The following is a 71,590-nucleotide window of genomic DNA, read 5'->3' on the forward strand; positions in this document are numbered from 1 at the left end:
TAGGTTTAAATGATATAGCAATCAAGTTGGTTTAGATGAAATGCAAATGAAGTAGCAATATTTAGACCCTACATTAGAATATGATTTTTCAATGATGACAGTTAGGCACTTAGGCTGTAGCTCTCCATCTCTGACCACCTGGTTCATTCTCCACCAGTAGGCACTTAGGCTGTAGCTCTTTGATACTCGAGCTGTATGCAAGATATTAGAAATGAGGTAGACAATTTGGTGAATTTAGAAAATGATTTTAGTTGCAGGTTGCTAGGGTTTAAAAAATTGTTCATTTAAAAAATTGTTGCTACTACTATTGTCTCTGGTTATATTACTTGAGTTATGTAATTTGAGATGGGAGGTTGGAGAAAACTCTTAGATGTATCAGGAAATCAGGTTGAATTTTTTTAGCAAATGTATGATGTGTTTTTGCAAATATATGATGTCTTTGTTGCAAATGGACAGTAGCTAGCTAGGTTCATTTAGTTGATTTATAATTGGAGCTTACGATAATCCACAAATGAGAAATGACACATGAGCTTCTCTGGTTCATTTAAAAGAAAATGAAAATTGGTGCTATGTTCCTTATCTGGTTCATTTAAAACAAAATGATAAGGTACCTAGTGTATTTTGTATAAGTGGGTACAAGCTCTCTATGTTGATGTAAAATGGTTATGGTGTAAAATACTAAAGATGGTTTGAATTCTGGTTTTTATTTTACTGTTTGAATTCTGGTTTTTATTTTAGTGTTTGAATTCTGGCTATGGTGTAAAATGCTAAATAATACAGAGAACATAGTCGGTAGCTACTTTGTAATGCTCTTTGTAATGCATGCTACCGATTCGGATTTACTTCATTTCTTAATTTGCTAGCAGTAGGTTTACTAGCAGTAGCTAGTATGCAAGGTTCTCAGTAGGTGCCAGGGATTTAAAGTGTTAAGTTGCAAATATTTCATTTGTTTATGTAAATAAGCAGTAATGCTAAGTTGCTAGCTACTGCTATGCTAGCGATAATGGGATTTAAAGTGTTAAGTTGCAAATATTTCCTTTTACGGTTTTAAATGGATCTTTGTCAAGTGTTATTTTTATGCTGATGTAAAATGCCACTGTAATGTATATCTTTGAAATGCTACTGTAATTTATATGGTGATGGTTATGGTGATGGCATGGTTATGGAGATGGTTATGGTTATGGTTATGGCATTTATATGTTTGCATTTACATTACGGGGATTGAGTTGCTATTGAGTGCCGAATGTCGATTCATTTCCGTTCCGCCAATTCTAGCACTCGGCATGACCAATTTTTAGCAAAGGTCATGCCGAATTTTTCCGTGAATTCTAACTCTTTTTCATCTTCTATTAGTGCAAGCCACCATGTCGTCTCAAGAAGAGTTAGAGGAGCACTACAATAGGCACTTCTTTAGGACGGAGGAGGATGCCGAGGCCGCTGGTGTTGGCGGCGACGAGGACCATGAGATGGAGGATGCCGCTGGGGGTAGTGCCGACGAGCCGAGCGGCAACGAGGCAAGCGACGCCGCCGGGGGTAGTACCTACGAGCCTAGCGGCGATGAGGCAACCCGGCGCCGCCGGGGGTGGCAGCGAGACAAGCGGCGACGATCCTAGCGGCGCCGCCGGGAGTAGTGGCACCGGGACAAGTGGAGCCAAGAGGCCGCGGAAGGCAAGGCGCCAAAACACGGTCGGCACCGGCAGAGACACGATCAAAGAGGTGGACCCCGCCGGTGGTTTGCCGGTGGAGCCTAAGGATGTTGCCAAGGGTACGGCAACCAACTGGCATGTATCCTCCGAGAGGTCATCAATCTCAACGAGACGGACCTCCGAGCTGAGAGCAAAGCGCCTTTGCGAGCCCAGCTCATTGCGAGGTTGCACGCACGATACAAGTTCCTAGGCGACTACGCCTCTAGTCATCAAACCAACAACATTGTGAACTCACAAGCCCTCCGAAGTTCACCAAACACCTCGGCAGCTATAAGTACATGGTGCGGAAGCTGATTGCTGAGGGCAAAGGTTTCGAAGAGGTCCACTCCGCCTTTCCGCATGTCACCCAGGCGGACTTTGATGCTTTTGTGGCCAATGAAGAGCTACAAGCAACCAAGAATCGCAAGTTGTGGGGGAAGGAAATGCGGGAGCTTAACATCGGCAACCACAACCTTGGGAGCCGTGGGTACGAGGGAAAGGAGCCCTATTGGGCGAAGGAGGACGAGGCGTATGTAAATGCCGGCATTGAGAACCCCTGGCTCAAGTACAAGGACCCGCTTGAAAGAAGATTCATCGAGTCCCGGTACCATAAGAAGAAACTAACCGGGGAACTTGTCACGGACCCGAAGGTCGTAACCGCATAATTTGGTTCACGAACGACCAGAAGGTCCTGGAGTTGGAGAAAAAACTGGTAAGCAATTTACAGTTTTAATTAGATCAAGTATCGTTAATATAATAGTAGAAACATTTCTAAATGGTTCGCGTTTCTTCCGCAGGAAGAAGAAAGACAAAGACTTTCTCAAGGTGACGAAGGCTCCTCGTCCCAGGCGTCGACGGGCAGGGTAGCATGGGACAAGCCTCTCGTACGGGCGCTAAACATCGTTAATGAGCATTCACCGACGAGAAGGCCGCATAGAGGCCGTGTGGCTGGCGCCGGTACAGGCTACAAGCATGGTAACTATGGCTTGTCGTCTGCGGCCGATAAAAATGCGCGTAATGAGAGGAAGCAGCGGGAGGCGGAGGAAATGAGGGAGTCAATCCTAGCCCAAGTCCAAGCTGGTTTGGTACCGCAACTGGTACCGCAACTCAAAGCTACACTCGTACCTGAAGTCAAAGCTGAAGTCGCCGCTTCAGATCCAAGCAGATTTCAACGCTCTACAAGCGTGGTATGAGGAGTGGCAAACAAGGCCCCGAAAATGCAAGTGGTTAGCTTCAACGGCAGCAACTCGATGGTGCCGCCGTCCGCCGGCAATGACAATGTTATAATGGAGACTCCTCCGGCCGCCGGCAATGTCGCTGGTGCTAGGGATTCACCGTCCATGCCGGGTAGCAGCCCCTCCGTCACTTGCATGCCCGCCGCCGCATGTGCTGGCCCGTCGACATTAGCCGAGCTCAACGCCCTCACGGTAATTAACTAATGTGTACATCAAGTTAATATATTAGTTTCGTCATCCTTGCCCTCTCTCTAACGCCATACACATGTTCTCGCAGCGCTCTCGACGCCATGCACCTTCTTGATGAGAGTAAACGACGAACTCAAAGACGTCGCGAGGGGGTCCATCCTTCGGCCCTGGATAAGAAGTGGCACACACGAGATATGGCGGATGACGTTTACCGGGTGGAAGTGGTTCTGTCGTTACCGGGATATGAGGATTTGTTTCCTCCTAATCAACCGCATGGTGCCGATGACGATAGCCCGTTGAATCGGCCTCACCGAAGGGTTGGGTACTGCTATGGCCGAAGACCCTAATTCGGATCAACACCTACTCGGGGTCGACGGCAAGCAAAGACAAGCACCTTGCGGCGCCACATGTCGGCGTCCCTCCACGACAGCCGGCGGCGCCCGTGGTCATCGCCCCACCGAACGGCCGGCTGCGCTGCAGGTCGGCGCCCCACCACAACAGCCAGCTGCGCCGAGGCCGAGGAATACGAACGTGACAACTTCCAATGGGATATTCCTACGTCTTCACAAGTTGTCCATGAGGATGCGCCGGGCTTGAAATATGTGTGCTCCAAGAAGCTGTTCGATTCTCAAGAAACGGTGAGGAGGAAAATCCCGAGGAGGTCGCCACCGCCGCCGTCAAAAATCTCTAGAGCCCACCCACCCTACGTGCTACGGCCACTACGGCGATGGAGGGTCCATCATGAGAACCCAAGAAGCGGATGAGGCAAAATAAGAAGGACGCCCAAGACAAGGCGGCGGCGGCCAAATCCAAGGACAAGGTCCCACTCCTTGAGAAGTTGCCAAACAATTGGCGACCTCTGCATCACTTGGGTCAACCGATGCTGCCGAGCATGTCGTGAAGAAACTCACCCGGATATGAGGAGCTTGCATGAGACTGTCTTGCATGTGGAGAACCTTCTTCTCAAATCAAAAGATCCTGGTTACCCTCTCTTGGTGGGGAAGGTGACAAGTGGCATGAACTTCGTCGGGACGTTCCCCGCGGACGTGTGCTTCTTCCGGTTCTACGACATCTTCAGCATGTCTCGCATGCACGCGCTCCACGTTCGTGTGGTTCGCCTAGTTGCTCTTAGCTTGTCTCCAGATTGTTAAGGAGGAGACGCCGACCATCGCGATAATGGACCCCTTCTATATGCGGGAGAGCATCATCTGCAACGCTGGGGATCGGGCGATTGCCACCCAAAGGCCGAGGATTTCATGTGGCGAACATTAAAAAGGGCGCCATTCTCATCCCTTACTTCCCGAGTAAGTAATCACTCGCTAGTCCCCCATTACCATTCTATCCTATATCTCCATTTGCATTTCCAAAGGTTAATCCGTGTGTTTTCCGCGAGAGACAAGTTACGCACCCTCATCGTCGTGCACCCGCAACACTCGCATGCGATCTATCTCGACTCGGGTAGGGACCACAAGAAAGACTACACCCACATCAAGGCCCTTCTCAATGATGCTCTCACCGGCTTCGCCAACAAGGCAGGCCCCCTCAAAGTAGAGAGGAAATCCCGAGGAGGCTTGGTCTTAACCCACACAATCAACTTCCCTGCCTCGGGCGATCGACGCCCGACAATGGGATGGACGCGTGAGTACGCCATCCTTCAGATGCAGGAGTACATAAAGTACGCAGATGACATGTTGCTGCCGTAGAATCTCAGAAATAGGTTTGCAAACATGGCGGATGTCCCCGATAGAGAGATTAGAAAGAAGCTGAGGTCGCATCCAGCAGTTCATTTGCACGATAATCCTGCAGATGTCAACAATAGGTCCAGCGAGTTCTTCTACGGCTACGGTCTACCACCTAATGACGAGATAGAACTCCGCTTGGAGATGTCGCGTGATGAGAGGCCGTTCAACTCGCTTGAGGGCTGCCGTCCATTCCCCCCTAGGCGTACAACCTGATCCTACGACGGGAACACTTGTTAAAGCTTGAACGATATGTCCTTGAACTTCCGTACTGTAATAATTGCTATATATTCCCATAGAATCGACTAGTTGCTTTTATTTAGTTGTATGAATGTGCATGTGAACATGTGTCTATAGTTTCATTTACTTTGCTATATATTTCAAGATTATGGCGTACATAGCTTAATAATTATTTGCATTTACTCGACCACTACTTGCCTCGTATTTGGAGTTCGCCGATGATTAGAATGTTCGGTCACTCGTACACTCGGGGTGGAGCCGGTGAGCCTTGGTGCGACGGCCACAAGTATCAATCTATTGTGCATCCTACCTAGCCTCACTGACTCCATCCCTGGATGTTAATATTTGTTTCGACCGACAAAGTATGAGGCACGCTATTTAATTCGTACTACTTGTCTTCTATTTGAGTTCGCACTTCTTAATTGCATTGGCCGATGATTAAAATGTTCGGTCACTTGTACACTCGGGGTGGGGCTAGTGAGGCTTGGTGTGATGGCCACAAATATCAATCTATTGTGCATCCTACCTAGCCTCACCGACCCCATCCTGTATGTTATTATTTATTTCGACCAACAAAGTATGAGGCACATGCTATTTAGTTCATACTACTTGTCTCTTATTTAAGTTGGCACTTGTTCATTGCATTGGTACTAACGTTTTACTTGTCTTGTGAATGGAGATGCCGACGACATATGTCGTGTACAAGGGGAGGGTTCCCTGGAGTCTACGACGATCGGGAGGATCATCGGAGACAGGTGCAAGCCGGCAACAGCTACAAGGGATACCCCACTAGGATGGAGGCGGAAGGAAGATACGCCCGTTATCTAGCGGGAGAGATGAGGGACATGAGGAGGAACCGGATGAAGACCATGGCCTTCGTGATGATGGTCATCATGACCATGTTGGTCATGTTCTATGTGATTGTAGTTTAGGTTAGGACCTACATTGTGAGGTGTATGACGATACTTGTGACGACTATGTACCGAGACTTCTAACTTTGTGAAACTTCGTCGTTCGGTGTTGCATATGCACATGTGTTGTATGAATCAACACATTCCGGAACGAGACTTGCGTAATTGTGTATTGATACCGAAATGAAACTTGGCTCTCTATGTGCTTCTCATATTGCATGTAATGCTGTCTAAATATGAACTGCGTTGTAAATATATACTGCTGTCAAATATGTATTGTAATATGCTAGAAAAAAGCTGTAAAATGAATTTTCGAATATAATTACCGGCGCACCTAAATGCCCTACTACCGGCGCACGTGGCATGCGCCGATCTTTGGAAGACCTCTGCCGGCGCAGCTGCACGTGCGCCGGTGGAATTTGGCTTTGCCGTGAAAGCTTGGGTGGTGCGCCGTAGGCGACATATCGCCGGCGCACCGCTCTGGTGCGCCGCCGATGTCATTTATCACCGGCGCGTTCGCACCGGCGGGCTCGTGGTGCGCCGGCAATGGGCCTTTTAGGTTCGCCGGCGGTAGGCCTTTTCCTAGTAGTGTCGTCGGCGATCACGTGCGGCACCTCGTTAGCGGACGCCGGTGGAGGCATGGTGTTGTGGGTATACTTCAAGGGTGTACCATCGACAGTGCCTAGATCCGGCAAGCCCGGGTGGCCCACAGACGGTGATGAGGCATGTGGCCCATCGGGCGGCCCAGTTGCTGTTGATCATGAAGGAAGAAGTCCGGCCCAGGATCAGTAAGCCGGATCCGTACCGACGTAGGAGTAACCCGGATCCATGGAGGCCCATGAGGGACCCGGATCCAGGACGACGTGTATGGAAGGCGGATCCGTGACGTGCACGGCAAGATATTGTACCGTAGCTAGGCAATCTGCGATCCGGCTAGGACTCTCCATGTAAACCCTAGATCCGTGCGCCTTTATAAGCCGGATCCCGGGAGCCCTAGAGGCATAACCACAACTCATTGTAACAACGCGAAAGCGCCGAGATAATTCCAGACAAGCAGCAGTAGGCCCTGTCATCGTGCAGGTGTTCCGAAGCTGGGTAACTCGCGTACCACCGTCCCGTGTGCACTCCGCCCTATGGCCCCTACTTCTTCTCCCCCTCGTGAGGATCCCTCCTCCGGGGTACCGTCGATTAGGCAACGACAGTTGGCGCCCACCGCGGGGCCTGTGGCGTCTGGAGGCCGGAACCGGGAGGGTTCCGCCATGGGAAGCTACGACGACACCATCACTGTGGGGCGCGTCCTTTACGCCGGGAATCTGCCGATCGTCCCTCCGGATGAGTGCTGGATTCCGGCTAGGACAAACCCGTCAAGCTCTCCATCGTCCCAATTGGCGGCATACACATCTTCATCGGAAACCGTCGATTCCGACGGAAACCCACTCGTAAGTAACGCACGCGACCGCCGCAGCTGGACGCCGTCGCGAAGATCCGATCTCGAGACGCAGGAGCTTCCCAAGGAAGATTCCGCCTTGGATCTGGAAATTTCAAAGCCCACCCAATCCGCCCCTGAGCAGGAAACAAAGGTGGAAGACCAATGCAGATCCGCCTGGGTCTCCCAGGTGTTAGAAAAGCAGAGGTGCCACTTCGTACACTTCTTGGCCCATACCGCCGGAACCGCCCCTCAAGAAGACGGAGCTGGTCCTGAGCAGGTAGAAGCACCGGAACACAACGCGGATCCGGATCAGGTTGAGCTTGTCGGAGAAAGCGAAGCTCCGGTTGAAGAGTCGATTTTGGGCAATCTGAGCCCAATTTCCGGAGATACCCCCTCCATGGAGTCTGATGACTTCGTTCGCAAGATAAGGGAATACGGATACAGTGATCAGCCCGAAGTCGACTCCGCCCAGCCCAAGCAGGTTCTCGCAACGGTAGCAGCGCTGGGACAAACTGGATCTGGAGACCAAGCCAGCCAATCTGACCCCCAACCATCTCAACAAGGATCTCCAATGTCTCGGGTGCGACCCCAAAGGGATTCTTCCTCGGAGGAAATCCTGTCGAGAAGAGGTGGCCGCGCGAGCAGTTCTTAACACACCTATAACCCCGGGCGACGCCACGGATCCGAGGCTCTAGAGATCACCGAGGAAATGCTGGCCACAGCCAAGAAGCTCGCCGATACCGAAGCTGCGTTAAAGGTAGGGAGGGCAGATCATGCAGCCTGGGCGGAAAACTTCGACAGACAGGACCGCGAGATTGCTGCCACACTCGAGCAGGTCAAGAGCATGAGGGCTGAGTGGGAGGTAAAGATGATCTATGCGCAGGCGGAGGCCGATCGAATTGTTAGAGAAGCAATTCCGCCTCGCAGGATACCCTTCAACACGCCCGCAGAGCACCAGCCGCTGGAAACCCCAAAGGACAACATGCAAAAAGCTACGGAATTGCTGAAGAAGAAGGACGAAGAGGTTGATATCAACTATCTCCGCACACCTTGTCGCTTCAAAGAATGCAAAGAAGAAAGCAAGGCGGATACTTCGCGCAGGTTGGAATCCAATCCAGATAATCGTGTATCTACCGCGCGAAGGACGCCCGCGCTGATCGGCATCCCGACGATGAATCACACACCGGATCCTCGGAGCGCAGAAGAAGGAAAGCCAGGGAACACCCAAATCCGATCCCCGTACCATCAAAGACGCCACCGTCAGATCCAAGAAAGGGAAAGGATGCAATGTACTCTGGACGAGACAAATACCGCAACCCTCTCCTCCGCCCAACGGTTACCCGCGACCCCTCGCCGCCGTAGTCCAGCCGGAAACACCAGGGCCCCCAGGGCATGGTGGGATTGTTATCCGCGACAACGTGCTGCCAAGAAACAGAAACAGGGAGCGCTCGCCGGAACCTCGCCGGAACCAGAACAATGTTCATGAGCCCGAGCCCAGAAGGAGTCGGAATGAGGACCGTGGTCCAGAACCTCGCCGGAACCGCGATCCAGAACCTCGTCGGAGCCATGACCCAGAGCCTCGCCGGAACCCGGAACCGCACCGGAACCACCAGGGCAGCCAACGCCAGGGCGAAGGCAGCCACAGGAGCCGGAGCCGGCACCAGGAAGGCCGAGGAGATTCAGATGGCGGAAGCAAGAAGTCAGACCGCCCACCTCGCAGGTCTCCCTCACCACCACCTAGCGGTGACGGCGGAGGTGGAGGCGGAGGCAATGGCCGGAGATCTCGCTCTCGCTCAAAGTCTCCTCGCCACGGCTCGTGCGACGCGCGGGATCGCCTTAACGAGTACATAACCGACTACATTGGTCCGAAGTGCTTTGGCAGGATGATTCGAGAGGAACCAAAGCCAAGGATGAACCTCAAGCTACCTGGAAATCTGAAGCATTATGATGGCACCGAAAGGCCGGATACCTGGATTGAGGATTACTACAATGCTGTAACCTTCGCCGGAGGAACCCCTAACATCGCCTGCCGCATGCTTCAGTTGTACCTTGTAGGTCCAGCCCGGATCTGGCTAAGCGACCTCGAGAAGAATTCCATCTTTTGCTGGTTCGACCTGAAGAACGCTTTCGAGAAACACTTCAGGGGCACCTACAAGAGGCCTGCCACAACAAGCGACCTACAGGCATGCATCCAGAAGAAGGGCGAAACATCGAGGAATTTCCTCACCCGATGGTTGGCATGCAGAAACGAGTGCGAGAACGTCGACAACCGCACAGCAATGCACGCCTTCATTGGGGGCTTGCAGCGAGGAGGATTGCTACGGCACAAGCTAACTTGCATGGTTAATGCAAATCAACTGACGTTGGACGACATGATCACCATCGCCAGCGATCACACTGCCGCCGATGATGACGCAGGCGGTGATCTCGCAGTCACAGCAATCCCCTTGCATCAGCAAAAAAAGAACCGTGACAACGGTAGCAACAGCAGCCATAAGCGCAAGAACCCTGATGACCAGAAGAGTGGCGGATCCGAGATGATCGCCATGGCGTTTCAACGCGGAGGTTCAGGAGGCGGCAGAGGACGCGGACGCGGAGGCGGAGCCGGCAGGGGTCAGCAGCATACCTCCGAGGTCACAGCTGGCGGATCCCGCGCCCCGCAAACCTATGAGGAATACAGAGACATGCCCTGCCTGGCCCATCTGGATCCGGCTACGGGGAAGTCCACTCACACCAACCGCAACTGCAAATGGGTCAATGATCTAAAGAACGACCCGGAGGCAGGATACAAGCGCGCCCGGAAGCACCGCCCACGCGGCAAAGGTGGCAAGGGCAAGAACAAGGACAAAGAGGACGATAGTTCCGAGGCGATGGATGAGGATGATAACTCGCCGGATCCTAAGGCAGGAGCCGCAGGTAAATCCAATCCATTCGACAAAAAGAGCGTGGGGGCTTACCACACTTTCCTCGGAACCCCAACAGTACGCGCCTCCAAGTCAGCTACCCGGATCCTGAACGCCATAGTTTCGGCTGTGCCGCAGTACGTCAGGTGGTCGGAAATCCCGTGCACATTTGATCGGAAGGATCACCCCGCAATCGTGCCAAAGGAATGCTACGCCTTGGTTGTAAGTCCCCGCATAGACGGGTATGACTTCTCCAAGTGCCTCATGGATGGCGGAGCCAGCTTGAACATCATGTACCTGGAGACTCTAGAGCGGATGAACCTCACCAAGGAACAGCTCAAACACAGCACCACTGAGTTTCATGGTGTGGTTCCGGGTAAGAAGGCGAACTCCCTCGGCAGCATCACACTTCCCGTGGCCTTTGGCGACGTTCATAATTTCCGCGAAGAGAAGATCACGTTTGAAGTTGTGCCTTTCAAGAGCTCCTACCACGTCATCTTCGGCAGGCCCACCTACCACAAGTTCCACGCAAGAGCGTGCTACATCTACAACAAGCTCAAGATTCCGGGTCCTAAAGGTATGATTACCGTATCCGGAGACTACAAAAAGGCTCATGAGTGCGAGTTAGGCGAAGCCGCCTTCGCAGAGTCTGTGATATCCGGAGAAGAGCTGAAAGGCTACAGAGCCGCGGTGGATCCGACTGAGATGCAGACCACCAAGAAGCAGATCTCCGAGCAGAAAACCTCCTTCAAGCCCGCGATAGAAACCAAGAAGCATGACCTCATCCCAGGTGACTCTTCCAAGCAGGTTTCAGTCGGAGCCAACATGGACCCCAAATAGGAAAGCGCGCTCGTCGAGTTACTCCGCGCTAACATGGATATCTTCGCATGGCAACCTTCTGACATGTCCGGAGTACCTAGGGAACTCGCCGAGCACTACCTCAACATAAATCCGGGGGCCAAACCAGTGAAGCAAGCTATGCGACGCTTTGGAGATAAGAAGCGCCGCGCCATAGGAATGGAACTAGCAAAGTTACTAGAAGCAGGTTTTGTAATAGAAGTTATCCACACCGATTGGGTCGCGAATCCCGTCCTTGTACCCAAAAAGAACACTGAAATACTAAGAATGTGCATCGATTACTCTGGCTTGAACAAACATTGCCCGAAGGATCCGTTCCCCTTGCCGCGCATTGACCAAGTCATTGATTCGACGGCGGGGGCGGAACTTCTGTGTTTTCTTGATGCGTATTCTGGGTATCATCAGATCCGGATGAAGGAATCCGACCAAAAGGTGACTTCATTCATTACCCCGTTCGGTACTTACTGCTATGTTACTATGCCCTTTGGTTTGAAAAATGCAGGTGCTACTTACCAACGTACGATGCAGCGGTGCCTGAAGGACCAAATTGGCCGGAACGTGCACGCTTACGTCGACGACATCGCGGTCATGACCCGGAAAGGATCCGACTTGATCAGCGACCTCACAGAAACCTTCGACAACCTCCGCAGGTACAAGATGATGTTGAATCCGCTGAAGTGCGTCTTTGGCGTGCCGGAAAACTCCTTGGCTTCATAGTCTCTCACAGAGGCATTGAAGTTAACCCGGAAAAGATCAAGGCAATCCTGTGCATCAAAAGGCCAACTTGTCTCAAAGATGTGCAACGACTAACTGGTTGTGTTGCAGCAATCAGTAGGTTTGTTAGCCGTCTTGGCGAGAAGGCACTACCTCTGTACAAGCTGCTGAAGAAAACAGACAAATTTGTCTGGGACGATGCAGCTGACGCAGCTCTTCGAGGGTTGAAGGAAATACTTACCTCCCCACCTATCTTGGCAGCTCCAGCAGAGTCAGAGCCAATGCTCCTTTATCTGGCAGCTACCAACAAAGTCATCAGCCTCGTCATCGTGGTGGAGCGAAAGGAAGAAGGTCATGAATATGACGTCCAAAGACCTGTCTACTATATTAGCGAGGTGCTGACGGAGTCAAAGCAAAGATACCCTCACTTTCAGAAGCTAGCCTATGGAGTATTCCTAGGCAGCCGGAAGCTGAGACACTACTTCCAAGAGCATCCGATAGAATCGTGAGCAAGGCTCCGCTGTCAACAATTCTCAACAACGCTGACGCAACAGGACGTACGGCTAAATGGGGCATCGAATTATCCGCCTTCGACATCGCTTACAAGCCCAGGACTGCAGTAAAATCCCAAGTCTTGGCAGATTTCGTCGCAGATTGGACAGAAGCTCCGGATGCAAGTCTGGAGCCGGAACCAGAGACATGGGTCATGCACTTCGATGGATCCAAGCAGCATCAAGGCTCAGGAGCCGGAGTCACCCTGAAGTCCCCTACCGGAGAAGAACTGCAGTATGTTCTGCAGATCCACTTCGAAGCTACTAACAACATGGCGGAATATGAGGCTCTACTACACGGCCTGCGCATCGCTAAGGAAATTGGGATCAAGCACATCATATGCTGTGGAGATTCCGACCTGGTGGCACAACAAGTAGCCGAAACCTGGAACGCCAGAAACTCCGTCATGGCGGCCTACAGAGACGAAGTTGATGAGATCGCCAAGTGCTTCCTCGGATACGAAGTCAAGTACGTCAGGAGAGACGATAACACAGCGGCAGACATGCTATCCAAGCTCGGATCCGGCAGGAGGCAAATTCCGCCTGGCATTTTCCTGGAGCATCTCCGGATACCCTCGGTAAAGGGCGCTAACCCGGAAAACCCAGAGGTGGCAGTGTCTCCGGCTAGGGAAGTGATGGCTATCATTCCGGCTTGGACACAGCCTTTCCTGGACTACCTCATCGATCAGAAGTTGCCAGAGGACGAGGTCCTCGCACGACAGATCGTCAGACGAGCCAGAACCTACACAATAGTTGATGGACAGCTCTATAAACGAAGTGCAGCAGGGGTATTTCTTAAATGCGTCTCTAATCAAGATGGCATTGAAATCCTCAGAGAGATCCACGCAGGGGATTGCGGGCATCATGCCGCTCCCAGATCACTCGTTGCAAAAGCTTTTCGGTTAGGTTTCTATTGGCTTACAGCTAAAGAAGACGCTGATAAAATAGTCAAGACCTGCCGAGGTTGTCAGTATTACGCTACTCAACCAAACGCTCCAGCCCAAGAGCTGAAGACCATACCTATCACCTGGCCATTTGCGGTCTGGGGGCTCGATATGGTTGGTAAGTTAAAGAGATCATCTCCTGGCGGTTTTGAATACCTCCTGGTTGCTGTTGACAAGTTCAGCAAATGGATCGAGGCTAAGCCAGTGAGAAAAGCCGATGGTGCTACGGCACTAAAATTCGTCTGCAGCCTCGTGATGAGATTCGGCATCCCGCACAGCATAATCACAGATAATGGCACAAACTTCGCCCAAGGAGAGTTGAGGGATTATTGTGACACAATGGGGATTCGACTGGACCTTGCATCTGTGGCTCATCCACAATCTAACGGTCAGGTTGAAAGGGCTAACGGTCTGATATTATCAGGAATTAAGCCGCGCCTTGAAGAACCACTGCGACGAGCAGCTGGAGCTTGGGCTGACGAGCTGGAAGCTGTTTTGTGGAGTTTACGAACTACCCCTAACAGATCAACAGGGTTTACCCCTTTTTTCCTGGTATACGGATCCGAAGCCGTGCTACCCTCCGACATCATCCACGATTCACCGCGAGTTTCCGCCTACAATGAAGAAACAGCTGATGAGGCCAGACAGCTATCTGTGGACCTGATTGAGGAAGCTCGGAACCTAGCTGATCAGCGCTCCGCCATCTACCAGCAGAAGCTCCGACGCTATCACAGTCGTCGAGTTCAGAATCGCTCCTTCATGGCAGGAGACCTGGTCCTCCGCCTTCGACAGGTGAAAGACCATAAGCTGCAAACTCCATGGGAAGGACCCTTCGTCGTTAGCAAAGTGCTCCATAACGGGTCGTACTACCTTGTTGATTTCCGCGAGCTGAGGGATAGACCTGCTAACTGGCACCGGAAACGCAAGCGTGAGGATCCGGATGACATTTACGATGAAACAGATCGCCCTTGGAACATCGCACAGCTACGTCCTTTCTACACTTAGCATATATTTTCCGAGTTATAAACTCTGTAATACTTATACATGATCAATGAAATAAAGCTTATGGTTCACTCTTTGAGTCTTTTACCTCCTTTACTTGTTCATTTTAGATCGTGTATGTTTTCCGACTAAAACCGCAGAGCTGAATTTTTCCGCCTAGGCGTGTACAAAAGTTGTGATTTTCAAAAATCGTCCTTCAGGACGTAAGCTTAAGTTTTCTGATTAAGTTGTTGTCTGTTGCGAACTCGTGGATTCCTAGTAGCGATTTCCGGCACCTACGCCTGGGGGCTTGTTTCCGCGGTTATTGACGGATTGCCATTGGGCTTCGTCGCCGCTGGCGAGCGTTTCCGGCTAAGGTCTTCCGGCTCGCGGAAGGTCAAGCGGGCAAGCCGGAAAACAATGAAATCAGCACTTGCTTTCCGACATAAAACGAAACATGCACATAACATTAACGGATAGCAGGATAAGTGTTTCCGCCCCATGCATAATCGTTTCGTTCCTAGCTACTTAATAATTTAAGTCTTATTACAAACCCACTCTGGGGCCAAAATGATGCAACTTGTTTCATTGTTTAAAACAGGAACTCTACTCGGAGTCCTCCTCTTCTGATTGCTGGTAGGAGGAGCCGTCGTCGCTGTCACCAGATCCGGCTTCGGAGTCGTCGCCAGAGTTTCCTCCGGAATGCTCGCCGCTTGACCCGGATCCTTCCCCGTAATACTCCGGCTCACCCGCTTCTTCCTCTGCATCGGAAAATCCTTCGGGCAGATCGTGCTTGTTATACCAGAACGAGTGATCCACTCGCCTGACAAACAGCTGTTCATAGCCTTCGGTTTCCGCGAGGAGGGCATCCATATCGGAACCCTTGGGGGCTCCGCGTGCAACATTCGCCAGGTTGAGCGAGGGGAAGTGAGCCTTGCAGGTGGCCAGGATTAGGGAGGCGACTCCGCGTGCTGAAGACTCCTGCCAGTCCTTGATGAAATCCGGCACCAGCTTCATAAGTTTGGTCATCGTATCGATGACTGTGGTTTTGGCCTTCTTCAGAGACAGAGCTGTGGCGATTCCGCGACAGGCTTCAAATAATGCGTCAATTGATATCCGCGCTTCATCGTATGCCTCCGTCCTCGTAAGGTTTGACTCTTTTGACCATTCAAAGCCAAGGCTTGCTGTGGAAGAAAGAGATTCAGTTCCGCTAGAGAGGACTCATACAAGTTAGTCGGAGCAACGATACGGAAAAATGCTTACGGAAGATAAGTTTGTCAATGGCTTCCGCCTCCGCTTCCAGAACTTTGTTCTTAGCAATTGTGGAAATCACGCGGCCCTGGCTTCTCTCCAGTTTTTCATTCAGCTCCGCCAGGTCGCGGGCATGCTTCCCGGAGAGCTCTTTCCTCGCCTCAGTCTCCTTGATTGAGGATTCTTGGATGAAGGCTTTGAGGGACTCGTTCTCCGCCTCAAGCACCTTGACTTTGGCGGAAAGCTCATCAAACGAGGAGTGCTTGGCAGATTCTTCTGAAGGCAGAAAGTTGCACACATTATGCATCCTGAACTATGACAGTACAAAAAGTGAAGACCCGGATCTCGTACCTTTAAGGCGGGTCTCAAGCAGCTGGATAGCCTTTTGGCTGTTTTCCGCGTTCTGGCGCAGCCCCTCGATCTCCGTGATCTGCTCTAGCACGTGAATGCGCAGATCTTCGTGCAATTTCCGTGTGGTCTGTGAAGCAGCAGGGAGTTAGCCGGATATTTAAAAATCCTGGGGGCTAGCGAGGAATTCAGTAGGTATAAATTTTTTTAAAATTCCGTCTAAAGTACATTCTGGGAAAGCATCGGATAATACACGTTGCACGGAACTATATCACCCAATGCTTGGGGGCTAGTATTACCTGCCACACTTCCTTGTGCTTGGCGAAAAAATCCTTCAGGTTCTCCTCCAGTTCGGCGAGTTCACGCACCTCCTCGTCCGGTTTTCCCCACACCTTGTTCAGCATCGCGGAAACTTCCGCGTGACGTTGTGCAAGGGTAAGCTTTTGGAGGGACGGAGTTGGTTCGAGGTTGACTCGAGTCGCGTTGGTAACTTGGAGGAGCTTAACTTTTTGCTCTTGTTCTTCTCCAGTAGGCCCCGCGAAAGCGGAGCTTGGCTGATCTGGCGGAGGAATGGGTGAGGAGGTCCCCTGGGCGGAGTCACCATGGTGGGCAGGATCTTCAGGAAGGTCATCAAGGTCGATGACGTCTTTCGGATCCGGCTTGCTGGCAGATGAAGCCTTGGGCGGAACTTCCACCTCAGGAGTAATTGGAATGGAAGCCGGAGATGGCTTGGCCTTCTTCTTCGGGACCCTTGGGGCCTTGGGGGGCTGGCTTCCGGAGCTTCAGAAATGACATAAAAGCATAAGTACGAGTTTTAGCGTTAAACCAGAACTTGGGTCTCGGAAGTAGACGCTTACCCGGAAGGCTTGAAGAAATGCTGGATGGCAGGCTGCCCTTTGTTGCTGGTATTAATCAGCGAGAGGCGCTTCTTTTCCGCCTCAGCTTTCCGGGTAGCCGCAATGCTGAGCGTCTCGCGAGGGCGTTTCGCATAAGGGCTGGAAGGGGCTGGCTTCTTCCTCTTCGCAGGACGTGGAGCTTCAGGAGCTTCCGCCTCTGATGCGGCTTCCGGATCCGCGTTGCCAGTGGATGGGACTCGGAGGAGAGTTCCGAGTTCGCTTTCCTCAAGCGCCTCGAGCTAAATGCAAAGTTAACACTTAGACAGAAAAGTTTGAAGAAAAACAATAAACCAAAGTCAAGACGACGCATCGGTTCCGGATCCCTCCGTGTGGATGTCTTTGTTGCATACGTGAACGTGGAGTTCACGTGGGATTTTGATGAGGACCCGGATCCTTTTGTCGATGGCGTCGGCGGAGAGATTGTCTTTGGTGGCGCGCATTGGATCGTCGCGCCCTGTGTATTCAAACATCAGGCGATCCCTGTGTTGCGGGGCCGGATCCGCTTCGTGAACCAGGAAAGGGTTAAGTCCTTCCCCGTCAGCCCCTCCTCCGTGAGCTTGCAGATCCGCCCGACAGCCGCGGGTCAGCTGTGGTGAGTCGGAGAAGTGGGGGCGATGCGTCCATGATGGAAGCTCCGTGGCGGGGCAGTTCTTGAAAGGCGGCAGCTTCTGTCGCTCGCGGGGTCGGAGACGTCCTTCAAATAGAAGAAACCCCCGGACCAGTACCTCGCGGATTCGTGGCGGTCGGTGGGGGGGTAGACGCGGCCCGGGCGGAGTATGAAGGTGACGGAACCGCAAGTCGCCAATTCGGAAGTCCGCGGATCTTCTCCTTCTTGACAGAAAAATAGTATTGGAAGAGGGGGAGCTCTGGAGTAACCCGGAGGTGGCCTTCGCAGAGAGCGACGTGGTTGCTGATGGCGAGCACGCTATTCGGAGATATGTTGTGGGGTTGGAGTCCATACGTCTTCGAATCTCCCGAAAGAAGTCCGAAGGCGGAAATGAAAATCCGCGCTCCACCGGTGCCTTTGTCGACACCATCTCGTCGTCCCTTGGAGCCGGAGCTGGTTCATTTGGAACTGACCTCCAGCTTCCGGGTTGCAGGAAGCCCTCCGCCTCGAGATTCTTCAATTCCATCTCAGTGGTGGTGCAGGGCCACCACTTCCCCTTAGCTTCGGAGTCGCGCTTTCGAGCTTTCGATTTCTTGGCAGCCTCTTCCGCCTGCTGCTCCGTTTGACCCGCCCCGGAGGTTTTCTCCGGGTGAGCAGAGGTCCCCTCAGCCTCCTTGCCGGAATCCTTTGAAGGATCCAGCCTGACTGGGGCGAAGGGAGGAGGGGCGGAGGAGATTGGCGTCGCCATGATTGGTTCCGAGCTCGGAGGTGGAGTCGTTGAAGACATCTGAAGAAAAAGAGTTTGGCGGAAATTTTCCTTAGTCGGATCCCACATCGTCTTCCCAGTTCACCCCTACCAATCGCGGCGCGAAGATGAAGCTCGAAGATTTACCGTAATGGCGTGTGCGGTGGTCGGAGTCGCCGGTGACGAGTTTTCCGTGCGGTGGCTCGCCGGAGTTAAGAACACGAAGAACACTGCGGTGGTGGGTTCGCTCCGGCGATGCTCTGGCGATTACTCCGGCAGGTTCCGGCACGGCGGAGGAAGGGTTCACGGGCGGCGCTCGGCAGGAAGGTGAGAAGGGGGTGAATGAAGGTAAGGGGTCTCGACGGCTGATATTTATAGGCTGAGGGGATAAGATTCGTGCTCCGCATCCTGTGGTCGGAACGCAAGCGTCGCGCCGTTGGATGCGTGACACGTGTCCCAAACCCTAACGGTAAAAATGGCTAGGGATAAGTTACCGCGCAAATCGCGCGAAAATGGCGCCAGAATTGGCGGAACCGTTTGAGTCTTTTAAGATTCCGGGTAATGGCGTGAAGATAAGTTGGCTCTCGTTCGCGAGCAGGGAATAACCCGGAAATGTTCTTTGGAACGTCGATGGATGAAGTCCCGCAGATGAGAGCATTTTCCGCTGTAAGTTGGAAAAAGAAGAAAATGCGAAGTTGGAGTTCTTCAAGTTTCTCCGCGTTGCCGGCGATGCCGGAAACTAAAGGTACAAGCATGGCGGAAACTGCAGTGAAACTCGGAGAACTCGGGGGCTCTTGTTGTGGGTATACTTCAAGGGTGTACCATCGACAAGGCCTAGATCCGGCAAGCCCGGGTGGCCCACAGACGGTGATGAGGCATGTGGCCCATCGGGCGGCCCGATTCTTGCTGTTGATCATGAAGGAAGAAGTCCGGCCCAGGATCGAAGCCGGATCCGTACCGACGTAGGAGTAACCCGGATCCATGGAGGCCCATGAGGGACCGGATCCAGGACGACGTGTATGGAAGGCGGATCCGTGACGTGCACGGCAAGATATTGTACCGTAGCTAGGCAATCTGTGATCCGGCTAGGACTCTCCATGTAAACCCTAGATCCGTGCGCCTTTATAAGCCGGATCCCGGGAGCCCTAGAGGCATAACCACAACTCATTGTAACAACGCGAAAGCGCCGAGATAATTCCAGACAAGCAGCAGTAGGCCCTGTCATCGTGCAGGTGTTCCGAAGCTGGGTAACTCGCGTACCACCGTCCCGTGTGCACTCCGCCCTATGGCCCCTACTTCTTCTCCCCCTCGTGAGGATCCCTCCTCCGGGGTACCGTCGATTAGGCAACGACACATGGGAGCCGGCGCAGCCATGCTCGTCGATGTCGATGTCGTCATGTACGCCGGCGCAGGCAGGTGTATCGATGGTGCCGAGGCTGCTGCCGCAGGTTGCGTCGCCATCACCTCCTTGCCGATTCGCTCGTGGTACATCTCGAGCCACACCCTCGCCAATGGATCCATGCTCATCATGTCCACAATCAAGATCTTCGATTCTTGAGTCATCTTGGCCAATGATAGTTGCATCGCTTCATTCATGACTTTCATGACGCGGGCTTGAGCTTCCATCTTGGTCGCCTCCACCTTCTCCCTCTCGAGCCCAATCTTCACATCTTGCTTCTCTAACATTGCCTTCCACATGGCGGCACCCCTATCCGCCGCCTCCTTATTCTAGATGGAGAAGGAGGACACCATCTTCTCGATGGAGGCGTCGATGGCGGCTAATGACGGTGCCGCATTCCTCTCGGCTTTGGCTTTATTTTGCCAATGGGGCACCCGGTGGAGGAGGGGGCGGCTGCAACCGGTCCATCTTCTCCGACGTGGTTCTTGTCATTGAGATTGAGGCGGACGACGCCCTACTTCTTGCAACACTCAAGCTTTGTGAAGCAATCCATGAAGGGGAAGTCCTTGTCACCATTTCGATGCTTGTACATGGTGAGGGTGTTGAGAATCTAGCAAATGCAGGAAGAGCAAGCAATGCATGAATACAATGGCATGAAGCTATCAAATGGTATACATGAATACAATGCCAATACATACCCAATCCACCATCTTTTTGCTGCTCTCGGCGCGGTTCTTCACCTTCTCATAGTAGCCATGAAACGTGTTGCATGACTTCTTGATGAGGTTCCAACGGTGAGACATGACGGACTCGCTCCAGATCATGTGGATGGTGGCGTACTCACTGAAACTCTTCCTCTCATTGAATTGATGAAAGATGCCTTTGTAGTACTTGCCGCCGAATTGATTGGAGCCGGTGATGGGGCAGAAGCTGACCAGCTTCCACGCGTCGGCGAGGCACATGTTCTCTAGGGAGTTCCACTTTGGCCCTCGAGTGCCGGTGCCCTTCTTCTTCCTCCGCTTCTTGTTCTTCGTGGACATGCCGGTGTCGACGTCGATCAACTCCTCCTCAGCTACTTCATCGGCGTCCTTGTCGATCTTCTCGTCGTCCATCCCGTCTCCTTCCTCGTAGTCATCGCCCTCATCACCGTATCCATCCTCCTTGAAGACGGGCTCGTAGGCGTGGCCGTGGCGGATCATGCCACTCAGGATGTCGATGTCGTTCACCTAGCAAACCAATCAAAAGGCTCATCTTTTGCTCCCCGGAGCTCTATTATATGTGCACAAACCATGATTCAAGAGAAAACTTACATCTTCGTCCTCCATGGTGGCCCAGACGCGCTGCCGAACACATGGTGGGTGCTCCTGCTATCGCCGATGTACAGGCTGCGGGGAGACCAGTGCGGTCGGTCACGTGGCCGGCGCTACCTCCCGGTGCGCGGCGCAGATCTGGTGAGCCGTTGTTGATGTCTCTGTTCAGGTCGATGGTGAAGCGGAAGGCATTTCTACCCCTCGGCGTCGATGCTCGTGAGTACGTCGCGTTCGGGTCACAATCATGTCGATGTCGGCGTAGTCGGGGGAGTAGCGGGCGCGCCCCTCCATCCGCGAGAGCGATGGAGGCTTGGCAAAGTAGGTTGGCGAGGAGGGAGAGACGCTTCTCGATAACGCGCCGCCGCCCGCCATACTGCGGCCGTTGAGGGGGTAGCAGCCGCTTCCGGCTTTGGATGGCGTGCCACCCAAGCTCAGGCACATCTCCATCGCGGCTGTCGCCGCTTCCTCAGTTTTTTTTGCATCGCTCGCCAGGCGACACCGTCTACGGTCCGCCGTCAAGATGGAGCAGCGCCTCTTCTCGTCGTCCCACTACTTCTGCGTCATGTGCGCTGGCTTCTCCTTCGGCGCCACCGCGCGCGGTTTCGCCATAGCCTTCTTCTTCTTCGGTGGCATGGTGGCGAGGGTTTTGCATCGCGGGAGCTGGATGGGCGCGGGAGATGGAGCGGCGGGCAGAAGGGGGAGATTTGGGGGAAACTTGTAGGGATTAGGGTCGTGTGGATGACAGGCGGAGCCCACGCGTTGAATCCAACGTGGCGCGCCCGTTCGGCGCCCCGCAAAGGGGTCAACACGGGGTTGCCGACTGTTTTATTGAGCCCGAAACAAAGCCGGCTCTTTTTGGGGCGCGCCGGAGTCAGTGTTTTCATTTTTGTGTAAGCCATAAAAACAAACTATTGCATGTTGATATTTTTGCACCGTACAATATGACATTGTCAAAATCTAGGAATTTTTCGTTGGACTGTTTTGAAACTCTAAAATGCTCGTTTGAAAAAAAAAAACTCCACGGAGGCAACCATCCAAAATCTAGTTAGTGGCTTGCGCTTAACACAACAGGTCCAAGATGTGCCAAACTCCGGTACATGTTGCACCTGCTCAACCACACGGCCGGATTTTAATTCTCATACTGCCGACCATCCATATTCATTCAATGTCGTACAGGAGATGTACACAACGTACACATGTATTGTAAATTTCAGCTAATTCTCATACTAAAAAATAGAAACATTAAATGCTCATGGATTAACTTTAGCCACACATTCATCGAGTGCACCCAAGCTCGGTTGTAATTCGTCCGCACTCCGTGTAAGATAGCTAATTAAGAAGGGCTAGTATAAGTAGTGTATAAGACTTGTTCAGTCAGCCGCCGGACTTTCTTGTCTCGGCGCTCTTCTATAGACATTGACTAAGTAGGCAGCATTTCTCTCTAAAAAAAAGACAAGCATGAGCAATGAATTTGCTTCTAAATAGTGCCTGAAAGTTCTGAACTTAACTTAACTGGCAGTACGAGTAGCTGGGTAAGGAAACAACTACTTGTACACCAAAAATCCCCCAACAGATGCGCAATGGCAATATATATACTCCGTATCATAAAGCAAAATCTCATCGGTCTCAGATCAAAGCAATTGTATCTGGGCAGACGTGGCGATGCCATGTTTCAGCTTCTCCACGAGCATATCGACATCCTTGCTAGCTCTGTTGAACGTGTGCCTAGAACTGGCTAGAGCCGGCCATCTCGGCAACGTGACCGTGCAACCGTCACAGCCCAAGTCCTCCACGCCAAGGGTAAGTTTCTCCAGTTTCACAGCCATCTCCAAGATCCTTCTCGCGAATGGCATGTCCTTGAACACATGGAACGCGCGGCGGATGGACACCTCCTTCAGGCGGCGGTGCTTGAACCCGAGCGGCGGCATGCACACCGTGTCCGTCTCTATGTCGAGTTTCTTGTGCCAGTCGGGGTGGCACACGTGGTTGAAGACCTGCATTCACACGCGCACGCATAGAGTATGTATCAAAGACATGGATAACATTGTTTTTACAAATTTATAAATGTTCATTATGTCTGTATTGTAGATGCAACGTTGTGTCAACAAATCTCGAATAAATATTTGTTGTGGAAATCAATACTCGTAAAGAGTGAGGGGCAAACACATACCTCGATGTGAAGAGTCTGCAAGCGTGGTGCAGCTCCAAGTAGATGAAAGACGAGCCACGTAAAGTCATTGGTAGGATGGATCTTCTCTAGATTGAGCTCCTTTAGCCCGCCGAGTGCGGGCCTCAAATATTTTGGGTATTCTGGTTGCACCCAGATCTGTCATAGGCAGTCATGGACAAAATCTCAAAGAGCATGACAATACACATTTATGAATGCATGTGAGAACCTTAAAAACATTTAACATAGAAGCCCACGGTTTACTTGAAAAGCATCATAGCACACACCGTACAAACATGCAAAATTTCATTTAGAAAACTCTTAATTCGAACCTTGGAGCGTTGGTTTAGAAGTGGAATATTTTGTATTGATCTATTATCATGGACCAATGGAACTATATCCAACCACCTACATGTATAGAAGCATCAACCTCTAGCTCATCTCTCCACACATCAACATGGTCTATTTCCACCCGTAATGCCTCCTAACCTTTTTTTTCTCGATGTCGTATCCTCTTCTTGATCTAGTATTGGCCCACTCACGGGCCATAGGTTGTTGCGAAGCGGCCATTGTGTATCAGTTCTCTTTACACCATTCCATTAAGCTAGAGGGGAATAGAGACATCTTTCTTCAGCCAACACAACATCACCACCATAGGTCCGCATCCTGAACCCAACCTCGTTAACAAACATGTTGCTCCATTTTGCCACTCATGTTTGCTAATCGGCCATGGTGCACGGCAGTTCCTTCCTCCCCAAAATTCTCACATCCATTTTTTGACCATCCCCCAAAGCTCCAAAGAGCACAAAGACCCCTCCACCTCCCCGTTTAACCGCCCCTTGCCATCCTACAACCACCACCACTATTTGTTTGTCGTACTAGCTTCTCAAGCCATCGTTATGATCTATTCCCCCCGTCTTATGAAACTTGTCTCATATTTGTCAAAATTTAGATGTATCTAGAATTCTAGATACTATTTAGTGTCTAGATACATCCGAATTTAGACAAATCTCAGACAATTTTCATAGGATGGAGTAGGATGTTCTCAATAAAGTAAGTACTATCTAGCATCTAAGATATTTTCAGTTATATATTAGTCAAATTTTGGTCCTTCACCATAATGGTGATCTGACGGGCGAAAGATCTAAATGATGACGAATTGAGAATCAGTTAGCTCCAAGTTAGCAAAGGTGATAGAGTTAAAGAAATTTTAATTGATTTTTTAAAATCAAAAAATGCCAAAAAACCGAATTATTTTTAACACATTATAGTTGTAATTTTTGACATGCAAAAAAATTAAGTCCATATGTTATGAAGTTTGTGAGATAATATATTTTTAAAAAAGTGTGGATATGCACTACTCAATCACAACTTTTCGTCAAAGAAAATCTAACTGAAGATTACATTAAATTGCTACCAATATCAATGGAGTTAAGCCATATATATATAGTGGAGTACCTTGGTAGCTTCAAATGAGAGCGTTAGCACCTGTAGCTGGTGGGGCTCGAGCATGAGGAACTCGCTGAGCCTCCACTCTGAATGATACTCCTCGTCGTCGTAGGCTTCTTCGTACTGCTCGTATTGGAGTGTGAGCTTCTTGAGCTGCGGCGTGCACCCAAAGGACGCTGGCGGGGGCTGTGCTCCCTCGTCCTCCTCGACGAGCACCCGCCACCCGCAGTAGAACTCGACGAGGCTGGGCGCCTGCAGGATCGTGATGCCGGGGACGTTGCACTCGAGGCACAGAAGCGTCCTGAGCCGCGACTCGGGCGGCGCGTCCACGACCATGACCGTCGTGGGCGGCACGAATCCGCAGAAGCGCATGGACAGGAACTCGAGGGCGCAGCAGTGGCGGACGAGGTTTGTGATGGCGTCGGGGTCAGTGAACCTGAGGTTCTCGACGGCGAGGCTGGTGAGCACCCGGAACGCGCGCGGGCAGCCGCGGAGGAACTGCGTGAAACGCGCGCCGTAGCCGAGCATGAGCTCGGCCGTGGCATCCCAGGTTCCGCAGAGGTCGCGCCTCTCCGTGAGGAGCTCGAGCTCGATGGCGCCGCTGGCCTTGATCCTGCCGCAGCGGGCCGCCTCGCCGACGAGCCTCCCGACGCGCCGCAGCAGCTCGTACTTGGTGAGGATCATCTTTAGCTTGAGCGTCTCGATGACCCGCACGCTTGGCGGAGCCTCGAGGAAGTACCACAGCGACTGGACGAGGCCCTGGCTGGCATGGTGCTGGCAGGGCAGGAACCAGTCCCTGCGGCCACGCCGTGCGCGCGCCACCTCGGCGGGGCACCAACCGGAGGCGAGGAAGAAGTCGCCGACGTCAAGGGAGACGTGGGGGATGTGGTACCTAGGCAGATGCCTCCACCGGCGCGAGAGGAGGCAGGTCTTGCCGACCGTGTGGACGTCGCCAACATTCACCAGCCGCTGCACCATGTCGAGGAGGACGTCGTCGGGGAGACCCGTCAGCCCGTCGTCTTCCTCGCCGGCGGAAGCCGTGTCCACGTGATCGCAAGTCATTGGTGATGGCATCTCTTCCTGATCTCCCGTAGGCAGCCGTCTTCGCAGGTGGGGGTGTGGCTCGTCGTCGGAGTTGGCGGCGGCACTCTCGCGTGCAGTACGTGAGCTGTCCGAACTCCTGTGGCGGTAATATATAGGCAGGCACGGTAGGAATCGCAATCTCTCTCGATCTCTCTTTTCCATTACAAGCAACAGAGTTGTTTGACGGCTACACGATTTTTTCCTTGCAGGTAAAGGAGAGTTCTATTGGTTACGTTAGTTCGTCGTGGTGGTGAGACAAGAGTTGTACTCCCTCCTTTCCACCAAAATTCTCCCAACTTTGTTAAAATTCGGATATATCTATTTACCTACTAAATAGTATCTACACTACTTAAAAAGGAGGAATGTGTTCCTTATTCTGCCAATACGTCAAGATTTTGGTCGTCACCCGTCCGTCGCCCACTCGTCAATTTTGCATTCAAGTCCCTTGAAAAACAACAATTCAACCAACAGTCGCCCCACCAGTCAGGATCCGTGGATTCACAATCTCCCTCTCGCGAACTAGGGTTGGGCGCCGCCGCTCTCTTCATGGTCGATGGCGAGCTCCCATGTCTCTGATGGGCGCCGCCATCCGCGGCTCCCAACCATCTTCTTCCGCCGCCCTCTCCCTCCATGGGAGCTCGACCATAACAACCGGCTGCCGCAAGAGGTCAACCACGACGACCGGCCGCCGCAGGAGCACGACCAAGACGACGCCCACGCCACAGACGTCACGCGAGTCTCCCCGCAGCCGCCGCCTCGATCCTGCACGCCGTCGGCCTCTACCAGCCAGCACGCGATGCCGCCACGCGAGTCTGCCCGCTGCTATGTGCCGCAGTCCACTCCATTGTGACCTCCCCGCTCGGTAACATCCTTCCATGTGCACCCCTTGATCCCGCTAACGTTTCCGAATTTATCATCGATCCCTACTGCCCCAATCTCACACTGGCCGAATCTCCCTTAGCAGCGCAGATGACCATGCCCATCTCTCTCTTCCTCATGGCCGGCACCGCGATCTCCTGCAAGCACCGTGCCGGGTTGCCGGCCGCGAATCTGGCAGCAGCAGAGTTCAAGTACAAGGATTTGCTCTAAAAAAGGTACAATGATTTGCTCTCAGAGGTCAATCGGATCGGGGGTACAAAAATGTTTATCTTCTCTGACTATCCTGAGCAGATCGGGGGAGTCGGAAACCTAGCAAAGCAAGCAGCGCTGCCGCCGGTCAGGTGATCAGGTTTCATCCAGCGCCCTTGGTAACCTCTCCAGCCACTCCGCTTCACAGGTATTTCGCTGCCCCCTTGGTAACCTCTCCGATTGCTCCTCTCGGTATCGTGTTGGGCATTCAAGCCTCAGATGAGCCATGGATGGGTCATCATCTTCGGTTCTAGACTATCCTGAGAAGTGCTGGACTAATGGGACAACCGCCACATGATCTGCGACTACTTGAGTGTCCATCTCCGATGCATCCCTTATAATTAGGGATGGGCTGATTGAAAGTTCCGTCTGCCATCTTCATGTTGCTTTTGCTTTTCCTGGATCTGCTTTAGTTGTCGGTTACCTCCATGTTGTCATTCATATCCAGGTTATTTCTTAGTATTGAGGCAACCTACAGCCTATCTTAGACTCTTAGTAAGGAGCTCCTGTTCATTGCTCTCAAGGCTCTGCTTTTTCTCCGATAGAGATATATGGAAAGGGCAACAACTCACCTTTAGTTATGCTGATGCTAGGCTTAGGACTAATAAAGGATTAACATGCTTTGGATTCATGCCATCGGCTCTATTCCTTCCAGGCTAAATTGAAAGTACACTCTATTTTTTCAGTTTTCTTGTGCTCGATGCGCCAAGTTTTATATATTCCACATTTATCTACCGGAGTTCATGTCATTAGATCTAATTTCTTTTCCTCCCAGTGCCAACTTAGATGGTTGGACTCTTTTATGTGCTTTGGTTGTTTTTTTCTAGACCAGAACATTGTGGAATCTAGGATTTAAGTTACTAGCTTATTACTAGGATGCAGGTTGTGGAATGAGCATAGAAATAAACTAGGACGCAGGTTGAGTTACTATGCAAGAAAGAATGAACTTGCATTATCCATGCAATCTGGGGCTGGAGTATGTTGCTGTGGGGTAGCATATAAGATACAACACGTTGTGACATTGATGGCACTGTCCAGTATAAAAGAAGGTGAACTGATGCTTATTACTAGGACACAAGTTGTCCTTAAACGTTGTTCTCTAGAATGTTACACAGTAAACAATCCATATTTTGAAGTAAAATTTATTCTTATTTTGTCGTTATCTATTGCTAATATTATTGAACCATGCGGCTGTTCAAAATCTCATCTGGCCATGGAGGTTTAGATTCTTTATTTTATCCATAGTCCACGATCCCCAAACTATCTTTCACATATGAGTTGTTAGAATTTCATCTTCAGTTAGCATTAGCAGATGGGATTTTATTTTGAGACAGGTGTATATTCAACTTCAGCGATCATATATATTTTTCCGGGTTTGGACCGAGGAAACTAACCAATTTATTTTGGTTAGTTGCGTGAGTTGGTGTATTGACTGCAATACCCCAAAGTCCATGTTCCTGTACCTACTTGTCATTTATTCTGTAGATTATCTTTCTTTCTGTTCTTTTCTCTTATATTCAAAAGAGATTCTCTTACCACGTGTGTGTAGATCTGAAGGAAAAGCAAGAAATCCATTGTAATCAAGCATCGGCCAGATTATTGAGATATTAAACCACAAATTGGTGCAAGGATTCAGGTATAAAGCTTCCTATTTGAATGTTGTTCTAGATACTCCTTGGTTTAGCTGAGAGATTTAAAACCAAATTTGTTTATGCACAGTTGCATATTAATCATCTGCTTCAGTTTCGCAGCACAAATAATTTGTTGGAGTACAAGAAGGGGATATTATGATTAATGAAGGATCCATCCCCAATTTAATCCTATTTTTCACAAATATGTATTTATGTTTTATATTATTACCATATGAGCCTTAATTTGCGTTAAATTCTCTTTGTGAGGCTAATAGTTGGCACATAGACACTGATTTCAAGACTACAAATAGGAAATTTCCCTTGAACTGAAGTCGGCTCTGAAATTCTGCTAATGCTACTATACTCTGGTTAGTCCCCTTTTAAAATTGAGATTGTGAGATATTGCGGAACTAGGACTTATTCCAACTTTATGTTATTTGTTGGCCAACAACATTTATTTGGTGATGTGTAGTCCCTAAAAGTGGCACTTCAACAGCAGGGTTCATGTTGTCCTATTTGCAGTGTCTATTGATCAGTAACATGTCCCTTAGTTCATATGATTCTCGATTGATTTCTTTGGTTATTAATTTAGTTACATACATGAAGAGGATTCAAAAGGAATCAATTTTAACCATTTGGTTCATTCTTAGAAGATGAACAGGCCTCATCTAAACAAAAAAATGAACAGGCCTTCATGACATCCTCAAACGTAGGCTTCAAACGTAGCAGCTGAAATATTGGTTTTTCTTGCCCCTGCACTCCCAACAAGTGAATAACACAAGCCTTGGGTAGTTTAATCTGATTTTCATGCATCCACAACGCCGATACCAACTAATGCTTTTACATATGCATAATTTAATTGGCCAAATAATAATAGTGCTTTGATCATGTTTACCTGCAAGAGTAGCATTGTGTAGAACAATAAAATAACTCTTTGTGCTTCTAACTGGATAGTGTATTGTAAGCTCCTTCAGTAGAACAATAAGATAACTCTTAGGCGTGTTCAGAATTATGTGGAATGAACTGCCGCTATTGGTAACTCAATTAATGTCTATGAGATCAAATAGCAGTAATGCTTGATCATGTTTTGAGACCAATAATTTCTGTGAGACCAAATAACAATAAAATAATGTCAACAATAATGCTTTGATCTTGTTTACCTGCAAGAGTAGCATTGGATAGAACAATAAAATAGGGAATCCCTTGAACTGCCGCTACAATCTTGCCCCAGTTTCTTTGCACTACATTTGCTTAATCATTTTCTGGCCTGAGTGTGCATGCCAAGAGGTTGTAAAAATGACGATGTTTGTCTTGGTTAGTATTTTTTTCAGTTTCAGTGTTAGTAATCAGACCTGGTAGGTAATGCGCGATACACATTATGATTTATGTGTTATAAAATCCACTTAGGTTTTTGATATGCTATTGCATCTGTAGCTGATGGGTATTTAGGGTGGATGGGTTGGTTTATTGTTAGGATGACTCTGACCATTGTTTCTGAAATCTTTTGCAGATTGATGTAAAAATCCAAACCCTTGTTTTATTTCGGTTAGTCTTTCAAGATGAGCTGGCTGAATCTTTACATCAGATGATTGTTTGAAGGAACTAATGTAATTCTTTGTAGGCCTCTCCTGGAAAATCTTTGAGCAGAAGACCTAGCAGGAGTAAAATTTGTTAGTAGAAGCCTTAGCAGTAGTAGGAGCTTTTCCATTTAGAACGACAAATTTGACTAAAATGCTTGGATATGATTTTGAGAGTACTACCTTCTTGTGTTATTTTCACATTACCATGACTCCCATTTCCATGGGTGATATTTTTATTGTTAAACATATACCCTCCCTTTCCACATGAATGGAAGACTCATTTCCACAGATGCATGTGCTATCAATTTTATGGTGCAAAAAAGAAGTGCTTTGTTGAAGCCATCTTATGAAGCATCTCCCTACCTACAAAACATGCAGTCGAGAAGTTCCTTACAAATGCCACTTTTTAGAAGGTGTTTGGTTCACACAATGGTAACGTAAACGGTCAGGGAATGTGATTACAAGACCAAGATCGAACTAGAGCTGATGGGACCGCAATAACATAAATTGAGATCTAGATGAAGAGCCAGTGGACACGTGGCCACCATCAGAGAATGTCGGTGAGGTGGTGGGGATCTGGAGGAGACCGCCTAAAACACAGGAGAGGGTCATTTGGCGGCTCTGCTGCTCGTGTGGCATCGTTGTTGCCGAAATAGAGGACGCTGAGGAGGACCGATATTAGTAGTGGCTGGGGTTGAGAGATCGGAAGCGGTCGCTCAACCCTGCTAGCTTTGGTAATGTGTTTCGTTTCTGGTGGGGATTGGGCAGTAGCATTTTTTACCTGCACTGCGACTCAATTACATGATACCTATTTTCGGAGGAATTGAATCGAACATGATTAACAGTAAGAGGTAATGATGTAATCGATGAAAATATGTGAACCAAATACCTCCTTGGAGGAAAGAAAAAATGAGGATAGGTTTTTATTACGTTGTATGCATTGCAAGAAATTTTAAATGTATTTTTGTATACGTTACTTTGTAACTTATTGTTACAAAAAAATGTTGTTAGGGTATAATAAAATTAGTATGCTATATTTTTTTCCCGCTGCTTCACATTCAGTGTCATATTGCACTTTTGTAATCGATTTAGACAATGAATTAAGATCAACAAAGTTTTTCTTACACACTTAGGTAATGAAATACAATTAATTGTCTTACGCAAAAATAGCTAATATGGTGAAAATTGCTAGATTGTGTGCTATAGGAGAAAACACGTAACATGTTGAAAAGGGTAAAAAAGTATAGTTGTTGGTCCTCACAAGGTTAGTAAGAAGATAAAAAAACGTTTTCGAAAACTACAAGTCACCATGGGTACGTCCAACAAAATGAATTCACATTTCAACATATTTTGTCTTCCCGTGGCAACGCACGGGCATTTGTCCTAGTATCTAAATACATCCAAATTTTGACAAAGTTAAGATATGGGACAGAGAGAGTATAACAAGTGCAAATAAAACAAAATCTATAGTATCCCCCTTTTGATACTATTTATAAACTTCTACCCACTAAATAGTGTCTAGATACATCTAAATTTTGACAAAGTTAAGATATTTTTGGTGGGACAGAGAGAGTATAAAAAGTGCAAATAAAGCAAAATCTATAGTATCCCCCTTTTGATACTATTTATAAACTTCTCGGAGCAGTCCTTCATCATTCTTTATAAACAAGGGTTAATTGGATTTATATCACTCCCAATTTTACCGGTTGCATATGCCATTACAAAAACTTAAGACTTTGAGGGATATGTTACTTTAACTCTCTAAGAGCAACTCTAATCGAGCCCATAAATGCTGCCGAAACTGAATTTTTCTAGCGGATTTACGGGTTTGGCCCGAAAGCCGCGTAGAGTAGAGAATGAACTCGCCGCCCGACCAGAAAAAAATTCTCGGGGCCCGAGAAACTCCGCACGCGGCCCCTATATACAGACAGTGAAGGGGAGCTCGGTTCCAGAACCCTAATCCCCTCCGCCGTGTCTTCCGCCCCGTGACTCTGACGAGAAATCCGAGCGCAGCCGCCGCCGCATTAGCGCATCCGTGTCCTCCACCTGCACCGCATTGCTGGCGCCGGCAGCTGCGAGAGGGAGGAGGTCGGATTGGTGGCAGCAACTCGTCGCCGCGCCCCCCGCTCTTCCGCTTGGACGGGGAGGCGGACGACGGAGGAGGCACGAATCGACCTCCGAGCGGAAGACCTCCGCCGTCCTCCGCCTCGCCACCTCCTCCGCCGTCTTCCGTTCGGAGGTCACGCCTCCTCCGCCGTCCTCCGCTTCGTCGTCGTCCGCCTCCCCATCCTGCGCCGGGCGCAGAAGCCCCGGTAAGTATCTCGGGGCCGAATTTTGTTCATCGTTAGGTCGCGCGTTGGAGGAACTACCTATATATGATCTTTAGTTTGCGACCGCCATGGAAATTATGTATGTATGACTATGAATTTGATTGCCAAACTTGTTTGCAATGAACAATTCTCCCGCTAAATTAAAATTTCAAGTTTTTCGATTCCGATTACAGGTTCTATTCTACGCGACCTCCGAATTCGCTCAAAAAACGTTTTTCGAGCGACTGAACTCACGCTTTTTAGGTTGCGTGTTTACGGGCTCTGTTACAGATGCTCGTGGTCGATATTTGTCTTGCCGAACGGCAAAGGCTTCCCCATGGTGTCGATCGGGTTAGGCGCGTGTCTGTCCCACCCGTGCCACGCGAGGGCCGAGAGGATCGTAACAAGGTGCGCCACCGCCGAACCATGTTGCCGGCCGATCTCCGAGAAGATCCAGCGTACGCGCTCAATTCCTACAACTGGATCTCGTTCGGGATGTGGGAGTTTGACGCGCGCCGGTGAGCGGGATACCTCGGCGACGTCGACTACTTCGACCGCGAGCTCGCCGCGGACGATGACGACGAGGGCGAGTACGACGACGGCAACGTGGACGAGGGCGAGGGCGCGGAGGACGACGATGCCGCCGAGGCCGAAGCCTCATCTCGGACGGCCATGTCCAAGGCGGAGACAACGACCACGACGACAGGGTCCGGCGTGGGATCCGGAGACCCAACCGCCGAACATTAGCGAGGAGGAGGCGACGGCCTCACCATCCAGCTTCATGAGTCGTCGCTAGTGCATGGAAGGCCGACGACTCCTCTTACCACGCTAACACGTACCCAAGGGCGTGGGTCATCTGCTGCTCCTTCGACGGCTTGGGATCCGTGGCCACCTTCAGCATAGCCTGCTCCGCAGACGGTCGGGCAATAGTAGGCTGCCCTTCCTCCTCCACCGCTGGTGTACCAGCTCCCATGGCGGATGCCGGAGTTCATCGACCTCGTCAGTGACGACGAGTCCGTAGCTAGGTTTTAGGTTTTTAATGTATTTTTTGAATTATGTAAATTATGGGTTTTCAATGAAATTTTTTATGCGCCGAGCCGATGGGGACCTCCCTACGCAAACGGACACGCAGTCGATTACGACCATTTGGCCCGATGCAACCGGACGGTTCACGTCCGTTTTGTCGTTCGATTTGCGTCGTCACGTTGGAGATACCCTCAGGGGCGAGGACGCACCATGAATTCCACGGAAATTGGTGTTGAAGTTTCTGGATATAAATTAAATCCTCTATATGCCCAGAAACAGCTAACTCATATTGGTTTTTATGATTTTATGTAAAATTTTCAGATTTTTATGAGAAGTTCGATTTTTGGGCTAAAATTTGACAAATTTCTGGACAAAATAAAAAATGTCAGTTTAAGGATGCAGATATACCCAGAAATGGCCCAAATTAGAAGAGTAAACTCATTTTGGTGCTTTTAATTTTCTGTGATTGTTTCACATTTTTCTTAGAAGTTCAATGTTTTGCAAAAAATTAATTTTTTTGAATATTTTGGAGCCCCAAAACCTAAAAGTGCTAACGAAATTTGAACACAGGTTACACATATGTTTTGAACCGTTACCATCTTAGGTGTAGAGAACGAATTTTTTTTGAAGGCATATGTGTGGAATTGAGAGTGGCATAAAACCAATTAACCCTATAAATAAAATGACCATGGCCGAATATATATAAGGTGATGGGAGACCCCTTACAAAGCAGCTCAAGAAAAACAAAAGGAAACACGAAAGCCCAAAACTTGCTACCCTGAAACAAGACCAATTAAACATAAAGCTCCACAACGTCGCCCTTAGGAGGCTAACGACGCATCGCGCCGCCGCCGTCGAGACCGACGGTCAAGGGTTTTCACCCGGAGCTCTAGTGCGGAAAAAGTAACTAAAACGACGCCCCCAAGAAGGTTACGACACTCGCAGGCATTACCGTTGTTGGAACCAAAGCTCGAAGTTTTCTCCCAGGAAAACTTTTGGCCCGCTCCTAACCTCTGGCCCCTCGATGTTCTCGAGTTAGGCCTCCGACACGCGATTTGGGAGCTGCCAAAGCAAATCACAGTACATAATATCACAAAATTTGGTGATTTAGGAATCAGCTGGAACTTGGCTGGTGCTATTTATTCATATTTTGCATCATGAACAGATTTAATTTTATGAACCCAAACAGATAGGAGGGGATCTTGCAGAATTCCCTCCAAGCTTGTCCTGCATCTTTTCCTCATTAACTTCATTTTCAAGTTGTTCCAAGGTATCTATGTTTGTTTGACCATAAAATACTAATTACACCTCACTGGAAGTATGGAATTAGATGATCTGAAAGGCATATTATAAGACACTAACTAGAATGGTGTGCCTTTTCATTATCTGGCCATTTCTTTTATCCAAACAATCTTTTGTTCCAGCAACCTTTGTTTTCTTCTTTGGAGTCTACACAAGAAATGTTCTGTACAGAAATTAACAATGTTTGCAACTAGTACATGCATTGAAGTTGAAGCTGACTGATCATCAACATCAAACATGTAAGAAAAGTCTAAAGATATGGTTCATGGAAGTTGTTTCCAGCAGGAGCAGAACATCTTTCCATTAAAAAAGTGTCTGATCAAGTTCATTGGTGAGCAAATTTTGAGGAGCTTGTAACATAGTACCTCTTGGTTTTGGCATGATATTTTATTTTATCCATTTACGTTTGAGGTAGCACATATCGGTATTCAGTAATCAGTAGCATAAGAGCATCTCCAGCCGCATTCCCAAAGGTATTTGGGGCGCGCCGGACATTTCTTTGTTCCCAGCCGCACGCCCTTTCCGTTTGGCGCGGCCCAATACGGTGTCCGGTGCCCCGCCCGTCCCCGGTCCACAGGGAGCGCTCCGGGCACGCCGGACACAACGAAAAGCAAGGCAGGGAGTGGCGGGCCCGATGCGTCAGCGACACGGAAGTCTAAAACCCCGTCGCCTACCTCTGGTCAAGCGACGTTCATGGCGCCCATCTTTTCCAGGCGATGCAGTGAAGCGTCTCGTCGTGCATGGCCGGGAGCCAATGCCCCGCTGCCGCCTCGCCTGCCGCCGATATGCAATAAAGAGCGCCCACCTTCCTTCCTCTCGCCACGTTCCACAATCCAATCTCGCCGCACCTCCTTCCTTCCTCTCGCCACGCGTCCTTCCGTCCCCACGCCACGTCCGACGCGGCAGTCTCACGGCGTCGGAGGCGTGGGCGCTGTACCACACGCGGTACCCCGTCCCGCCGCACATGCGGCTGCCAAGCAGCGACGGCTGGAGGCTGGCCGTCAACGGGATCGGTATCCCGCCACCACCGATGCCAGACAGTGATCGATGGAGGGACGCGATCAGAACCCAGCGCGCGCGCCTCAGCGCCAAGGAGCAGGCCGATCCCACCTGGGCCGCCACCGACAACGATGCCTGGTGGGCGAACTTCTTCCAGGCGCAACACGACGTCGACATGAACAACACGTGGAACAAGGAGGGGTGCGTCCGTTTCTGGGGCGTTCCCGGGCGCACCCTCCTGAACGTCGTCGACAGCATCCACAATGGCGCCCCACGGCTGGAGATGCCACCTTCCCCGCCGCCATCTCCTCGGGCTTCGGCGCGCTGGCAGCCGAGGAGGACATACTCGTCCTCCTCGAACTCTTCTTCCTCGGGGCCATCGCGGTCAATGCCATCCTCGCACCGCGCCACGCCGTACACCGTGCCGAAGCGCGAGGTGAAGGATGAGCCCGAGTACACGACGCCGCCGGCGCTTCGGAGGCGCGACAACAGCAGCATCACCATCCACGAGCCAGGGCGGCAACAGCATAGGAGTGCGTGCGGCGCCCTCCTCGTTCTGAAGCCGGAGGTGAAGGAGGAGCAGGGCGACGAGGAAGGCACGAAGGCCGCGCAGCTGGCGGAGTACGAGCGACGACAGCGTCTCATCGCCAACAGCAACGACCCCGAGGACTCCCAGGGTTGCACGCCGCGTTCCTGGCGTCCATGAACGACAAGAACGCCTAGAGGGGCGACGTCGACGCGGCCATCACCATGTCCATTCGCGATGCTGGGATGCCGCTCGTCGACCTCACCAACGACGACTAAGCTGGGCCCAACGGCGCGGTGAAGGACGAGCCTGCCGACGAGACCGACGAGCGCGACAAGCGCGATGTCGTCCACAACGGCATGTACAACTTCCACCAGTACTACGACTCCTCTGGGTGCCGCAAGTACTACTAGATTAGGGTTTAGGTTTAAATTTCATCGAAATTCGTTCAAATCCATGTAATATGTAGCAAGTTTGAATGAATTCAACTGTTTTTTTACTAAATTTACAAAATCTAAATTTCTGTTTGGGGCAGCCGGGGAGCGACGTTCCCAAACACGGCACGAAGAAAATGCGTCCCCAGACGCTCGATCCGGCGCGATTTGGGGGACGCTTTAGGGGACGCGGATGGAGATGCTCTAATAACTAATATAAGACAGATGGCAAGGTATCACAAATTAAAACTAGGTAATTAGAAATGAAAATTAAATCGTACCAAGCGTTCAGGAGGTTTATCCTGCTTTCCTCCCATGGATGGTCCTTGCTCATGTTTACTCAAAGTACCTATGAGTGGCCATGTGGGGGGAAAATGTGATGAAATTGTTAAGCGAAGTATCACTAGCTCGACATTTATACAATACAAAATATTAAAGAAGACTACTATTTTACTAGTAAGGGCATTCCTCCTAGTAGCAGTAGGCTGTTTACCCTTAATTACCTTGTGCAGCAGCATTTGTACTACCTGCAGAGTCTGAAGCATCCTTCTTTTCTTCCTGGGGAGCAGATCTTTTAGGGCTATTTTCAGGAGAAGAATCAGAAAGCATCACCGTAGCAGTACTTGGTGCCTGTAAACCGAAAAAAAAATCCATATCCGTGTATTAGTGCATAGCAACCATGTAATTCAAAACAAGAGGTATCAGTTACACAGAACATTGGTCAAGCTATCAGTTATACAGAATATTGGTCCGCGGGAGAATAGGTCACAATCACCAAATGTAAAACCAGATCGAGAAAAACAACATGCCGGCTTTCGGCAAACCCACCGGCACCAAAACAAAGATAGCCTTAGTAATACGAAAGCAAGATATTATTATTCGGAGCAACACGAAGCATCTGAGAAAGACATGCTAGAAATGGTGGCCATTTACAAGACCGTGCAATCTGGTCTAAGAGCATGTCTAACAGGCCCCGTATAACCCGCCCATCCCGTAAAATTCCGGCGACATACGGGGCAGACGCGGTTTGGGCCGTCTAGCAGGCCCCGTATTCGGGCCGCCCCGTTTCGGCGGAATACGGGGCCCAGGAAATCTGCCCCGTCGCCCCGTACATATAGTGGGCGCAGGTGCGAGTGAGGGGTTAACCCCTCACTCGCAACCCTAGCTCCGCCGTGCGCCGCCGCCTCCTCCTCCTGCTCCGGCGAGCAATTAGCCGCTCCTCCGCGCCGCATTCCACCCCTAAGCCTGCATGGACTCCCGCCGCCGCAGTAGCGCCTCGCCGGCGAGCGGATCGAAGCGATCCCGCTCGCCGGACACCGTAGAGGAAGCGTGGCGGCTCAAGTGCAAGCTTTCCGCCGCCGGGAGCCGTCGCGCGGCCTGCAAGTACGCCGGCGCGCTGTACGTGCTGGAGCCGCTCCGGGAGTACGCCGCGGGTGGGCGGTGGTACCGGCAGGACCCGCCGCTCAAGCCGATGAGCGGCGAAGCCTTCGAGAAGTGGCGCGCGCAGTGGCAGCGCGACCGCGCGGCGATGGCGGCATGGAGGGCGACCATCGGCAGCACCAGCGGCGGAGGAAGCGGAGGCGGCGAGGAGGCGGCAGAGGAGGAGGCGGCCTTCCGCCGTGCGGTGGCCGAATCCGAGGCGGATGCCGCCGAGAAAGCTCGGGCGGAGGCAGAGGAGCAGGCGGCAGCCATCGCCGCCGTCCAGGAGTTCGAGGCGCGGCAGGCGCGGGAGGCGCAGGAGGAGGCGGCGAGGATCGCCTTCATCCCCTACGTCATCCTTGACGAGTAGACGTAGGTTGATCCGTAGTTAGATGTAGTATGATCCGTAGTATGATCGGAATGTATGTATGATCCGTAGTATGATCAATGAAGATGAACTTCCCGGGGTTTTTATTTTTGAAAATACGGGGCGAAATACGGGGTCTGCTAGACGGAATGGCTCGAAATGGAGCAGTTTTTCGATACGGGGCGAAATAAGAGACTTATACGGGGCCTGTTAGACATGCTCTAAGGACTTGCTGTAGGACTCGATTCTAGCTGAATTCTGCACCACGGCCACATACATCGCAGAATTAAGCAACAAAGTAGCACCATTCCGCATATGCACCTATCCGTGAAATTGATAAATCTATTCTGCAAGAAATCTCCTGAAGAGATAAGAGCTCAATTGCCGGAGAATACGGGTAGATACCCCCGGCATTTTCCCACGACTAAAGCAGAGGGATGAGATGGGTACCTTGAACGCAACGAGCCAGTCGGGGTCGCCATCTTCGTCCCCCATGCCTACCGCCTCCGCTGCCGCTCCGGCTCCGATTAGCCCTGCCAGTGAGAGGCCAGCGAGAAAATAGGGGCAGAGGTCACGGACAGCCCCAGACGGAGGTCACGGACAGCAGATCGAGGGGAGGGCGGGGGCCTGCGGCACAACCCTGCGCCGGAGCACCTGCGAAACCTGCACAAGGAGAAGGCAGAGAATGAGAGGAGGCGGGAGAGACCTTTTTGGATCTGATGTTACAACAAAGGGGCTTTAGCCCCAAATGGTGCGATAAGATTAGATTCCTGGTCCAAGGAGGGTCGGTGGGAGTCCGCATTAACGATTGTGAAAGTGATTACTTCCTGACGGGTAAAGGGCTCAGACAGGGTGATCCCTTGTCGCCGCTACTGTTTAACTTTGTGGCTGACGTGTTTACACGGATGTTAGTTAAAGCTGCTCAGCAAAATTTGATTTCTGGTTTGTTACAAAGGTTTAGAGATGGAGGGGTGTTCAGTCTGATGACGCGGATGATACCCTTCTTTTCATGAAAAATGATGTGAGCCAAGCGCAGAACTTAAAATGGTTACTTTCTATCTTTGAACACTTGTCTGGGATGCGAATTAATTTTAATAAGAGTGACCTGGTACCTATTAATGTACCAGTAGAGGAAGTGAATGTGTTAGCCCAAGTTTTTGGGTGCAAAGTTAGCGAGTTCCCTTTGAAATATCTGGGTGTGCCGCTACACTTTAGTAAACTTCGTAAGCAAGATCTGCAGCCCCTAATTGATAGTATTATTAAACGTATTGCCGGATGGAGAGGGAGACTTTTGAATCATGCTAGTAGGCTGGTGCTAATCAGGTCGTGTTTAGCAAGTATACCTATCTATCTTCTATCGGTTTTGAAGTTTCCGAAATGGGCGGTAACAACGATTAACTCACAGATGGCCCATTGCTTGTGGGATAACTATGAAGGACACCATAAGTATCACCTAGCGCATTGGGATCTGGTTAGTATGAAACAAGAGTTTGGAGGGATGGGTATTGCAAATATTAGGGACCTGAATATTTCCTTACTTTCTTCTTGGGTGAAAAGGTTTAATTTAGATGACCATAAGCTTTGGAAAGAGATTATCCAGTACAAGTATAAAACGCAGCAGCCGAACTTGCTTGCCTGTAAAGACATGAATGCATCTCCTTTTTGGAAGGGGGTTATGTGGGCGTTCGCAGCTGCGAAGTTTGGATACCAGTGGATGGTTGGTAATGGTCAAAACATTAAGTTTTGGGAGGACCAGTGGTTTGGGGGCACTAGCCTAGCTATACACTTCTGGGAGCTTTACATTATATGTAATGAACAAACGAAAACCATTAAAGAAATTTGGGATGGGAATGATCTCAGATTATCTTTCAGAAGATGTTTTGATGACAAGTTATTGATGCAATGGGGAGAACTAAAAGCGATAGTCCAGCAGCTGCAGCTGACAGATGAACCAGACCAAATGGTGTGGAAACTAAGTTCTACAGGAGTTTACTCCTCGCAGTCCTTGTATGCTGTAGTGAATTTCAGAGGAATAAAACAAGTCTTTGTTCCCGCTGTTTGGAAACTAAATATACCCCCTAGGGTCCAGGTTTTCTTATGGCTAGTTTCTCATAACAAAATCCTTACTAGAGATAATTTGTCAAAAAGACAGGCTATTCAGGATACCAGATGCCTTTTTTGTAGTGAACCAGAGAGCATGTGCCATCTTTTCTTTGAATGTGACGTGGCTAGAGAGGTTTGGTCTTGTATTTCTGGTTTGGTTAACAGAGATATGGGAGGAAATTACGAACAGGTGGCTAGACTTTGGATTAGTAATGAGAGTAATGGTGCTTTGAATGTTATTTCTGCTGCTGTCATTTGGAATTTGTGGAAGATGAGAAATGAACTACATTTTGGAAAGCTAACATGGACTGGTTTGCAGGTAATCTGGAAGAGAATTGCCAGGCTTCTCAGGAAATGGACGCCGTTGTGCAAGGAAAATTGGCGGCCAACCATTGGGAGCTGGTGCGAGAAGCTGGAGAAGAAGGCTTTGGAAATGCCTCGGATCGGCTGGCGTTAAAGAAGAGGAAGCTTATGATGAAGATGACTGGGCCGGGAACGCCGGAGGCACGTAGAGACATCAGAGTGAAGCTGTGCGAATGATAAGAAACTGACGGAGGCTGACGGAGGCTTGATAAGAAACTGTTGTTTTGTTAGCTTTCGTTTCTTTCCTGTTGAAATGTCAAATGCCTGGACGTGTTTTTGGGTTTTGCTTGATGTGAAATGGTAGGAAGGTATCCTCTTGGGAGGTGTGAGAGGATCTAGTTTTGGATGCACAAACTCAGATATGGAAGAACCCTGACATCTGTAAGTTTCGTTTCAGATGAAATGGAACTGGGCATGTATGCCTGTTATCTAAAAAAGAGGAGGCGGGAGAGAGATACCAAGGGAGAGTAAGCCTCGCGGGGATTGGAAGGTCGGACGGAGGACGGCGGAGCCATTCTGAGCAGGAGAAGGAGGGCGGGGTACCTGCGCCGCCGCCGGCGACGGTACGGGTTCCGCGCGACCTTTGGGCGAATGAAAATGGCAAAAAAAACTACCACGCTTGGGACGATTTTGTCACAGAACTACCATTTTAGGTTTTTTTTTATACTACAAATAAATTATAAATTATTTATAGTAAAATAAGCACTGATTTATTATAAATACCACTTCAGATACATGATCGCGACAAAAAACACTGATTTTTCGTGTTTAGCTATTTAACACGATTTTTGACTAGATGTGCCTAATTGTCATGGTCATGTGGAAAATGAAAAGCAAAAAATACGAGCTTCATTTTACAAAAAAAACCTCAATTTCTAATTTTCGTGCCACACACAGGTCCTTATTAATTCCCCACATTCCTCACTCTTTTTGCCCTTTCTGACATCACATGTCGCATGGGGTGCGAGCACCCGCTGGCTACGCTGCGCGCTAGTCAACGTAAGCGAGCAAGCTGAGCGCTCCTGAGCGCACAGGAGAGGTGAGCGCGCCAAGGTGTTGCCGCCAGGGAAGACGCCGGTGAGACCTCACCATCTCTTTCCTTGCTTGCCTCCGACCTTGCGCCACGCACCGCCGCCAAGGCCATGTTTTCTGTCCTCGAGTCCGGGAAGGTCTATGCCATGGCGAAGGAAGCTAGATTTTGGTTGGATTAATCAAAGGTGCGAGGGAAAAATAAAAAGAAAGGAAAAAAGAAATACCTAACGCATGTCAGCTACCTTGAATAGATGTGTCTGAAAGAAAATAACACTTTGAGGGTCAATTTGCAAAATCTAATAGGTAGTTTGATTTTCAGTTGCCCTATACCTGACAGGTGGGCCCAAACATTCAGAAAACAGATTAATACAACTATTTGGCAAAATGAGTGCTTTCTATCACGCCCATATAACTGAAATTGTATTTATGTGTCAAAACACCTTAAAGTGGTAGTTTCCTTGACAAGATCTTTGGAAATAAGGTAGTCCTTTTTGTTATTTTCTCTGCCAATATCCAATTAGAATTTAACATTAGCAAAATAAGGAAAAGAAGAAAAAAACGATTTCTGGATAGACTGGCAGCCGGGACCCACACTAATCGTGTCCTCTTCCCATCCCGAGCAGCTCTCTCCTGCCCTGCGCTCACACGAGACGCGGACCAACGCCGGAGCACACGCGCGCGGCCAGCTCCTCCTACAAGGCCGGGCCGTCGGCGAGCGGCGCTAATGGCGCTCGCGCTCTCCACCCCGTTCGCGCCCTCCAGTTCGGCGCCCACCACCTCCCGCTGCGCTTTCCCTCTCCGCGGGGTCCACTTCGCCGCCGCCGCCGCGGGCAGGAGCGGCCTCCCGCTCGCGTGCGCCGCGCCGCGGAGCCGCGGGCGGGGGCGGCGCGGCGGGAGGCTGGTCGTGTGGGCGGCGGCCGACTACTACGCGACGCTGGGCGTGCAGCGCTCCGCGGACATCAAGGCCATCAAGGCCGCCTACCGGAAGCTCGCGCGCCAGGTGCTCGACGCTTGTCCCCTCCAACTATTTTACTCGATTCATTGGCCTATCTGCCCCTTTTTATTGGATAGGATAGTTCCATGAGGAGTTCAGTCTGTTGAATCACACATGGTGTCATTGTCTTGTGTGGATAATAAAGTTGTGTTAACCGTGCATAACATTGGAGCCATTATGTTGCTACTTTTCCACAATAGACCAACTTCTCGGCCGTCCACGCTGTAAACTCTAGTCACTATTTCTGTTGGTGAATAATAACTGGATGATCTGGTATGGGCTTGCACGAAGTTGCTGCTCCGTTGCTCCAAGTCTCATTTTGTTTTTGTTTTATTATTGGTAGCTTCTGGTAGTTGTTCATGTGTGCTGGATTAATATGGCTCAAGCACGTCCAAGGTCTTTCTGGCTGGATTTTTGAATGCTCCACAATAAACACTTCCTAATTTCTATTTTGAACGCATCTTCAATATTTGATTGCTTTTATTTATACATGAAATATCCCTCAGTTTTGTCAATAATAACACAACTAGTTCTGATAAAAGTTCTTTTTAGATCAGATGCGGCCGTTTTTTACAGGCAAACGATTTAGAAGAGTGTGTCCTGATACCATTCAGAAGAATTTTTAGTGAGATCATTACAGTTACATCCACAAGAACAAATCATAGTGTTTTCTTTCCTTTCTAGCTTCATACTCCAGCAATGTTCATTCTGGAACCATTAACACTGGAGAGCCCAACTCTCCTACCCATTGACATCAGTGTGCATTGTGCCACTACCATGTAGGAACCACCAGCATCATTGCTAGTTGAAGTTGTGCTAGGATCCTGAATCACAAATTCATGCTATTTAGGGCTATGTCTACATATGAAATCCAATGTTTTTGCCTTTAATCACGTGCCACATGCAATTGCTGTTTGCGGGGCCGTTGGAGTTGGCTTTGATGATTGGAGGGGGAATGAGATGATATGCTTGTGAGTTGTGAATACAGCTAGATCTTCAGAGGTATGTATCTGTTCACGTGAATCTGGTTGTGTAAGGATGCTGCAATACCATTTGAAGCCCACAATGGTATGGTTTTGGACCTAGGAGAGGATCTTATATAGGTCGTAGATTATTAAAGGGTAGCAGGCGTAAAGCACCCCTCCATGATAGGTTTAGAATGTCTTCATTCATTGCTATTTTTTTTTAGAACGATAGTTGATTTCATATTTGAAGTGTGCGATTTATCACTTCACCAAGTGGCATGTTTTTTACCAGGTTTCAACATATGATGTGTACATTAGTTTCAAGTTACATTAAAAAATTGAGTTGTGACAATTTCTTCTCTTTTCATTTTATCTTTACTTTGTAGTATCACCCTGATGTCAATAAGGACCCTGGAGCAACTGACAAGTTTAAAGAGATAAGCTCAGCCTATGAGGTATGCACTGCATAGTTCAAAACACTGTGTGTGGTCTACAATCCAATCTACTCGGTAATCAGTTTGGATGGAGTTGCCTGTCTGAGTTATGAGTTCCTCTGTCTTGGTCCACTCTTTACTATTTAATCAATAATAAAGACCTTACATTTTCTTTGTTGTCTTTATTCTGCATTCTGCTGTGCTGAATCTCATTATCATCAGGTGCTGTCAGACGATAAGAAGAGGGCGTTGTATGACCAATATGGTGAAGCTGGGGTTAAGAGTGCGGTTGGGGGTTCTGCTGGAGCTTATACGGTACTGCCTTTCAACTCTTCTTTGTTCTACCATTTAAATTGCAGTATCTTTCAATGTGACAACATGTATATTAATTTGAGTTATTTGGCTTATAAGAATACTTGACTAAAGTAAGTACCGTGGGGTTTTTCTGCTTAAACCAGGCTTGAGCTTTTTCCCATTTCTCTATGCAGAGTAATCCATTTGATCTGTTTGAGACATTCTTCGGAGCAAACATGGGTGGTGGTGGTGGATTTTCTGGTATGGACCAGAACGCATTTAGGACACGCAGAAGGAGCGCTGCTGCTCAGGGTGAAGACATCAGGTTTGTTGTAAGAAGGGTTAAAGTGAAATGATATTCAGAGCCCAGGTGTTTCACTAATGAGAAGGACTTGCTAAAGCTGTTCAAACAATTAGTTGATAACATCGTGTTTTCTGATTAGCATGAATTTGGCCACAGCTGCATGTTTTTGAGGTCCAGCATAATTTACAAGAAATAATACCTAAAGCATTTGAGGTCTAGCATTACCTGCAAAACCAATGTATATTAGTAGTATGAAATCAACTAAATTATAGTACTATTTTGTGTTGTGATCTTGGCTGCCTTGTGTTTATTAGCAACAAATGTTGCGCTTATTAGATCTACAAAGTTGTAGCTGTAATTAGTAACATTTTGTATATATAATCTAGTGTGATTTTAGACTTACACAGATTTATTCCACCAGATATGATGTGACTCTGGGGTTCTCAGAGGCAATATTTGGAACAGAAAAAGATATAATATTATCCCATTTGGAGACTTGTGATACTTGTAGCGGTTCTGGTTCAAAGGTTGGCTCAAAGACAAGAATATGCTCCACCTGTGGTGGGCGAGGGCAAGTAATGCGAACTGAGCAAACACCATTTGGTCTCTTCTCCCAGGTAACAACGAAGCATAACTGTTTATCCCCTTTACATTGTCATTCCAGATTTTCCAATAAACACACACTGACAACAGTGTCACAGCTTTCATGTTACAATAAATAGCTTTGGGACTATATTTCGTTGGGGGTAGTGTTATAACAAAATAAACATTAGCAGACAATTGTCAATGAGACATCGTGAAACTAAAGAAGATACTTGTACTATATGCTAGGGTATGAACAACAAATGACTGAAATATTACAGAAGTTGAACTTGAACATTTAGAGTAGCAAACAAGAAAGTGTAAAAGAACAGGAGCTAAAGCGGACTTTACTTTGTCAGTGCACCTGGGAGCTTATCACCTTGGGTGGACTCCTGAATTATTTTGATACCGGAGTTTCTTTTTAATGTCAAAATGAGTAATTTTATTTTGTGAATGCCTATAAACTAATTCTGATGGGTTGAAACAGCCAGGAGATGGAAATTTGCAGAAAATTTAGCATCATTCAGAACATGATAGTTCTCTTGTTTGTCCAACGATAGATGGCACTAAGTGTCTGAGTTATACTGCTCACTTCTGTAAACTAGTCTAATACTAGCATACCATATACAATATGCTCTATATAAGGTTGTCGAGCCTCAGGATTCTATTTCAGTACAATATCCAAAAATCTGTTATGATTAGTCTTGGTAGCCTGTACTTGTATGTTTACGCTTAATTCAATTACAATATCTAGCCTGTACTTGTATGTTTACACTTAATTCAATTTGATTATTTATGACAATTTTTCGTTGTTGCATAAGAGCTTTTCGTTTTCTTATTTTGTAGGTTTCTATTTGCCCCACATGTGTAGGAGAGGGTGAGGTCATTTCAGAGTATTGCAGGAAATGTTCAGGAGAGGGACGTGTTCGTGTCAGAAAGGAGATCAAAGTAAAAATTCCTCCAGGAGTTAGTAAAGGTAGTACACTTCGTGTACGTGGTGAAGGAGATGCAGGACCGAAAGGGTAAGCAAAGCATTTTCAGAAGACCCAAACATAAGTTATATACTTCATACTTTTATCATTGTGTTACTAGAGGAAATTATGTGGATCTTCTCTATAGCTTTGCTTATCCATATTTTAGGTTTACTTGTAGTCTACGTTACATAGTTTTGGAATTAACTACCGTTAGAACATAATAATTTGGCCATGGAGTACTGCCAGTGGCATTCACATAAGAGGCACACATCATTGCTCTGTTGTTTAGGCGAGTGGAAGTTTGTGGTCACCAGCTAGCAACAGGAAGTTACTTTCAGACTTTAGGTCTCTACATTTGTGTAGAGAATATTTTAATACGTTAAGCGCATACAGGATGGAAATAGCTTTCGGGTTATATGGATTTTAGTTTTTTTTGAGAGTCAACCAAGAGCTTTAATTAATTGTCACCGAAATTACATGCTTGTTCAGTACATTGAAGGATGTATTCTGGCACCTGGGATATCCAGGCACAGTCCGGGTCAGAAGAAGATGCAAATTTAGCAATGTTCTGAGCAGCTAAATTTGCTTCTCTATTTACATGCAAAATATCAAAATAGTTACATCCTTCTACCAGCTCCTGGATCTGTTTCACAGGTAGAATACTAGCTCTATGACTGTTTCTTGTTTTCCATAGCGAAACTAGCTCCAGCGAATCAGATTCTATAATAACTTGGCTAATGTTCATGCGTCTGATTAATTTAGCTCCATCCCTACGAGCATTATGCCTCAGCAGTTAACACGTCAGGGATAAAATCATGCCATGTACTGCTTGCCACAAGTACCATGCCATTATTATCTGTAATCACCACACCTGATTTTCCTTCCATACTATTGGTAGTATAAGCTGCATCTACATCTACCTTATGAAAACCTTCTCGTGGTCGTTGCCAATGTGTTTTGATCTCTGTCTTGACTCTGGAATATAGTTTTGAGCTGGCAAGAAGATCTGCTACAGTATCATGCACCCATCTACAAGCTTGTGTGATTTTCATCTGAGAATTTCCATGTAGTCTAACACTACCAAACCGACCACATGCCACAAAGAATATAACATGCTTTGTCTTCTTCGCAAATAGATGTATCAAGTAAATCTTGCGCCCGAGATAAAGGATGCAATTTTGGAAGTTTAATGTTAGAGAGATTTGAAAGTAGTCCAAAAAGTTTTAGCGTAGGGGCATTCAATTAGAGCATGGTATATTGTATCCCCTTTTGCACCAGACTCTAAGCAATTACCTTGTTTCTCTATATGCCTGTGAAGCAGCACCTCCCGAGCTGGTATGAAACCATGAATAACTCGCCACCAGAAGGTCCTAATTTTAGGAGGAACTGCCAATCTCCAAAGTTTAATCTATATGGATTTTAGTTTGTATTTGTAGATGGGCATTGCAAAAATTTATGATTTATGATTGAACTTTCAGGAAATGTCCAGATCATGTTTTTGTATGCTGTGTGCCTTTCCTTTAGCTTTCATACAATTCTTGTGGTTCAACATGTTCTATTTTTTAAGTTTTCATATCTTCATTGCGTGGATGTCCAATTAAATCCATGCTGAAACCCTTGTTTTTTTGGAAACAGAGGCCCCCCTGGAGATCTTTTTGTTTGCCTTGATGTAGAGGAGCCCTCTGATATTAAAAGGGATGGTATCAACTTGTATTCCACTGTGTCGATAAGCTATGTTGAAGCTATTTTGGGTACTGTTCAAAAGGTAAATCTTTCTCTGTAGGAGTTTCCATCTCTTTGTGATCCCCAATTCTGATATTTGGTTTCAGCTATGCATTGTCTTACTTCAGTAAGCACATAGTTAGGTGAATGTATGAAGTTCTCACTTCACCTAATTAATGATTAGAAACAGCTCAAGAAAAGAAAATTAGAATCAAGATCTAAAGTAAAATAGTTTGGTTGCAGTTCTGATATAATTACCAAACTTTTAGTCATGGATGTGTTGTGATACCCCAAGTGTGTATGAGAGTTCATTCCGCGTTGCTTGTGCGAGTGTCATTTGGCGTATTTTCCTGCTGCTTTATGCGTCCCGGGAGTTCACAGTAATCATCGATCAGAAGATGCTATATTTTTTTGTCAACTCTTATTCTTAGGCTTAGATACTTTAACTATATTTTGGATCATGTTCAGCTCTATTTTTAATGCTAATGTTTCCCCCCTTTTGGGTTAAGATTCAATTGCTCAAACGTCAGATCATTGTATGTAATGAAAGCAAGGAACTTCCTGATGTTCCTTGCTTTCATGACCAGAGGAGGTGATCTTGTGACCTAGACTAGATGTGAGATTTGATTAGAAGCAAGTCTGTATTAGCCATGATTTTTAAGTGATGCTAACTTGAGCTGCGTGAATGTTAGAGCTACTGTTAAGCGAGGCCTGATCAGATTTGTTTTGCTCGATCTGATTCAAGTTTTGTGCCTTGCAACCGTAGATGGTACAAAGCAAAGTGCCATGTTGGTGGTTGTCTATTTCAAGTATGATGGCATATTGTGGTTGTTCATTTCATGTATAGACTACTGCCTACTATGTTTAAATTATGGTGTTATGTAATAAGTCCTTTCAAAATTTATTGCAAGCAGGTCAGAACTGTTGATGGAACTAGTGAACTTCGAATACCTCCAGGCACCCAACCTGGTGATGTAGTGGTCCTAGCTAAGCAAGGTGTTCCGTCATTGAATAGGCCATCTATACGTGGTGATCATCTATTCACTATTAAGGTTTCTATACCAAAACGTATAAGGTGAAATACACATCGTCTCCTGAGCTTATTCTTTGAGTACACGCTGAGCTACATAAGCACCCAGACCCTTGTCTCTGAATTACTATAAACTGGTGTTTCTTTCAGTGGGCGCGAAAAGGAGTTACTTGAGGAACTTGCCTCGCTGGCCAATGGTGGTTTTGCTCGTGCACCAGTGAAACCAAAGCGTAAGCATGCATATATTAGATCCTTCTTTTGTCTCCATCTCTTCAGCCAAGTGTTATCTCGTCAGAACTTTGTTGGTGTCCTATCCTTATTGCTTGATCAGGCAAGTTTAAAAGAAACTAAAGTCTTGCATGTGTGTTGCAGCTATTCGCCAAGAGAACGGAAGCAGTGTTGCTCAAGAAGTACCAGATCAACCTGATGAAGAGGAGGTTGACTGGTTGAAGAAACTTTCAGATTTTGCTGGGTAAATGCTAAATTCAATTTCATTACAACGTAATTGCTGATGTGATTTTTTTTTTGTTTGTGTCTCATGATTGCCAGAAGGCCGTATAGTATCCTCAAAACCCTCGCTGATGACTGTCACTTATGCCTGAATATATTCTCATTCATTTTCTGCTTCCTTCATGTTTATTGAAAAGCATGTTAATGTGGAAACTTATGGTAAAAAAGTTATTGGTTATGCTGAAAAAACTTGAAAAAAAGTTGAACTGTGCATCCTCTTTCTGACATGTTACAAAAATATTGGAAGGATAAGTAAAGTCCAGAATAACTGTCAGTTTTTTTTTTGCGGGTAAGAGTAACAGTCAGTTTGAATGTAGAGGACTGATGCTGTCGTAGTTTGACCAAGTTTTGTGTGATAACCATTGCATTTGCAGTCTCTTGTGTATTATGTCGATGATGACCAAGTTAATCTCCATGTTGAATTCTTTCAGATCCATTGTCAATGGCGCATCCAAGTGGCTGAAGGACAACCTGTAGCCTGTAAATATCTTACTGCAGTTACGCCAATTGTCAATTCATCGGGATTCGAAGCGCTGCCACATGTGTTCTGTTGGAGATGTTCATCCTTTTACAGGCAGTGGAGTGGCAACGGAGAGGGTTGAGTGAGTGTCAGCTAATTTTATTGACGCCATTTCTATTTTTGATCCCCTTGTAAAGCATGGATTTTGCTGTAGTTCGCATTCGTTTTCCAAGAGCATGTAAACAGTCCCAAGTCACGGCCGCTGATGTTAAACTTACATCCACTGTAAATACATATGTCGTTCCAATAGTCTGTGTAAGCTAATATTTTTGTTAACCTAAACTCAGAATATACCCGTATCTTATTTAAGTTGCAACTGCCCCGCCCTCTTCTGCCCTACGGCAAGATTTCGATTTTCGTTGCTCTATCGGTCAGTTGCTGTTCCTTTTCTCACAATTTCACCCCATTTTCCCCTCTTCGCGAGAAGTTTCACGAGTTCCATGAACAGCAAAAGAGAGATTCTATTGGCCAGTGGAACCTGGTGCTACCTGTTTTACTGCGTCATTAGTAACAGGACCGGAGCTTGGTTGGTAGCAAAACCAAAATCAGTAGCTACAGAAGCAAACCAAGTGTAGGAAAATCAGGTTATGTCGCTGGCTTTTAGCTTGCCTCCTGTGTGTGCTTGTTAGTGTTTTGTGTTGCTCAGGACGTGGGTGTTAGCTGTAGTTTTTACGGTGTTCTCTTCAGGCTGTAATCGTTGATGCAACTCGATTCATTACACATTTTCGGCTGTAACTTTTCGATGGTAGTTAGCCTACGTCGTGCTATTTTTCCTAGCTTCTTTTAATTACTCAATGGTCATTTTTCAGCACAACTTTCCAACCGTAAATTTCAAGCGGTAGTTACCCTATGACAAACTTTTAAGGTTGCATAATTTTATGACCGTAATTTGTTGTCGGCTATTAACCATAAACTTTCTCTTAGATAGTAATTCTCTGACACAACTTTCGATCTGTATTTTTCCTACGTGATTTACATACTCTCACTCTTCAATGGTGCATAATTTCTCTTCAGCACCTAAATTTCCCGTGTTACTACACGCATCAGAAAATACACCCCAGACATGATATATCATCCAACCAGTGTATACACATATACTACCTACCGGTGTGAATATATATAGCTCGTGACGTTCCACCACATGGGCATTGGATAGCCATTATTTTCTACCAATCAACAAATGCCACGCCGGCATTTGCTAGAAAAAATATATGTTTTTTTTTATGTTTCTCTCCTTTTCCCAGTTGTAGTTTCAAGTTGATTTGTCGGTTTTTTTTATGGTTATTTATGCACGCAAAATTTTGACCGCAACAGTGATTATTCGACATTAATCCTTCATCAGCATGCTGGTAGTTATTCGACGCAAATCATAAGCTCCAAATAGTAATGTCCCTATGGCAATTATTTAAAACGGTTTTCCAATGGCGCGTAGTTCTTCAGAGATGGTATTTTCTTACGGTAATTTCGAAAGGTGCACAAGCAGTAATCTTCATTGGTAATTTTCAAATGTGCACGGGCAACAATTTTTAGCAATAATTTTCCGATGGTAACTCTCCATCTGTAGTTGCCTTTTTCTATAGTTCCTTCGTGGTTCTGCTATGATAACCGCGAGAAACAAAATACTCCACTATTTGTCGCCTCTTCTATTAAGAAATAATGTTAATACCTTCTGTTAATCACATAATGACCGCCCCTTACGAAAATACTACTACCTTCTTCCACATCTATTTTGACAGAAAAAAACTACATTATCCATGGCCTCTTCTATTCAAGAAACAAATGTTACAGTTTTTCATTAATCTTCTCGTGATAACCCTACGGGCACGGCGTGCCGCTGTGCCAATGCTTCCTACTACTACTACAAATAAAATAGATGATGACGGCCTTTGGAAATCTCCAGCAAGATATTTTTAGACTGCATGCATTAGAGCTCTCTGTCAAGATATTCAACGGTACTAAAATATACATATACCAAGATTTCAAATAAATGACACAAAGTAATCAATGAGGGCATGCGATTGCTTTTTTACCTTTCTCTACTTAGATTTTTTTATATTTAATCATTGGTTTTCAAAAGCCAATGGCTCAATGGGGAAACAACAAACTTCTTTTCCATGCAAACATATGGTCTAAAATGTGTGTAAAGTCTATTATGTACAAGCAGTTAACAATGTATTATTCTAAAATTTTGTATTATCATTTATCGATATTATTGTATTGTTAAAAGTAAATTCGTATAGCGATAGAAAAAATGAGTAAAAAAGTTCACTATAAATGATAACTATGAACTACCTCCGGTACAGATTAACCGGCGTGCATGTAGAATTGCTGGAACCAAGGCGGTAGTGGATTGGAAGTGAAAAGTGTACGCTAGAGTCTAATATTGCATCGTTGATTGTGGAATTAATTAGGGGAGTCCAACAATTGGATTAGGCTCACCCTGCACGCAAAAGTATCCAAACGAAATTGCCCAATGACAACAGCCTTTAACCTGCATGTATTGGATCTTGACCGTTCATTCAATCTGCATGCAGTAGTTGTTCTCCCTGTTGGCTCCCGTTCACACTGCAAGCAACACGGTTGAAAAAGTGAGAGGAGAGTTCGAAGCGGAGGAGATTACGCCCTAATTAAATGTGGTAGTTAATGTAAACACACCTAAATAGGTAGCGATTTGAAACTGCATGGTTCTTCAGCAGCGCCGGTTAATCCGATCCCCAGGGAGTACTATTTTGGTTTCGACACACGTAAGGTATTAAATGATGTAATCAATATATCGTATTGTCCAAACCCCAAACTATTACACTGACCTAGGAAAATTGGGCGAGAGGAGAGAAAAATCTGGTGATGTTATGGTTCTCCAATACATATAAATCAAATTTGTAAATGGATGACAAAAACTAGAAGACGAGAGAGAAACCGGACCAAATCTCGAGTCCAATGTTGGACGGCATAGAGAGAGAGAGAGAGTGAAGAAGGACATAAACGGAAACCACGGTGGACACACGATTTGATACAACACTTTGGCGAAGCTACAACCACTGCAAGTATGTTTTCGCGATACAACAGTCATTGCACGTTAATTTTTTCATTAATCTAAAATTCATGGTACAATATTTTGATACGCTTTGATGGCTGCGACACTTGCTGAACTTTAGGTTGGCAAAGTGTGGATGGGAGCCAAATAACTCCTAAATGCACACCCATGTCTTGAGGTGCAATATTTTGACACCCTCCCGGATAGAAGAATGTTTACCCACTTGTGCATATCCATTTTATTCATCTTACAAGGCGTTGAGTACAATTTAAAGTGAAACTGAACAAGGGCATATCAGCTTGAATCCTGTGAGGAACTGAGGTTGAGGAGGATGAGGACGGCGGCCACCATGGGCAGGGACACCATGAGCAGCGCCTGCACGATGTTGGGCCGCGTGATGTCTGGTAGCAGGACGCTGCCGTACTTCACGGCGGCCGCGCCGCCGACGGACCCGAGGCCCAGCGTCCACAGGTAGCCGGCGTCGTCGTCCTGGATAATTTAACACATGAGCCGAAGGGAAAACCGAGTCAAATCTCGTCAAATGGCAGCAATTATTCTCGGTCGACTGGCCGCTGAACCGGCCAGAGCAGAACACAGCAGGGCATGATTTCTTTGGTTGATGGTGAACATGTTAAACTTGCAGAGAGAGAGTTCATGTATGCTGCTACCGATTCAGATAAAGGAAATCTTGGACTTGTGTCTCTGATGGTGCAGGCGAGAGAAGCAAATGAATGCACCTCCATGATGCTACGGAAGAATACGCGTGTGAATGGAAGCGGCCGGCTGACCTGCGGGGTTCGCTCCTTGCTGCCAGGCTCCGCCTTGGCGTCGTTGGCGTCGCGGGAGAAACGAGCGAGACCGACGCCGCGCCTCGCCGCGCGGGAGTCCTGGCGGCAGCTCAGGCGGAAGCTGCGGGGCAAAGGCGGCGGCGGGCTGGAGATGGAAGCGGTGGCCGGGGATAGCGCGGCTACCGCGCACGCGCCCACCATCGGAGTCCAGACGAGAGCGTCCGTCAACAACCGCGACAGGAAGCAGAGAGGGACTTCCGCGTAGCGCGCCGGTTCGCCTTATCCACTATCCCGCTCTGGACCAGGCCCAGGTGGAACGGACCCATCACAGACTCCATCCCGATTTCAGGCCCGTGATCCCTTCCAGCTATATACGGCTGAGTACACACTCAAAACAAAATAAAATAAAATAAAATAAAGCTACTCCCTTCGGTCCATACTAAGGCTGGTCATAGTGGGGAGAGTAACTTAGACTAGTAACATATGTCATGTTACTAGTCTAGTTTATTATCTTCATAGTAGGTACTCCCTCCGTCCATAAATAGATGCCAAAGATTTATTTAAATTCGGATGTATCTATATACTAAATCGTGTCTACATACATTCAAATTTAGATAAACTTTTGACATCTATTTATGGACAGAGGTAGTAGTAACTTATATGCGGTGTTATGCATTGTGTCATTTATTATGTTGTAGACTCATTTTGCTTTAGGGTGTGTGATGTTATGGTAACATATCTAGTTACCACTTCACTCTCTTTCTTCATTTATTGGTATGCCATGTCACCAAAATGTCTTGAGATGTGTGATATTACTAGCTATGTTACTCCCAGTGGCGGAACCAGCAATTGAGCTAAGGGGGGTCGAAACCAAGCTCTAATTTTTTTTTAACAGAAAAGAGCAAATGTATTCAATAAAAGAGGTCCAAACAGATTCAATTTGCATATTTCATCAAGTACAACAACAAAATAACTATAAAAAACAAGAACACCAAAATAGAGCTACATTTTGATAAGATAGTATCATACCATTAAGTTGCCTCCTCGTCGGCGTCCATCGAAGGCAGCCGGGGACGAGTCGAGCTGGGGGCAGCCGGGCAGGGCCGACCGGCCAAGCACAGGCCAGGAGATTGGAGTCGGAGATGGGGACGAGCTGAGGCGCTGAGCAGGGAGAGGCGACTGGAGACGAAGGCGGCGGCAGGCCGGCGGGAAAAGGCGGCGGGCCGCCGGAACGGCGACGACAGCACCGACCTCCTCGACCTGGTCAGGGACGCCGAGGCCCTGGCTGAAGCGGAGAAGGGAGCAGAGGAGGAGCAGGCGGCCCATGCGACGATCGACGCCGAGATGGAACAGCGCATGGTGGCAGCCACCGCAGCCGTAGAGGACTCTGACTCCGACATATCATGGTCTTTCGATGACCATGATGCGCCTACCCTAGAGGAGAAGGCGGCGGAGCAGAGAGCTATAGTCGAGTCCTTCGAGACGCTCAAGGACGACGCCGCCAACGCGAGGCTGCAGCAGTGCCTGCTAGAGGACGCGGCAGCGCACCGAGCCCTAGAAGCCGCACGGGAGGCGGTGGAGAAGCAGACGAGGGAGCGACGCAACGACAGGCCGGCCCGCCAGGCAGCAAGTAGTCTAGGCTTCTAGAACTACTTCGTATAATTTGAATGTACTAGGTTTCTATGCTTTCTATATATGTTGCAAATCTTTAAAAAATGGGTTGCCTCGGTGGGAGCACACCCAGATGCAAACGGACGCGCAAACAAAATACGTTCGCGAGGCGAGCAAATGGACGCTCGCGACCTCTTTTAGGAGTCCGAAATGTGTTGCCCCATTGAAGATTCCCTTAGGGTCGATTATTTTTCCCCAATTTCTGGGCCGGGTCGACCGACCATCCTTGACCCGGTGGTGGCTCCGCCCATGGTTACTCCCACTGCGAGCAATCTAATGGACTCAACTTTATCCAAATACACATGCATCTAGATACATCCGAATCTAGACAAAGTGAAATCCATTAATATGGACCGGAGGAAGTATATACATTGAGTAGAACGATCGAGAAGGCACACCTACGACCAGCTCTAATCAACGATCTAGCTCCTCCGGGTAGAACCCTGAGATGGCCGGTTCCGCAGATCACGCGACAAGAATGAAGGAATTCCATGGACAACGACCAAGCGGCGGCGGTGGCGGAGGTCCATCGGATCATTGCTCGCCACAAGAGCCGTGCTGCGGCCCGAGGTGCCAAACTCTGTGTGCCGGACTCGCGAGGTCCAGTACGTGAGAGGTTGAGCCGTTTGCGAGTCACTGACGAGGAAGACAATGAGGCGCTCAGCCATAGGCGGAGCCGTTTGCGGGCTGTGGTTGCCCTCTGCGCGTCGGTGTTGGCCAGGAGGTTGCTCAGCGCTGCAGATGGTGGTTTTTTCCGGTCCTTGTTGGCGGGCGCGAGTTCTTGGAACTCTTCGCTGGGCGAAAACTCTATCTTGGCGGCCGGCCGGGATCGACGACGGTGACGCCTATGGGCGCCGCATACTTCTTGAAGGCGTCGTCGAAGCGGGTGTTTCTTGTTCTCTGCCCGGGTTCTCCGGGGGAAACCCTAGATCCCTCGCAGGATCGGGCGTGGGCGGCGCTCTTGCGTCCCTTTGCCTCTTGGGGCCTCGCTTTGGATGTCCACCGGACAATGGGACTTGTGGAGTGTTTTGGTGGTTTTTTCGGCGGAGGCGGGTTCGTCTTCGGCCAGGCAGGGCGCGGCCTCGGGGCCGGTGTGGTAGTTGGAGCCGTGGCTCCGGTCTTTCGCCTCCGCCTGTTTGCGTTGAGGTGTGGTGTCGACCTGGCTGGTCGTCGACCCGTGTGGAGCGCAGCCTCGGGGCTGACGTGTGGTGTCGTGTTGTAACGGTTTTTCGGCTAGTTTTCCTCATAAACGGGCCAACTCTTTTCTCCTATATCAATGAAAGGCAAAGATTTTGCCTCGTTTCAAAAAAATAGACTATAAATTAGCTATGTGGACAGTCAAAAATGGTGACATAAATAGCTTGCATGCAAGGATAAATCAATAATGAATATTAGTAGGGATGAAATAAATGATGTGGATGGTTTACATGTAGAGATATGCTAACATTAATCCTGAAATCTTACGAGCGGGCGCGTGCCATACGGACATCCCGGTCACACGCACTAGGCCACAGGCTGTTGCGTCCCACTGGTAAGCTAGCTAATGTTAGGTGTCGCTTTTTAAAAAGCTGTAACTTTTAAACCGTGCGATGAAATTATAATTCGTTTTCACTTTTAAAATCTCCACGATAAGAGCTTCAAAACTAGACCACATTTTCATATGTTTCGATGAAATTTTTTAACAAGCAACTTTGATGCGCGACAGAGCACCTTTATTGTCCAGAAAAACAACTTTGGTGTACGATAAAGCAACTTTGGTGTGCAACGAACATGAACACTTTTTGGTACACGAAGGCACAACTTTTGTGCCCGACAACAATTTTGGTGTCCATAGAAGTAATTTGAATGTGTGACGAAGCAACTTAAGTGCCCCGCGGAGGAACAATTGTGCCCGGCGACGCAGTTTTCGAACCCTAGAGAGCAACTTTGGCGCCCGACCGAGCAAAATTAGTGTCCTGCAGAGCAACTTTAGTACTCGACGGAGCAAATTTGGTTTGTGACGACCCAATGTTGGCGCCCAGTGAAGCAACTTTGGTGCTCACCGAATAAATTTTGACGGATGGCTGAGCAACTTTGGCGTTCAGCAATGCAACTTTTATTGTGAATGTAGATTTATGTTGTGCAGCAAAGTTGCTTCTCCCAACACTAAAGTTGCATCGTCTCGCATTATAATTGCTTTGTCGCACGTAGAAGTTGCTTTAGAAAAAACTTCATCAAAATACATAGAAACGAGATCTAGTTTTGAAGAGCTCACCGCAAGAAATTCAAACGTGAAAGCGGATTCTAATTTCGACATCTGGTGCAAAAGTTATATGCTTTTAAACATTTTAAAAGGATAATTAATGTGCATGATGTCATCATAGTGCATGTGCTACAATCACTGGATGTCTAACCATAAATAATAGATGTTCACACGGACAAAACTAGTTTGCTTCCTTTTTTGGTTGAGTGCTCAGATGTATCAATGGGCACGGGGCCGCTCCCTATACTCATCCAACATTAATTGCAGTTAGTGGGGTTTTGCTTTATAAGAAGTATAGATTGATAATAAATGGGTATAGTATGGATATACCCATGAATATGAGGCTATACTCCTGCCCTATCAATGACTTAATGAGTAAGATAAGGGTACAAAAATATATTCATACCCTACCATACGGATACAACATCCGAGACCAATCTCGATCCTCCCTGTACAGCTAGCAGTTATGCATGGGAATTCTCTATCGGCAGCAGATGAGCAGGCATGTTTCTTTCACATCCACCATTCCTTCCTGATCAGTACCGTTGGCCCCGTGTGACGTGCCACGAGCTTCTGTAACCGCGGGGCAACTTGGACTCTGTGACGTGTCAATCGCCTCATGGACCCTGCATTGTGATCGAGATAAATTTACTCCATGATCAAATAGTACCCCAATCAACACGTACCTATCATTTCGTGTTAACAATTTCAAATCTCACGCGCATACGGACGTACACGTACGTAGGAATATTACTAGTATCATCTGATGACGCGGGAATGGGATGATGCTGATGAACTGCCTGCTGTTGGAACAGGAGGTGCGCGTTGACGAATAGCAGGAGGCCGCAGTAGGAGTCGATGACGTACTGCATGTCACGGAACTGCGTCGCCATTCCGCTGCCGCTCCAGAGCCGGCGCCAGAGCGTGCTCTTCTTGTAAGAATCGACGAGCCCGGCCGCGTCTACGAGAACCTCGCCGAAGGGATCTCCCGTCTCGAAGCACGGCAGGAGCAGCTCGACGCAGCTGGTCGCCGGCCCCTGCAACTGCGAGTGGAGCCTGCGGTGGCACCGCTCGAGCCTGGCGCACTCCCGCCGGTTGCTCCGCTGGACTCGGAGGAGGCTCGTGAACACGGCGGCGAGGAGGGCGAGCAATTGCGCCACGTTGGCGGTCTTCTCCAGCACGTACCAAGCCGATGCCTCCATCCCCATTACTTGCCTTGTCGATCACCCGATAAGCTTGTTTGCTTCGTCGTCCGGCCTTGTGAACGAATGGCGCTCAACTGCGCAGGGTTTTATAGTGTGTGCCAAAGAAATCGATATGACGACCGACTGATACGCTGGACAATCAAGAGAAAAGGGGAAGAGTTAAGGGATGTGTCTTCTTCTCATTTTGATAGGTCGTAAACTTAGTGGTGCTTATTATAGCTCGGAAAAGAAACTAAATTATAGATAATTACTATAACGGTCTTGCTCTTTGGCCCCTACCGCCCAGTCCTCTTTTACATGTTTCTCTTCTTCCGAGCATGGGGCCCACGCCCCACGCGATGGCACCCGTCACTACAATGACCATGCATATGAGAATATGAGACAAATCAGATGACGTAAGGGGTGACAGAACTACATGGAGTGACCTGGCCGTGGCCGGGAGGAGGCGCGCGGGAATATTGTTGAATATATAAACAAATAATCATATAATTTAATCTGAATAACTAATAGATAAAGCATATTATCAAAACAATAATTAAGCTAAGCATCAAGATTAATATAATAGGTGAATAGATTATATCTAAACGCGATAAATCAACCACATCTACTCCAAACGGTAGAACTAGTAACTCTAGCAAAATCTAATAGAGAGAGAACATATTCATATATGGTGCAACTTCAGCAGCAACAATGTCGATGTTGTGTTGTTGTCTCCCATATTGAGGTTGTGAAAGAGGTATTTAACGTCTGGAAATAAGTTGTTGGGGAATTCGTCAGAGGACGTCGTATTCTCAGCGGACGCGTGATACATCCAAAATGTATCTAATTTTTTAAACACTTTTGCTGTTATTTGCCCTCTAATTTGTGTGTTTTAAATACAACTAACGCGGACTAACACTGTTTTCAGCAGAATTGCTCTCGTGTCTCGTTTTTGTGCAGAAATCCAACTTTCAGGAAAATTCCCGGAAAATATCGCAAAATCCATATTTCACCCGAAGACTCACGGAGCCAGAATACGAGACGGAGGGGGGCACGAGTGGCCCACACCAGCCCTAGGCGCGGGCCAGGCTAGGCTGCGCCTAGGGGTGGCCTGGTTGCCTCGACCTCTCCTTCGCACTATATTAAGCCTTTGACCCTAAAAATCGAGGGGGATTCGACGTTTTTCCAGAAAGAGTTCCGCTGCTCCGCCGCCACCAGAAATACCAATTTGGAGACCAGAAACTCCGTTTTGGCACCCCGCCGGGACGGAGAATTGGAGAATATTATCGCCATCGCCATCACCGACGCCTCTCCATCAACCATCCATGTCTTTCCCATTCATATGTGAGTAGTTCCCTGCTGTAGGCTGTAGGGGATGGTAGGGATTGGATGAGATTGTTCATGTAATAGCTATAAGATTGTTATGGGCATAGTGCCTAGTATACGTTGTTAGTATTTTTGACATTGTTGCAAATTGTTGTGCGTAATGCTTGTCACTTTGGGCCAGAGTGCCATGATCTCAGATCTGAATATGTTATTGATTCATGAGGATAATTATTGTTTTTGACCATATATACAAGTTGTATACACATATCGTTGTCCAGAACCCGAGGCCCCAAAGTGACAAAAATTTGGATAACCGAAAGGGATGGCTGCGATGTGAGGATCACGTGTGTTCACAGAGTGTTAATGCTGTGCTCCGGCACTAAATTAAAAGAAGTACCTTAATTACCAGTAGTTTCCCTTGAGGTCCCGCTGCAACGGGCTGCTAGGACAAAAGATGTCGTGCAAGTTTCTCATTGCGAACACGCACGACTAAATAGGAACACACGCCTATGGTTACTTTATATTAGGATGCTTTTATCATTATACCTGCAAATACCCATGTCTTGCTATTATATGAATTCTCTTATCCATGCAGCGCCCGTTAATCCATCCCTATGCCTACAATATTTTAATCGTGATGTATACTGCAATCATCGCTACTACTGTTTTTATTTCATTACTGATGTTACTTCACTACTGCTACTGCTATAAAATTGTTACTACTGATAAACTGTTGTGAGCAAGTCTATTTCCAGGTGCATCTGAATTGACAACTCAGTTGTTAAAGCTTATAAATATTCTTTGGCTCCCCTTGTGTCGAATCTATAAATTTGGGTTTTACTTTCCTCGTAGAATGTTGCGATCCTCTATAGTTGTGGGTCATCATCGCGCTAGAGCGCTTTTCAAAAACCTGATCGCCCCTCACACGTATAGATCTACGAGAGGCGAGATTTCTGGGGCGCAAGGTTCTGGAGGCATGTAATCTATTGTTGCGTGGCGATTAAAGTCCGCACCAACGTTTATTAGTGCATGCCAAGGAGGTCCTAGGGCACAACCCACATCCGAGTCAACGCAACCCACCATCCAGAAAAGTTGGAACCGTTTCATAAAATATATGTTAATGACTCACAAATTAATAAACGATTAATTTTTCAAACAACAAAATTAAACAAGATGCATAGATAGGAGCTCGGCTCGGCTCAAACCTGCATCCCACAGGAGGAGCGCACGAGCGCTTGTTCTCTTCTCACACCTTAGTGGAAGTAGAAATACTCACCTTATAAACCGCTACAACTCTCTCTCAACTAGTAATGTGAGACTAAGCTTTACTCCCACATTGTGCAGCCATCCATATGAGCGAATGAGAATTTCATAATTTGTGTAGGCTATGGTCCTAAGGACCAATAGCAAATTCAAAAAATCTTGTACAAAGTCTAACGGTGGAATATTGAACTAGATAGGCCAAATCGGTATGAGCGCTGACCCGAAAAGGGTGGCCCGATTTAGTCGCCTTCATACCAGACTCACTCACAAAAGCCTAGTACGACGTGAAATCCCAGTCGAGCCACCAGGGATCACCGTGAAGAGCAAGCCAAGGATCCAACAGCGGTTAGGCGACTTAGGGTGACTCCCCCGTATGATGTAAACCCTAGGTCAAGCCACCTATACAAGACTCAACTAGAGAAGATAGTTGGACACACATTCATCCACCATTAGCCTTCATCTCTGCCTCCGGCGACTTCTAAACACATCTTTAATTTAATTTTAATTTTAATTTTCTTACAAATTTCAACAGAGTCAAAGAAATTATATCAAGTTATTTAATTGAATTAACATTCTAAGATTCTAATATTTATGGGAAGTTACACGAACCAAGGAAGCATACTAGAAATGACATACGTGTTAATAGGTAGGTATTGAGACAGTAGATACGGGCGGTTTTTCATTGAAAGCTTGTATTATTAAATTTAATGGGATTTTTTTCTATGTTGGTTGTTTGTTTTGTAGGATTAATTCTCATAGGAATATTTCTGAAGACTCCTTTGCACTAGATTTCATACGAAATCTAATATTCATTCATATCTCTTTTTCAGAATCTTTTTTTCCATGATGTAAGAAAAAAAATTGTTCAAATGAATTTGTATAGGATTGAAGTGGGCATAACATTGGAATCATATGTTTTTCCTATCCGTACTCAAACGTGCCCTACATGGTTAGCTTCCTTTAATCTCAAAGCTTCTCAACTCTAATTTTCTAGCCCGCGTTATCAATTCATTTCTAATTTTATTTGTTTCTCCCCATCCACATGCCCATGTGCATTTTTTTTTTGATCTAACATTTTTATTCTTGAAATCAAATCTAGTTCATATGAGATAAATAAAACATTGTTTACAACCGGATAATTGTTAACTAAAGTCACAACCGTGGAACAAACCCTAAACAATGTAAAAAATGTTGATCCAAAATGGGCAACATACAAATTCGTCGTTGTTACGCCACCATAACTCTCTCTCGCGATGGAGAATATTGAAAGAAAATCACACACTAAAGTAGTTGCATAGTTGGAGATTTGACCTACTATTACGAATGTAAACCATGTGATCTACACATTCTTAATAAATATTCAAAATAATATGTATGAAGAAAGTTTTGAAAGTATGATTAAAGACATTTCCAAAACGATAACTACATGGACTGGATGGAGTATCGTCTACGAGCTAGCGTAGAGGCACATGACATAACTAGTTCTCATTACATATGGTGAATCAACTTGACAACTTGCTGGCATATACTCCATAGTGTATAATTCAGTTTTGTAGCGAGCAAGACGACCGTTTAATTTCGTTTTATTATTGTTGGAGTTAGCGTTGATAATTTCCACTCACCGTAGATCTACGTGGGACCAATCTCGATCGTCCATGTACAGTTTCTGTGGGGTACAAGAGACAATTCAACACCTTTTTATTGACTGTCCCTTAGCTAAGCTCTTATGCGTACGGTTAATTTCACTTATGATCTTTCACCTCCCACCAATATTACAAATATGTTTGGTAATTGGTTAAATAGAGTAGATAGACAATCTAAGGCCTTCATCCGGATTGGGGTTTCTGCCTTATGTTGATCTATTTGGAGGGTCAGAAATGATATAATTTTTAACAAAAAGGCTCTTTCCATTTTTTGCAGGTTATCCATATGGTCTCTCATTGGGTTCAGCTTTGGGCTCTACTATTATAATAACCCAGAAAATAGGATCAACGAAGGGTAGATTTAGAAATGGGATGTGCATTTCATCGCAAAACGGGGAAAATTTTCGCGCCTTATTGAAACTAAACCTAAGAGGGATCGAGGTTCTCTCTCATTTTGCAATTAGGGTTAGGCATTGTGAGTTAGGGAAATTTCGACATGATCTCTTTTGTATCTTGTTACTTTGGGGAATGATTGCATTTGATAAGTGTTAAACATTTAAATATAAACATCACACATTATAAACAATGAATTTAAATTCAAACACAAGTTATAAATTCAAATCATTTTGAATTTCAAAGTGAATATCCAATACAATCTTTAATCAAGAATTTACACCTTACATAATACAAAAGCTCATAAACCAAAACTTGAGCTTTATTGATATGTAACACAATTACAAAGTCTTTACATTATTCTTGATACAAGAATTGAGACATAATGATCAGAATGAAAAGAAAAGGAAAAAATTACAAGTTTAATCTAAACTAAACCTAAACTAAGTGACTTGAGAAGTGATCCTCTGGTCATATTCACCTTCAAAACCTGCAAAACAAAGAACAGATACTAGACAGAATATAAGTGTAGCAAGGTTCAGTTAGGACAGTTAGCAAAATAACACAAGATTCAGTTTGGACAGTGCAAACTATCACTGCACACTTGTGCTTGTCCAAAATCTGGACAGCACAAGATAAACATAGGCAGACCAGCACTGAGCAAGCCACAGTGGGCTCAAGTTTCACCATAGCAAGGCTGTTGCTAGGCAAGCAACAGCAAGGCAATGCAAGGGGTGAGTCATAAAGTGAATAAGCTTGTGTGTCATGGCCAGGGAAGAAGTAGAGGCCATATAAATAGCACACAAACCCTAGAACCATGACAGTCGACCACATTTGCAAATCACCAGGTAAGGGTGAAGCAAGAACAAGCACTAGTTCATCCAGTTCATAACCAAGGACAAGAAACAAACACAACCAACTTAGCCACCAGGAATCATGGTGACCTGACAAGATCAACCAGAGATTGGAGGTGAAGGGCTGAGTACAGAAACCACAAGTCTGCAACAACAAAACATTTCACACTAGGAGCTGGAACAAGGTATACCAAGTTCCTGGACAGATCCAATGGATTTGATCCATCAAATATGCATGAAATAAGCATGGGAATGAGCAGATGCTCATATGGGTAGATCATCACTTGGTTTTCACCAAGGATTCTTGCCAATCGAAGCTACTAAAAATAGAAAGCATCTAGATACAAATCATGTGCATAGAAGCTAGCAAACATGCACAGATGCACACACTAGCCAGATCAGATGCACAGATAGCACCAGTAGATGAATTGCAAGGATTAGCAGCTAGTAAAGACTACACAGTAAATCCTAAGCTATGAACCATCAGTAACCCTAGATTTTCATCAAGCAAGCATATTGGCATTCATCTCAAGGATGATTCCCAAATATGCAAGCAAAGGTTGAGTAGCCACAAGATCCAACTAAATAGGTGAGCAACCAATCAGTAGCAAGGCTACTGAGGTCACTTCACACTTAGCATCAATTAAAAGGAAGCCAAATGTAGCACATCATTATCCAGGAATGGATTCAGATTCAATTGCTTGCTAAACACTCATGAATAGCCAAATCATTTGCAAGCAAGTCATTTAAGTCATTACTGCATAAGCAGTTCATCATCACTTAATTATTACAAGCATGAATTTATCACAGATCCATGCTTAGTACTGACAGCAGCATAATATAAGGCCACACAGCTTAATCACTGCATCATAGCCAATGGAGCAAGTCCAGGTAACTTGAATGAGCAACAGCAGAAGTAAGTAACAGTAAAGGGATGCTTGAGCATCAGCATCACCAAGGAAATTGATTCACTTAGCCACAGGATTAATCAATCACCAATTACTGACATTTAATTGATCAAATGGATCAATTAAACAAAATCAAGCCACACAGATAAGCTAGCCCACAAGCAAGGAATGATCCAATGGATCATTGGCTTGCATAGGAAGCACAGAAGCACCACTGGCACACACACAAGTGTCACTGATGCATCACAAGTACACCTAGACAAGCAAGCATGGTGTTCCAGTAAGCATAAGCAAGCCATAATCAAGTATAGCATGGCATAGCAGGCTTTTGAGCAAGCACATAAGAGCATGGCAAGTACAGTGCATGCTAGGAGCAACAGAGAAGCAAGCACAGCATGAATAGCAAGCAAAGCAGCATGTGCCAGTACCAGTAAATGGTAATTGGGCCATGAGCTTGAAGTAGACAGAAGCACAGGAAGATTGCATGGCAATAGCATGGCTCTGGGTGATCACAGGATCACCAGAGATCAACAGAGCATGAGGAGGAAGAAGAACAGTGGCAAGGGAGGCGCACAGAAGAGAAGGAGGAGATGCAACACTTACTTGCGCACAGGAAAGCAGGCTAGGGCATGGCGAGGCAGTGCTCGCGCGGCCCTAACAGCTGCGAGTCCAGGGAAGGCGCCGACGTTACGCCGGCGAACCCAGACACGAACCAGCACCACCGTAGCAAGCACCTGAGGCGACGGCACGAGTATTGCGAGCAGCACCCGCGCCAGGTCAACCCCAGGCGCGTACCCATCGTCGGCGGGGACGAGATCTCGCCGGAGTTCGTTGAGGCGATTCTCCATGAGATCCAGAACGGAGGCGATTCGCCAGGAGAGGAAGAGAAGGGGAAAACTGCGCGGACAGATCGATAGATCTGCACGCGGCGGTTCTAGATCGGTAGGTGGCTACGGCGGAGGAGCACGGCGATGGCCGGAGCGAGGCGGCGGCCATGGCGGCGACGCCATCGCCAGAACGTCGCGAGAGAAGCTAGGGTTAGAGACGAAAAGCGAGAGAGGGCCGAGTGAGTGAGAGCGGTGGGCCGTTCGGCTCCACCGAGCCGCTATGGGGCAAGCCTTAGTGGGCTGTCCCATGGGCTTAGGTTATTGGGCTGGCCCAATATGGGTCCAGGGGGGTATTTTGGTCTTTTAACAATTAATAAAAGGCCAGAACTTTACCAATTTTTAATAAATAAAATACAAGTCCAAAAATCCATCAAAAATTGGATTAGTGAATGAAAAATAAATCTTAACAAGAATAAAATATGAAAGGGAATTTAGGAAACAAATTCAAAATTATGAATTTTAAGGATTTAAATAATAACTTGGAATTTAAAATTATTATTTCCTTGTATTTAAAAATCAAGGAAAAATCTCAAATAAGTTCAAATACTTATTTTCAAACATTTCAAAATGAAATTCTACTATTCCAAGTCATTTCTATTGGAAAAGGGGATTTTTTCCAAAAAAATACTATATTCCTTTTTATTCCAAAAACTATAGAGATAACTTTATGATTTCAAATTATTTTTGGAATGATTAAGGGAATCACCAAGTAAAATAGTTTTACTTTGAATTGTTGTACTTTGTGTGAATTAAAATGGTTTATACTTTTAAATCAATTGCAAGTTACCGTCAAAGACATAAATCTTAACTCAACCCTAAAATTGCTATAATTCAGCGGCGTAAAGGGATTCAACATAAAATAATACATCCATGATTGCATTATTTGGATTTTATAACATTGTCCTTACCGGACAATGATGCTTCTTACAGAACTCGAGGTCCAGGTTCCATCAACTGCATTGAACTGCACTATCTCGCAGTCCACAGGCAAGTTCACCCTTGCTCATATCAACTTGAGTATTTTCTATCATTTTACCGCAAAGCTATATACTTATCATTCCTGCATTACAAATGAAATATTACTTTTCCAATTATGAATATGACTATGTGGTTGGCGATGGAACCATGGTATGTGTTGATATGGTGGAGGTTCCATTGCATGGGTTATATCACCCTAGGATTAATTACCAATGCCGTCCAGTGATTTTAGCGCCGTACAAATCGCGTTGACCATGAGATCTATAATGGCTCTGGGAAAGCCAGTCGTATCTTTTCCCTTCTGCACGCCAACGGATTGGTAGAGCCGGCGGGGTGTTGGAGGCACTGCCGTAGGTTGGGATAGCCTTTTAAATCCCCATCCATTAGTGATGATGGCTCTACGATCTATGAAGGATTGTCCGGAGTACACCATGAGTAAAGCCGTATTATCGGGGGAAGTCTACTGGAGGTGTACGGTTGGACAAAAGGGTGGGTTTGCAGTCGCGGAGAAGGCGGTGTGGGCTTGGATCTTTATACCTGGCCTCACACCAAAGGAAGTGTGAACGGGGGCAAGTCCCTGCGGATGGCAAAAAGGGTGAGATCTCTTGTGGGAAAAGTAACGCACCTCTGCAGAGTGTATCAAATTGTGGCTGTCACTCCTTGTTCCGGGAAGGGAACTGCGAACGCGGCAGGAAAGGAACTCCATGAAGTTCTAGTCAACCTGTGAAGACTGACGGGCATAGTTTTCATAATAAAAGCAACCTTTTGAAGAAATGATTTCAAAACATGCATTGACCTGCGATTTCCTGATCAATGGTCGTAGCTAGTGCATCAAACACCTTTTTACTCTTTTAGAACTTGCTGAGTACCTCTGTACTCACTTTCTTTCGACACCCTTGCTAGACTGTGATCCTGAAGTGGAGGCCATCAACGATGGAGCACCTGAAGGAAGTTACGAGCTGGTCTACGAGGAACCTAATCTTACCGGCGGAGTGGAAGGAGTAGACTATGGGATAGTCTACGGGCCAGATGTCACGGAGGTGGAGGATTAGTGATAAACCTTAGTATCATAGAGCCGAGCAACATAGAACTTACTTAAATAAGTTGTTGAGCTCTCTTTATAGTTGTTATGAGTTGTAATCGTACTTAAGTAGTATCTTAGGGTGTTCTCATAGGACCTGTGAGGATACCAATTTGTTAAGACAATGTTTGTAATAAAGTATGGAGTGTTATGACCTGCAATGTTTCTGTTGTACCACTCTGAGGGATATGGCAAATTGTGAAGAAGTCCCTTCACAAAGATCATATCAACGACTTGTATACTACAACATGCAGTGGTATGCTGGGTCACCGCAACTATCCCCGGAGGGGCAGCGGGATGCCATGGCTTCTGGATACACACATCTCCTGATGGTCGCTCAGGATATTTTGTGCCAGGCTGGTTGGTGACATACTAGAAGACTATGTTGATTTGTAGTCATAGTATGAGTTGTTTTCGATGGTTGATTTTTGTATCAATCCTCGGTGATGCGTGAGTTGTAAACGATACTATTTTAAACATTTTTATAATAAATGGCCGTGTGCATCGTCATGATGCAGAAGCCGGGGCATATCCCCATTTCGAAAAAAATGTACAGTTAGGCCTGTGAAATCACTATAGTCAGCTGATCAGCAGGCACGTTTCTTTCACATCCAGTAGCTACGTCGGTGTCCATTCCTGCTTGACCAGTACCGTTGGCTCCTATGGACCCTATGAACCCTATGTTACCAATTAAAAGTTATACTCCATAATAATTAGCCAATAATGACACATTTGATTGAGAGTCTTGCTGGAATTTTGGGCATTTGGCCTTTGGCCCATGGCCCATTATCAAATTCTGAAACTCACATGGCCCATTCCAATAATCAGTGGCAGCACTAGTGTGGGCTGAAGTTTAGTCCCACATTGCTAGGTGGGTTGTTCTAGTCCTAGTAAGTGAGTGAGAAGAGAGAGAGCCCTCGCGCACTCCTCCTCCTCTGCCGCCCGCCTCGCCACGACACGACACGACATGACACGAGTTGCGGGAATCTCGCCAAGCCGAGCTTATCTTTTTGCTGTTTGGGAAATTAATTATGTAATCAATTTTGAGTCATTAACGGACGCGTTACTCAGCCGTTTTGCCTTCCGGTTTTTCTGGATCGTGGCTGCGCCGACTCGGACGTGGGCTGCGCCCCCCGAACCGCACTATATAAGACCCTGCACAACCCTAGCCGCTGAGACTAGGACGCATACGCGACTACCTGTTTCCAGTTCATTGCGCCGCCGCCTTCGTCTTCCTCATCCCGTCCGTCGGAGTGCACCGACTGCCGGGACAGTAGGCCTCCGGAACCCTGCCTCTCGTGAACCTGTACGGGTGAGGGGCAATCAGGTTTTTGGGGAGCCCTCCGGCGCGACTAATGGCATCACGACGTCGTCATCGAACGACGAGGTCCTCCACACCGACAACTTCTTCCCGGGCCTCAGCGACTTCTTCGACAACCTCAACATGAGTGACAACAACGCTGCTGCGAAGTATGTGATCTTTTCGTTTCTCGTTCACTCTCTGTTAGAGTTTCTTCTTCTAGTTTCTGTGATAGATGCGAACAGTTTGTCTTGTTTAGATGTGATCTGTTCATCTATCTTTACTAGTCTGCACGATTAGTTTATTTGTTGTTTACACAGTCATGATTTATCATTTACTTGTACGGATTATTTCATACTATGAATATTTGCTTATATATTCAACAAGTCTGAGACACCTCAAGAGCTAACGTTTCTTGTTAGTTACTACCTCCATTTCAAAGGTTAAGTTTTATATTCTTCTTAGAAAGTTAAACTATGTCAAATCTAACTATTTTTTATCAAAAAATATTAACATATAAAATATAAATTAATATCATTAAATAGAAATAATAAAATATAATTTTTATGGCGCTCGCTAGGCGTGGGTCGCCAGATCCGCGCGCCAGCATCGGTTGCTCTTGCGTCCGTCAGATCAACATCATACGGTTCATATATTTTCTCACGTCGCTGTTAGCTCCTGCACGGTGTCAGGCTCTGTCAGGTCGTCTTTGGCGTTGTTACTTGCATGCGGAGGATGATGCTGACCAAAGCGCTGCTGCTTGCGTGCAGAGTCACTGATGGCCCGTCATGTGCTTGCTTTGTACATACACCTAGTAGCTTCCCTAGCTTTACTATTGCTAGTGTTACACACATAAGTGATGAGGACATCCCATCTCTTGATACAACCGCTGTACCTACAGCCACACAAATACAAGGACCAATCACTCGAGCTCGTGCCAAACAACTTAACTATCAGGTACTTTCGTTTCTTGGAACTATTCCTCATATACATGAGAATATGATGCTGCCTAAATCAGATATGTTTGTTACTCTTAGGAATGATGGACCTAGCATGGATGAGGAGGACAAGCATTGGAGCATGATCACGCATGGAGGAGATGGCAGCAAGCATTTGAGGATTGAAGATGACGCCGCAAGTGGAGATTTCAGAACTTTGAAGCCACCATAAGAAGAGATGAAGAGATGGACGAAATATAGAGTTTTCCACTTCATAATTTCGTCCATAGCATAATATGGTGCTGCGTCACCTTTAGTTTTGGGCCAGGCCCATGTCATTTTCGCAGGAATTAAGTCAGCCACTTTTTAGAGTCCGTATTGAAGGGGGAAAGACCTTCTAGGGTTTGGTTCGGCCACCATACGTATGGCTGGCCGAAACCCCACCTTTTCCTCCTTTAAATACCCCCATAGCCGTCACGTTTAGACTCGGATTTTGATTAGACTAAAAGTTAGCCATTGCTGCAACTCTCGTGTACTTCTTTTGAGGCCAACGCCCAGAACAAGACCGACTATTCGGAATCCCACCTTATTCAATAAATCTTTCATCTTTCATCCGCAATATTTTGATTGCATCATTAGTTCTTACTTGTTCTCGATTTCAGGTAGGAATTAAGACCCTCGCTGGTCAGGCTGATCGTGCATCCGCAAGATCAGTAACTCCCGGAGATTGTCCTAGCGATTGCATTGGCGCACGAGCTTTGCACGTGTAGTCGGATCGTCAAGCACGAACTCCACCAACAAATCGAATTATCATCATCTCATCGAAAGATCGGACACCTTTGCCCTATCAAGTGGTATCAGATTTCAGGTTGCTCGGTGAGATTTTACTGTTTTCCTAGTGTAGATTGCATCTGCCAT

The 71,590-nt window shown here is 47.2% G+C and overlaps 3 protein-coding genes across 3 annotated transcripts; 1 reads left to right on the plus strand and 2 right to left on the minus strand.

The window, feature by feature from the left end:
• Positions 1 to 22,405: 22,405 nt before the first annotated feature.
• Positions 22,406 to 37,115, minus strand: LOC127305497 (uncharacterized). The gene is made up of 5 exons (XM_051335922.2): positions 37,073 to 37,115; positions 36,851 to 36,918; positions 24,561 to 30,045; positions 23,106 to 23,261; positions 22,406 to 22,929 (listed from the first exon to the last, which is right to left on the minus strand). The coding sequence occupies exons 3-5, from the start codon at positions 25,794 to 25,796 to the stop codon at positions 22,567 to 22,569; spliced, it is 1,755 nt and encodes a 584-aa protein (XP_051191882.1). The 5' UTR covers positions 25,797 to 30,045; positions 36,851 to 36,918; positions 37,073 to 37,115; the 3' UTR covers positions 22,406 to 22,566.
• Positions 37,116 to 42,452: 5,337 nt separating this feature from the next.
• LOC127305503 (uncharacterized) lies at positions 42,453 to 50,491 on the plus strand. The gene is made up of 11 exons (XM_051335925.2): positions 42,453 to 42,853; positions 44,199 to 44,267; positions 44,469 to 44,561; positions 44,735 to 44,865; positions 45,266 to 45,461; positions 46,273 to 46,448; positions 48,036 to 48,165; positions 49,037 to 49,197; positions 49,303 to 49,382; positions 49,525 to 49,624; positions 50,094 to 50,491. Exons 1-11 carry the CDS (start codon positions 42,578 to 42,580, stop codon positions 50,137 to 50,139), a joined length of 1,458 nt encoding a protein of 485 aa, XP_051191885.1. The 5' UTR covers positions 42,453 to 42,577; the 3' UTR covers positions 50,140 to 50,491.
• Positions 50,492 to 53,420: 2,929 nt separating this feature from the next.
• Positions 53,421 to 54,272, minus strand: LOC127305504 (uncharacterized). The gene is made up of 2 exons (XM_051335926.2): positions 54,005 to 54,272; positions 53,421 to 53,705 (listed from the first exon to the last, which is right to left on the minus strand). Exons 1-2 carry the CDS (start codon positions 54,203 to 54,205, stop codon positions 53,511 to 53,513), a joined length of 396 nt encoding a protein of 131 aa, XP_051191886.1. The 5' UTR covers positions 54,206 to 54,272; the 3' UTR covers positions 53,421 to 53,510.
• Positions 54,273 to 71,590: the final 17,318 nt, after the last annotated feature.

The sequence above is a fragment of the Lolium perenne genome, chromosome 6 (genome assembly GCF_019359855.2).
Source record: "Lolium perenne isolate Kyuss_39 chromosome 6, Kyuss_2.0, whole genome shotgun sequence".
Classification (NCBI taxonomy): Eukaryota; Viridiplantae; Streptophyta; class Magnoliopsida; order Poales; family Poaceae; genus Lolium; species Lolium perenne.

Bases quoted from the DNA above. Each gene is read 5' to 3' on its own strand.
- LOC127305504 (XM_051335926.2), bottom strand. From the start codon at position 54,205: ATGGTGGGCGCGTGCGCGGTAGCCGCGCTATCCCCGGCCACCGCTTCC. The intron at 53,706-54,004 runs GTCAGCCGGCCG...TAAATTATCCAG, and splicing joins GCAAGGAGCGAACCCCGCAG to GACGACGACGCCGGCTACCT.
- LOC127305503 (XM_051335925.2), top strand. From the start codon at position 42,578: ATGGCGCTCGCGCTCTCCACCCCGTTCGCGCCCTCCAGTTCGGCGCCC. The intron at 44,562-44,734 runs GTACTGCCTTTC...TTCTCTATGCAG, and splicing joins GTTCTGCTGGAGCTTATACG to AGTAATCCATTTGATCTGTT. The intron at 49,198-49,302 runs GTGAAATACACA...TGTTTCTTTCAG, and splicing joins TCTATACCAAAACGTATAAG to TGGGCGCGAAAAGGAGTTAC.
- LOC127305497 (XM_051335922.2), bottom strand. From the start codon at position 25,796: ATGGAAAAGAGAGATCGAGAGAGATTGCGATTCCTACCGTGCCTGCCT. The intron at 23,262-24,560 runs GTACTCCACTAT...TGCCTATGACAG, and splicing joins TCTCATTTGAAGCTACCAAG to ATCTGGGTGCAACCAGAATA. The intron at 22,930-23,105 runs GTATGTGTTTGC...GTGTGAATGCAG, and splicing joins TGCAGACTCTTCACATCGAG to GTCTTCAACCACGTGTGCCA.